At 45.8% G+C, this 72,089-nt stretch overlaps 1 protein-coding gene and 2 long non-coding RNA genes across 3 annotated transcripts in view; 2 read left to right on the top strand and 1 right to left on the bottom strand.

The window, feature by feature from the left end:
- The first annotated feature begins 14,599 nt into the window (after window positions 1–14,599).
- Window positions 14,600–36,469, top strand: LOC122445482. Its single transcript, XR_006270541.1, has 3 exons — window positions 14,600–14,729; window positions 22,978–22,980; window positions 36,455–36,469. It is a non-coding gene; the product is annotated as an uncharacterized LOC122445482 (long non-coding RNA).
- Window positions 36,470–39,322: 2,853 nt separating this feature from the next.
- The window catches only part of KCNJ6 (potassium inwardly rectifying channel subfamily J member 6), a 320,189-nt gene continuing 287,422 nt past the window's right edge, over window positions 39,323–72,089 (bottom strand). The window contains exon 4 of the mRNA XM_043474728.1: window positions 39,323–43,957. Within this exon, the coding sequence (XP_043330663.1) occupies window positions 43,632–43,957 (326 nt within the window). The 3' untranslated portion in view covers window positions 39,323–43,631. The remainder of the gene's footprint in view (window positions 43,958–72,089) is intronic.
- Window positions 70,996–72,089, top strand: part of LOC122445485 — an 11,589-nt gene continuing 10,495 nt past the window's right edge. The window contains exon 1 of the long non-coding RNA XR_006270542.1: window positions 70,996–71,132. This is a non-coding gene — a long non-coding RNA (uncharacterized LOC122445485). The remainder of the gene's footprint in view (window positions 71,133–72,089) is intronic.

The following is a 72,089-nucleotide window of genomic DNA, read 5'->3' on the forward strand; positions in this document are numbered from 1 at the left end:
CCCAGTTCTTCTCTACCCACAGCAGACTTGCTTTTCTCCCATTCTGACCCCAGTAATGGAAGAAGGGCCCATCCTTCTCTGGATTTTAGTTTATTTGGATGTCTTTGAATCTACAACTCTTCATTGGCATCAAAAAACAAACAAACAATTTCAAGCTTATCCAGTACTTTCTCATTCCTGTGCTGTGGTGGTGGTCTTCAACGATCTCTTCCATCTTAACCAGAAGTGGAACCTCTTCATTTCATTTTTGATTTGGTAAAATCTACTCTTTTATAGGGCTTCCCTTGTGGCTCAGCTGGTAAAGAATCCGCCTGCAATGTGGGAGACCTGGGTTGGATCCCTGGGCTGGGAAGATCCCCTGGAGAAGGGAAAGGCTAGCCACTCCAGTATTCTGGCCTGGAGAATTCCATGGACTGGATAGTCTGTGGGATCACAAAGAGCTCTTTTATATTTTGTTTCTTTTAAGCCATTTTTTTGTTTTGTTTATTCATCTTTATGTCTGTTCTAATTTATTTTTTTCTGAAAAAATTTCCTTGTACCTCTAATCCTGTTCTGTCACCTGTCCTTTCAAACCTTTTATTTCTCAATGTTTCTAGTTATGATTTAAGTTATACTTTTTTTTTTGGCCACATTGTGCAACTTAAGGGATCTCAGTTCCATGACCAGCGATTGAAACTGGGCCTCTGCCGAGAAAGCCTAGTCTTAACCCCTGCACTGCCGGGAAAGTTCCTAGGTTACACTATAATAGCATCTATCATTTGCTTAGTTCCTTTGGCCTCATTTAAAATATTAGGTTACATTTTATCTGCATTGTGCAACATAAGTTTCCATTTTGCTCTCGTTGTCTGTAGGGACAGTATTGTGTTCTTTCCCCTTACAGTAACTTTTATGTTAGAATTGGTCACAATCCTCTTCTATTGCGTTTTGTGTTTTGCCTTTAGGTGAAATGAGTTTTTCTGTTTCTGGGAGTGAGGGGTACTTTGAGACAGGTTTTGTAGCTTCCTGGCTCTAGCACTCCCTCTTCTGATGCTTTTGCCAAGTGACAGAAAACGTTATGTTTTCAGAGATCTGACGTTCTGGTCCCCTCCCCCACTTTCTTCCTGCACCATCTCTGTTTCAGCATCCTTCGCACCTATATCCTCTGTGTGGAGTTTGTCTTGAGAGGAAGCTTCCCTGCACTATTTCTGAGGGCTTCTAGACTGTTCTTCCTGGTCAGAACGGTGTGTCATGGTCCCTTTGTGGCCCCTGGTGAACCGGGTGCTACCATTCTCAGCCTGGACCTGTGTGCTTCCTGTGAATACAGGCGAGCACTGTTGTGGTTTTTCTGTTCTCCGTGCTGTTGGAGTCCCTTCCTTTCCTCTCACATAGGTCTACAACCACACGGGTCTTGCAGCTGTTTTGATTTACCCCACAGGCTCATTTTGCAAAATTCAGTGGGATGTGTGTGTGTGTGTGTGTGCGTGCGTGCGTGCGCGCACGTGTGTGTATGGCTTAGTCGCTCAGTCATGCATGACTCTTTGTGGCCTCCAGGACTGTAGCCCACCCAGTTCCTCTGCCCATGGAATTTTGCAGCCAGAGTATTGGAGTGGGATGCCATTTCCTACTCTAGGGGATCTTCCGGATGCAGGGATCAAGCCTGCATTTCTTGTGTCTCCTGAATTGGCAGGTAGATTCTTTACCACTAATGCCACCGTGGCTTCCCTGTGGCTCAGATGGTAAAACATCCGCCTGCAATGCAGGAGACCCGAGTTCAATCCCTGGGTTGGGAAGATCCCCTGGAGAAGGGAATGGCCACCCACTCCAGTACTCTTGCCTGGAAAATCCCATGCCAGCTTCCTCTGGTAGGTTATAGTCCATGGGGTCGCAAAGAGTCGGACAAGACTGAGTAACTTTACCAATGCCACCGTACCTTGTCAATTATTTTGTTGTTAAGGTTTAAGGTCTCTGATTTTTAAAAAAATTACTGATTTATTTTTGACTGTGTTGGATCTTTGCTGCTGCTCTGGCTTTTCTCTAGTTGTGGTGAGCGGGGGCCACTCTCTAGTTGCAGAGCACGGGCTCTAGGGCACACAAGCTTCAGTAGTTGCAGCAAGTGAGCTCAGCCACTGGGCTCTGGATCTTTGGCTCAATAAGCCTTGGCACAGGGGCTTAGTTGCTCTCAGCATGTGGGATCTTCCTGGGTCAGGGATCGACCCGTCTCTGCACTGGCAGGCGGATTCTTTACTGCTGAGCCGCCAGGAGAGCCCCAAAAGTCTCTGATTTTGATACAGTCGTTGCTTGGTCTCATTTGATGGGAGAGTTTTGAGAGATGAAAACTTTACGCCTCATAATCTCCCCAGAGTAATTGAAAGTGAAGTCGCTCAGTCGTGTTCGACACTTCGCGACCCCATGGTCTGTAGCCTACCAGGCTCCTCCATCCATGGAATTTTCCAGGCAAGAGTACTGGAGTGGGGTGGCCATGTCCTTCTCCAGGATGCCTTCCCAACCCAGGGATCGAACCTGGGTCTCCCGCATTGCAGGCAGACACTTTACCATCTGAGCCACCAGGGAAGCTCAAGTAGTCTCCCCAGAATATTGTCATAATTATTTTGAGATGATTCTAAAAGGAAAAAAAATAAGAGTCTACTGATGACTTACCTCTGATGCCAGTCGACTAGGATATTTCTAGACAGGATGCTTCTGTCCCAGTTTGATGGCTAAACAAGGCCATGTCACCGTCTGTGACTTTTCATAGAATCCCACAAACTCTGACCTGATTCCTTCATGCCTTGTCTTTTCTCTGCTATGAGCTGAACTGTGTGCCCCCTAGATTAATACCTATTGACATCCTACCCCCCATGCCTCAGAATGTGACTGCATTTGGAGACAAGGTCTTTAAAGAGGTCATTCAGATTAAATGAGGTTATATGAATGGGCCCTAATCCAACAGGACTGGTGTCCTTATTAGAAGAGGACATTCAGACACAGAGAAGTCCGGAGGGGCCATGTGAAGACGCAGGGAGAAGGTGGCCGTCTACGAGCCACGGAGAGAGGCCTTCGGAGGAGTCCAACGATACCGACACCTTGATCTCAAACTTCTGGCCTCCAGAACTGAGAATAAACCTCTGTTTTAAGCCTCTTACTTTGCTATGGCAGCCCTCCCCACCCTCCATCTCTCTCTCTCTCTCTCACACACACACAAATGCACAGACTTGTTGTAAAAATCTGACATCTGGAGTCAAAAGACCATGTGTGCGTGCTTAGTCGCTCAGTTGTGTCTGACTCTTTGTGACCGCATGGACTGCAGCCCACCAGGCTCCTCTGTCCATGGGATTCTCCAGGCAAGAATACTGGAGTGGGTGGCCATTCCCTTCTCCAGGGGATCTTCCTGACCCAGAGGTTGAATCTGGGTCTTCTGTATTGCAGGTGGATTCTTTACCATCTGAGCTACGAGGGAAGCCCCTCAAAAGACCATACCAGGGCCTTCTTTTCCCTCTAGATATATAGAAATGGCTCCCTAGACCTTTCATGCCTTTAAAAGCTCATTTTGTGGAAGGAAGAAGCTACAATATTTTTCATTTTATTTTGGGTTCTTGGTTCAGGCAGAACTTGGAGGTGACTGACTTTTTGTCTGTTATCTTATAATCTGTTCCTTTATGGCTGTGCCTACAAGTGTTTAAATTATACTCAATATGTTCTTTGCATCCTCTCTCTGTCACCTTCTCTCTCTTTCACTCCGAAGGCATCCTGAGTAGGGCGTACAACAGCAAGAGGGCAAGTTTTGTTGGAAGTGAGAGGTGGCTTCAAGTCTTCCATCTGCTGCTCACATGTAGGATGCTGGATGAGGTACCTAACATCTCAGAGTCTTTGCTTTCTCCTCTGCCAATGTGAAATGATGCTCCTCCTTCAAGGACATGCCGGAAAGGTCACAGGAGACAAAGTTGTCATTTGCTTCCTGGTATGTAATTGATACCAAAGAAATGCTACTTTCTGTTTGTTTGTTTTTATTCCTCTCCCAACCATAGTTAAACTAGAAAAAAACAATTATGGACCAAAGACAACTTCGGTGAATTGAACGTATGTTTAAATGTGTGCTAATTAGCAACATATTACTGAAGAGTGATGGCACTCTTCAATAAGTGCCATCAGCGGCAATTCAAAGGGGGTGCTGCTTCCAAACTCGGAAAGCGCCCGGCGAAACTGTTCCATGAACGGCTCTCTTACGGTGGTCCTCTCCGCAGAGACAGAGGCTTGTTTCCAGAGTGCTCTGTGCATCGTTTCTTTATTCAGCAACTGGCAAACTGGTGTCCCACCTAGTGGTCAGCGGGAGGTAGCCCGTTTTGAAAAGAGAAGATATTTCATATGATCTGCTGCTGGGCAGAAACCTGGAGAATGGTCAGTCCATCCTTTTCTCCCCATTTACAGAGGCCCCAGGCAGTGTAACCTGGAGGAGGAAATGGCAACCCACTCCAGTATTCTTGCCTGGAAAATTCCTTAGATGGAGGAGGCTGGTGGGCTACAGTCCAGGGGGTCGCAAAGAGTCGGACACGACTGAGTGACTGCGCCCACAGGCACGCTCGGGCGGTGTAAAGCCCACGATGTGAGAAGTGGCGGTGTGTGTGTGTGTGTGTGTGTGTGTGTGTGTAGGTGCTGTGGCAATAAAATAGGTATGCTAGAGAGAAAAAGAGTTATTATATTAAAAGGCATACTGCTGAATGCTTTTCTTAAAATATGGATGATGTCAAGTATTCAGAAAAGTTCATGACAAACAGCACATTTACCACCCAACTCTAGCGAGTTCCAGCATTTTTTCACAGTTGCCTCCTGTTTCTTTAAGAAGCAAAAGAACATACATGCAGACAGAGCTCCCAGTATATCCTTCCACTATCCCTTTGTTCTCCTGTCCCTCACCCAGGGGGAGCCATCATCTCCAGTTTGGTGTTTACCTAGAATGGCATTTGAAAATTCTATTAACATCCTATATGTGAATCCATATTTTTTTTTTTTGAATCCATATTTTTTGCATGTTTTCAAAATGTATTTTACTGACGTTATCCCTTGTATATTTTTTCTATGACAAACAATGCGATAAACACTTTTGTGCCATTTTCCCTCGGGCACTTCCACATGAATTTTTCTATTCTTTCCCTAGAAACACAACTGGGGGATTGAACAGGAAGTCTTTTCTTTCCAGAGTGATTATAGCAAATTACCCTTCACATACTCATGTGTAAATGATCCCATGGGTCTTTATATCTGACATCGTTAGGCTTCTGAATATTTTCCAATTTGATGGCTGTAAAATATTTCAGTGTTTTATCTTTCCCTAATTAGTATTTATATGGGCATCTTTTTAAAAGATTTTACTGACGTATAGTTGATTTACAGTGTTGTAATTTTACTTCTAATGTCAGCTTACAGTTGCACATATTTTTTCATATTCTTATCCATTACGGTTTATCACAGGATATTGAGTATAAGCCCCTGTACTATACACTAGGAGCTTGTTGTTTATCCCTCCTATATATAATAGTTTGCATCTGCTAATCATATCGAGCATCTTTTTATGTTTCTTGGTCTTGTATTTACCTCTTCAGGATGGGGGCTGGTTGCCAGAAAGACTACACCGGGATTAGAAGCCTGAAACTTTCAGCCTTGCCCCACAACCTCTGGGGAGAGAAGACGGATGGGGCAGGGGTTAAAGTCATCACCAATGACCAGTAACTGAATCATTATACTTTCATGTATTGAACTTCTATTAAAACTCCTGAGCAATGGGATTCAGGGAGCTTCCACGTGGCTGAACGCATCGAGTCGCTGGAGGGTGGCACCCTCCGAGAAGGCGTGTAGGTTCTGTGTCCCACCGCAAACCCCCAGGCTTCTCTGTCATTTGGAGGTTGCTGAGTTGTATCCTCTATAATAAACTGGTGGCTAAACAGTAAAGAATCTGCCTGCCAATGCAGGAGATGCAGGTTCAATCCCTGGGTCGAGAAGTTCCCCTGGAGAAGGAAACGGCCATCCACTCCAGCATTCTTGAACATCTGGAAGTTCATGGTTCACGTACTGCTGAAGCCTGGCTTGGAGAATTTTGAGCATTACTTTGCTAACGTGTGAGATGAGTGTAATTGTTCGGTCGCTGGAGCATTCTTTGGCATTGCCTTTCTTTGGGATTGGAATGAAAACTGACCTTTTCTAGTCCTGTGGCCACTGCTGAGTTTTCCAAATTTGCTGGCATATTGAGTGCAGCGCTTTCACAGCATCATCTTTCAGGATTTGAAATAGCTCAACTGGAATTCCATCACCTCCACTAGCTTTGTTTGTAGTAATGACTTTGCATTCCAGGATGTCTGGCTCTAGCTGAATGATCACACCATTGTGATTATCTGGGTCATGAAGATCTTTTTTGTACAGTTCTTCTGTGTATTCTTGCCACCTCTTAATATCTTCTGCTTCTGTTAGGTCCATACCATTTCTGTCCTTTATTGAGTCCATCTTTGCATGAAATGTTCTCTTGGTATCTCTAATTTTCTTGAAGAGATCTCTAGTCTTTCCCATTCTATTGTTTTCCTCTATTTCTTTGCAGTGATCACTAAGGAAGGCTTTCTTATCTCTCCTTGCTATTCTTTGGAACTCTGCATTCAAATGGGAATATCTTTCCTTTTCTCCTTTGCCTTTCTATTCTCTTCTTTTCACAGCTATTTGTAAGGCCTCCTCAGACAACCACTTTGCCTTTTTGCACTTCTTTTTCTTGGGGATGGTCTTGATCTCTGTCTCCTGTACAATGTCACGAACCTCTGTCCATAGTTCTTTAGGCACTCTGTCTATCAGATCTAATCCCTTGAATCTATTTCTCACTTCCACTGTATAATCCGGATTTCAATGTATAATTTCAATATACAGATTTCACGGTATAATCCAGATGTTCAAACTGGATTTAGAAAAGGCAGAGGGACCAGAGATCAAATTGCCAACATCCGCTGGATTATTGAAAAAGCAAGAGAGTTCCAGAAAAACATCTGCTTTGTTGACTATGCCAAAGAGTTTGACTGTGTGGATCACAACAAACTGTGGAAAATTCTTAAAGAGATGGGAATACCAGACCACCTGACCTGCCTCCTGAGAAACTTATATGCAGGTCAGGAAGCAACAGTTAGAACTGGACATGGAACAGCAGACTGGTTTCAAATAGTGAAAGGAGTACGTCAAGGCTGTATATTGTCACCCTGCTTATTTAACTTATATGCAGAGTACATTATGAGAAACGCTGGGCTGGATGAAGCACAAGCTGGAATCAAGATTGCCAGGAGAAATATCAATAACCTCAGACATGCAGATGACACCACCCTTATGGCAGAAAGTGAAGAGCTAAAGAGCCTCTTGATGAAAGTGAAAGAGAAGAGTGAAAAAGTTGGCTTAAAGCTCAACATTCAGAAAATTAAGACCATGGCATCCAGTCCCATCACTTCATGGCAAATAGATGGGGAAACAATGGAAAAAGTGACAGACTTAATTTTGCAGGGCTCCAAAATCACTGCAGATGGTGACTGCAGCCATTAAATTGAAAGAGACTTGTTCCTTGGAAGAAAAGTTATGACCAACCTAGACAGCGTATTAAAAAGCAGAGACATTACTTTGCCAACAAAGGTCCATCTAGTCAAAGCTGTGTCTTTTCCAGTAGTCATGTATGAATGTGAGAGTTGGACTATAAAGAAAGCTAAGCACCGAATAATTGATGCTTTTGAACTGTGGTGTTGGAGAAGACTCTTGAGAGTCCCTTGGACTGCAAGGAGATCCAACCAGTCCATACTAATGGAAATCAATCCTGAATATTCATTGGAAGGACTGATGTTGAAGCTGAAACTCCAATACTTTGGCCACCTGATGCGAAGAGTTGACTCATCGGAAAAGACCCTGATACTGGGAAAGATTGAAGGCAAGAGGAGAAGGGGACGACAGAGGACGAGATGGTTGGATGGCATCACCGACTCAATGGACATGAGTTTGAGTAAACTCTGGGAGTTGGTGATGGACAGGGAGGCCTGGCATGCTGCAGTCCATGGGGTCGCAAAGAGTCGGACACGACTGAGAAACTAATCTGAATCTGAATCTGAACCAGCATTCTTGCCTGGAGAATCCCATACACAGAGGAGTCTTGCTTGCAACAGTCCAGGGAGTTGCTAAGAGTCAGACACAACTTAATGATTAAATAACAAACAACAGTAGTAAGGGAAGTACCTTCCTGAAGTTCTGTGTGTTCTGCTAGAGGATTATCAAACCTGCAGAGGGGGCCTCGGACACCCCTGATTTATAGCCGTTTGTGAGAAGACTGGGTGGCCCAGGACTTGTGACTGATGTCTGAAGTGGGGACAGTCTTCAGGGACCAAATGACCCCTTTCACTGACTCTAGGTAGACAGTATCAGAATTGAATTGAATTATTGGCCACCAGCTGGTGTTGGAGAGTCGGACAAGTGGTGTGTTAGAAGACACCACGTACTTAGTGTAGGAGGAAAAAAAATTGCCCAGGATCATACCTAATGTAAGTGTGGTGCCAGTCACGGAGGGAGCAGTGAACACATTCATTCGTTAATTCCAGGTATTTATCGCATAGCTGCATCATACCAGACACTGTGGCAAGCTCTTGGGTGGTGACCAGAGTAAATACAGTGTAAAAATACAGTATAAAAAGTCCCTGCCCACGTGGGGTTGGATTCTAAGAGGGAGCAAAGAAAGAAGAAGGAAGCATGTAGCGGATCAGAAAGTGTGTTAGTTTGTTAAGGCTGCCTTCGCCAGTGCAGACTGGGCGGCGTAAACAACAGGACCGTGCCACCTCTGTGCTGGAGGCCGGAGGTCTGACATCAATGCCAACAGGGCTGGTTCTTCCTGAGGCCATGAAGGGGAATCTCCTCCAGGCCTCCTTCCTGGACTTGTGGATGTTCTCTTCTTTCACTGCCTTCACATCCCCTTTCCTTTGTATGTGTCTTTCCTTTTCACAAGGACACAGTCATACGGGGTCATTTCATTAGTGGCTCAGTCGTGTCCCACTCTTTGGGACCCCATGGACTGTAGCCCACCAGGCTCCTCTGTCCCTGGGATTCTCCAGGTGAGGATACTGGAGTGGGTCACCATTCCTTTCTCCAGGGGGTCTTCCTGACCCAGGGGTTGAATCCAGGTCTCCTGCACTGTGGGTGGATTCTTTACTGTCTGGGCCAGCAGGGAAGCCCCCGTATGGTGTTTGGACGCCTCCCCGTGGTCTTGTTTTAACTTGCTTCCTTCTGTGAAGTCTCTATTCACCAAATAAGGTTCTGAGCAAATAGGGGTTAGGATTCAGCATATTTTGGGGGTAGGAGATAGTTCAGTCTGTAACAGGCAGGCCCTGTAGCATGCAGAGGGCAGGAGTGGGTGGTTTGTATATAGAGAGCAGTCAAGAGGGCTTCCCGTAGAAGGTGAGGTCTAAGCAGACCTGAAAGACATGAGGGAAGAAGTCCTGCAGGTGTCGGATGTTGGGGAAGAGCTGCCCAGACTTGTGGTGGTCTCTGGGACCTTAGGGAGGAGCAGCAAGCCAGCACCTGGGGCCAGTGTGGAGCCTGGGGGCAGGGCGGCGTCTGCTCCTGTGTGAAGGACTCTTGGTTTCCTGAGGGTGCTGTAACAAAAAATCACAAGCTGGGTGGTCTAAGCATCAGCAATGTGTTTGCTCACCGTTTTGGAGACCAGAAGTCTGAAATCACGGTCTTAACAGGGCCACGCTTGCTCCCTTCTGGTTGCCAGCCATCCTTGGCATTTCTTGTCTTCCAGCAGCATCATTCTAATCTCCGCCCTCTGCCACCCGTCCACACCCCCGTCATCTCACAACCATCATCCCTCTGTGTGGTTGTCACGTGGTGTCCTGCTGGTGCATTCCCATGGGCCCATGTCTCTGTGTCTCTTTTCTTCTTATAAAGACTCCAGTCATATTAGACCAAGAGCCTAGCCTACTCCAGTAGGACTTTAAAGTTTATCTTCAAAAAACCCTGTTTACAAATAAGGTCACATTCACACGTGCCCATAGGCTAAGACCTCAACATACCTTTCAGGGAACACAGTGGTACCCACACAGGGACCTTGATCTTACTGTATGTGAGCTGGGGTCGCTAGGCATTGGGCTTCCTGTGTGTCTGATTCCTTGCTCCGAGCTCTTGGACACACAGAGGCAGCTGCATGGGGTAGAGCATGCTTGCCCACTTTCAGAAAAGCTTGGATAAGCTTCTACAGGTAAATGCACAGGGTAGCAGAACAGTTACAAAAGAAAAGGAAAATTTCTGATGAAAAGACTGAGAAATAACTCTGTCCTGGCCCCAGGGATGCATTGAAGACTGAGTCTGCTGGCAGCAAATGTAGAAGGGAGAAATTGGTTTAGCAGCATAAATGACTTGTTTTCAAAACAAAACAGAAAAGCCGGAGGTTAGTATGATGACATGGAGAAGGAAATGGCAACCCACTCCAGTGTTCTTGCCTGGAGAATCCCAGGGATGGGGGAGCCTGGTGGGCTGCTGTCTGTGGGGTCGCACAGTCGGACACGACTGAAGCGACTTAGCAGCAGTAGCAGCATGATGACAAAGGTCTGCAGCTACCGTCTGGCAAAGTCAGAGGAACCTCCCCAGCGTGTTTCCTGACCTGCTGTCAGCCTTGCCCGGAAGCCAGCATCCTGGGGACCAGCCGAGGATGCAGGGTCCATTCAGCATCGTGTTATCTCTGAATCCAAGGATGCTTTTCTCTGCGGAGGGTTGAAACCCTATGCTTCCTAGTGCTTCAGTTGAATGCAGCGTTTGCATTTAGAGGTCTGAGAGGGAGGGATGGCTAATGGAATCAAGACTGTGCTGAACTGACCTTAAATCGCCCTCAGACGGGCCATACTAGTCACGTGATCTCTGCGTTCTGTGTCGCCCCAGCTCCTGCCTCTTCTTCCCCTCCTGGGTCCTGGCGAGTCCTCGCTCAGTGCCTCCCGTGTCCATCATTTTTTTATCCTCCCTCCAGCCGCGATCCAGTGGCCCTTTTCTGGGTGATCAGCCTCGCCCAGCCTCCCGGACTCCTCGGCTCTTAGAGGAATCTTCTCAAAACGCAGCACCAGCAGGTCAGCCCTTTGTTAGGCGCTGTCAGTGGTCTGAGCCCCACAGCCCGAGTTTGGAGAGCAATGGAGGGTGGAGTCCCGAAGCCCTGCACCCCCATCCTGCCCCGTACTGATGCTCTGATCCTCAGGGTAAATTAGCCGAGTTGGCTTACTTAGGGTGTCGCCAGGGCAGGGATCCTGCTGACTCAACCCGATAACATCGGGTGAAGGTGTCAGGGTGCCTTTGGGGGCTCTGCTGGCTCCCCCGTTTTCATGCTGACACCACAGTTCAAAGCTCCGGGGTGCAGTCTTACATCTTCTGCATTTAGTTTCTTAGGGAGTGCACCACCAGGCCCCAGTCACAGTGTGGTATGTTGCCAGGATTTGCGGTGTTGGGTAAGATGGTAAAGAATCTGCCTGCAATGCGGGAGACCCAGGTTCAGTCCTTGGGTTGGGAAGATCCCTTGGAGAAGGAAATGGCAACCCACTCTAGTACTCTTTCCCGGAGAATTCCATGGATGGAGGAGCTTGGTAGGCTGTGGTCCATGGGGTTGCAGAGTCGGACACGACTGAGAGACTTCACTTTCACTTTCAATCTGGATCAAACTCAGTGATGAAACAGTGAGCCCTCCAGTTCTCAGCTGCATGGGGTCTCGAGCTCCATCCTTGCAGAGCTAGGGGCCCCCCTCCCTGAAATGAGAACTCTTCTAGAAAGCAGAAGTTGCTTCTCTCTCTCTTTTTTTCTTCTATAAGATTTCCCATGTTTTCACCTAATATGCATAATCTTCTTATTTTAGGTGCTGAATTAGCTCACATGAGAGCAACTTTACAGAAGACATGACAGCATTTAATTATGCCCCAAATATTTGTCTCGGGGTGGTGAGATGCTCAATGGGGTTGCTAATGAAATAATTAGAAGTGGCTGCTTCAGTTTCCTCCGTCTTAATAATGGGTACATTCCTAATTAGGGGTGACAGATGAGGCGGCCAGCCATTCTGATGGCCCTCCCCACCGGAAACAAGCATTTAATGGACAGATTATTGCCATTCACGCCTTCAGAGCTTCTAGAAATTTCTGTTAGCTCTTGGACTGTGGGTGTCTGGACATCGAGGGATGTGAACACACGTGGGGAGGACTCCCTGGGTGCTCTGTGTGAGCGCTGGCTCTGAGGGTAGACTAGCATCTTGGCTCTCCCTCTTGCTGTTAATACCCATGAAGCCAGGGAAGGTTCCTGATACTTTCTGAGCCTCAGCTGCCTCATCTCTAAAATGGGGATAATTAAACCTTGCTCATCAGGGGTTGTAGGGAATCTCATGAGTTAATGCGTGTTAAGCACTTAGCCTTTGGAGGACAAGAAGGTAAGATTCTTACTCTGGGATCACGTGCTCACAAGCAGGACTTCCTGTGTCGACCACGGTCATGTGGGCAGCCTGCTTTGCTTCATCCCAATTCTTTTTTTGAAGGATGGATGCACGAAGGGCTTAATACTCTAGACTTAGAGGAAGTTGCTCGTGCTGAGCAATTCCTCCAGGAGACTGGTACTACAGTCTGGAAAGTCAAGATGGTCGGGTGGGGGTGGGTTGGCTTTCCCCTTAACCACATTCCGGGAGGGACTGTTTCGGCTCTGGGGAGGTGTTCCCAAACTTTTCAGGGTCAGGAAAAAGGCAAAGTTGTATTTGGGGAGTCTTCCCTTTCCATGCTGTGCAGCGCCAAGATTGCCCTGATTGCTGGGGTGGCACCGGGGAGAACTAGGGAGACAGCACAAAGCGTGGTTTGACCCGGTCTCAGAAGGGCGATGAGGGTGGAAGGATGGGCCGTGGAATAACCATGAGTTACTCTTCTGTCCCTTCTCTGGGATTCTCTGCTCAGGTTCTCTTGAGTGGACATTCCAGTAGGGAACTTGGATTTTTCCAGCGCAGCAACTTAAAAGGGAACTGATGATTTACTTCCTGACTGTACTTGTTGAATCCTGGTGTGGTCCAGGCACTTAGCTAAGCTTTCTCTCACAGAGGCTCATCCATCCTGGCGAGACCACTCAAGACAGGTCCTGCTGAGGGTGCCGAGGCTCAGAGAGGTTGAGTGACTTGCCCTGAGATGCACAGAGTGTGGCAGACTTGCACCTGCCTCCCCCGGAGCCCAGAGCAGCTCCATGGAACCTCCGAGCTGCTGTGCCCTCCAGGGCTTAACACAGAATAGCACCATCCTGGGTGTGAGTCGTGCATGGAAGTGGCATTAGTGAAAGTGAAAGTCGCTCAGTCGTGTCCGACTCTTTGTGACCCCAGGGACTGTACAGTCCATGGAATTCTCCAGGCCAGAATACAGGAGTGTGTAGCCTTACCCTTCTCCAGCAGATCTTCCCATCCCAGGGATCAAGGCCAGGTCTCCCTCGTTGCAGGCGGATTCTTTACCAGCTGAGCCACCAGGGGCTGGTGAACCTATGGCAAGAGGTCTGGGTCCTGCTTCTGACTGCCGCTACTGGAAAGGGAACATTCAACCATCCGCACTTCCTTCTGGCCTGAGGGATGGGACTCTGTCCTTCTGATACAAGTCCTTACAATGCTGGGTCTCTGTGTGCGAGAGGATTTCAGGGAAAAGGAAGCCATGTATGGCTAGATGGAGTCAGGGATGCATCAGTGCCCTCTGACAAGCAGCAGGTCACACGGTGTGTTTCCAGACCCATCTGGGCTTTGTACTTCACCCAGGTGAGTCCTGATCCAGCCCCCAGGTGAGTCCTGATCCCGCCCCCAGATGAGCCCTGGTGCTTACCTGGTGGAGCCCTGGTCCTGCCCCTTGAACAGCCATGGAAGTGTGAGCAAACCTACATGTCCCCGAGCCACTGAAGCAGATGGCGTGGCCCAGCAGTCCTGCACAACCTGCCCTGGCTCTGGGGTCCAGGGTCACCAGGTCTGGACGCCTTTGCCTTCCTCGTAGCGAAGCTGCGTCCCTCTCCCTCCTTCCTTCTGGGCGTGAAGACCTCCAGAAGGACCCTAGACCCCTTTCTCCCTTGTGGGGTCCCAGGACCACTGTGGATGAGAAGAGGCGATTGCTTTCTACAGAGACCCCTCCTAAGCCTGTGCTCTGGCTTCTTGCAGACAGACCGTGAGCCCTGGAGGACGGATTGCACCCAGAAGGGAAGGCAAAACAAACCTCACCACTGTGTTGCTGTTCAGTCGCTCAGTCGTGTCTGACTCTTTGTGACCCCATGGACTGCAGCATGCCAGGCTTCCCTGTCCTTCACTATCTCCCAGAGTTGGCTCCATCTCAAGTCCACTGAGTCAGTGATGCCATCCAACCATCTCATCCTCTGTCGCCCCCTTCTCTTGTCTTCAATCTTTTGCAGCACCAGATTGTTTTCCAATGAGTCAGCTCTTCACATCAGGTGGCCAAAGTATTGGATCTTCAGCATCAGTCCTTCCAATGAATATTCAGAATTGATTTCCTTTAGGATGGACTGGTTGAATCTCTCTGAAGTCCAAGGGACTCTCCAGAGTCTCTTCCAGCACTACAGTTTGAAAGCATCAACTCTTCAGCACTCAGCCTTCGTTATGATCCAACTCTCACATCTGCACATGACGACTGGAAAAACCATAGTTTGACTATACAGACCTTTGTTGGCAGAGTGATGTCTCTGCTTTATAATACGCTGTCTGGGTTTGACATAGGTTTGTCAACACTGTGTATTTTCTGTTTTTTAAAAATGCGCCAGAAAAGCATAACTAAACACAGATCCAGGCAGGAAGAGCCAATACCCCCTTTCTGGCTCACTTCCATTGTTCTGCTTTGGGCTGTGGTTGACCTTTCCAATCATCTCATTATCTCCTTGAAGGATGACAGCCTGCAAGGTTTAGCACCATTTATCTGCTGAACGGTGGAGGCTGCCGAGGACTCTACAAGTGGTGTATGTTTTGACCGTGTTCCAAGTTATGCAAGTCATCCCCTCTGGTGGATAACGGCAGGTCCCCGAATCCTTTGTCCCCGGTCCCTTCTACCTCCCTGCTGCCCTCTCCTGTTCACGGGGAGACTCTACCTGGAATGTCCTTTTTCCCCGGTGGCCACTGGTAATTCCCATCTGGGTTTCAGCCCCTGCTTTCTTCTCAATGCCCTCTGCTTTGGGGACAGTAGCCTGGATAGTAAGAGAAGAGCCTTTCCCCCTAGAGTCCGACAGTTTGGGTTTGACCCTGGCACAGCCTCCAAAGAACCTCTAAGGGGCAGGTTGGAGGGCAACCTCTAACCTTGGTGCTCCCATCTCCTTGCTCTTCCATGGGGTACCAGTAGCTACCACCCACCTGGTTGTTGTGGGCGGAAGAGAGGTCATGTGCTCTTTGGTTCTTTCTCTATGAAACTTGCAAATGGTGCCCGTTGTATGGAAAACTACCAAGGGGAATCATCTTTGTCCTGATGCCTTTGGGGCTCTCTCTTCTTGGTGGAGCCCAGACATGGATCAAATCACTCCTGTTCAGACTGGAGAATCATGACCCTGGGGGTCTCCTGAGAGCAGGGAAAATGCAAACGGTTCTGGACCTGACGGTGTGGCTGCCTTTCTGTGTGTGCTTCTGTTTCTGGATTTCCCTTCCTTTGCTGACTGGACACACGGGGGTTTGGGCTTTGTATTCAGTTCCCAGGGGTGGCTGGAACAAGTCGCCATGGATGGGGTGGCTTAAAACACAGATCTGTAATTTTTTCTTTCCCCCACATTGCACAGCATGCAGGATCTTAGTCCCCTGATCAGGGATTGAACCTATGCCCCTGCTGTGGAAGTGCAGAGTTTTAATGACTGGACCACCTGGGAAGTTCTAACAGGCCTGTACTATCTCACTGTTCCAAGCCAGAAGTCCAACATCAGAGTCTTGACGATCCTGGGCGCCCCCCGGAGGCTCTGGGGGAGGAGGCTTCCTTGGCTTGTGGCGGCATCCCTCCAACCTGCTTCTGTCTTCCCTCAGCCTTGGCCTCCGAGTCCGTCTTTTCCTCTTCATAGAAGGACACTAGCCATTGGTTGAGGGCCTACCCTGTGATCTTGTTTTTGAAAATAAGGATATTTTATTTATTTGTGGCTGCACTGGGTCTTCGTTGCTTTGTGAGGGCTTTCTCCAGTTGCTGTGTCCGGGCTTCTCTTTGTGGTGGCTTCTCTTGTTGCAGAGCATGGGCTCTAGATTGCAGGCTCAGTAGTTGTTGCTCGCAAGCTTGAGAGCCTGTGCTCAATAGTTGTGGAGCACAGATTTAGTTGTTCCTCGGCATCTGGGATCTTCCTGGACCAGGGATTGAACTGGTATCCTCTGCATTGGCAGGCAGATTCTTAATCACTGGACCACCAGGGAAGTCCCCTATGATCTCATCTCGCATGCATAAGTCGCTTCAGTCGTGTCCGACTCTGTGACCCCATGGACTGTAGCTCTCCAGGCTCCTCTGTCCATAGGGATTCTCCAGGCAAGAATACTGGAGTGGGTTGCCATTTCCTTCTCCAGGAGATCTTCCCAACCCAGGGATTGAACCCATGTCTCTTATAACCCCTGCAGTGGCAGGCTGTTTTTTTTTTTTTTTTCACCACTGGTGCCACCTGGGAAGAATGATCTTATCTTAACTTTAATTATGTCTGCAAAGACTTTATTTCCAAACAAGGTCACATTCTGAGTTTCCAGGTGGACATGACTTTCTGGAAAGCATGATCCAACCTACTACAGGTGTTAACTGCGGGGTCAGCAAGGAATAAGCACACACTCGTGCCTGGGTGGCCTGGAAGCTCTTTCATCCAGGTCCCCAAACAGACTGACGAGACTGGGGAACTTTCCTCTGCTTTCTTCCCCCAGGGTCCACGGCAGCTCAGAAAGTCCCTGTCCTCCGCTGGCCTTTCCCTGACTCTTCTTGCAGACTCATCTTTCGACATCTTCCTTTTTTTGTCCTGTCATCCCAAGTACCCTACGATGAAACCAAAGCCATGTCTGAGAGCTGTGGCTCCCGAGAGGGTAAACAGTTGTTTTTTTTTTTAAAATGCTTTAGAATGTTTAAAAGCAAAACATTTTGAATTTGAAAACAGCATAGAGATAACCGCAACCTATAAATCAAGGAATTGGTGGGGCTCCAAAAATGCTCAAACCGAAGTCTTTCTGTTCTGCCCCCTTTCAGCTCTGTTGTCTGTTTACATGCCCTCGTGGGCTTTGTGGGGGGTTTCATTCTGCTGGTTTTGTGTACACAGAACAGACCTCCAGGTCTTGGCAGCCCTTAGGGAGCAGGACCTGGCAAGCGATTGTGGCCAAGAATCCCTTCCTTTCAGGAACTCGTGGTGTTTTGTTGACGTGCCGTGGGGGCTTATGCAGCACTGCGGTGCTTAAAGGCTCATCTCTCCGTGCACAGAGATGGGAGCTGCAGGTGAGTGAGTGTCCCATTTGGCTCAGGGTGGGTGCCTCAGGCACAGCCCAAGTTTGGTTCTCCTCCGGCTGCTGGCGACACTGTTGTGGGGCAGAGAAGGGGTGGTGGTCCCCGCTAATTTGTGTCTCTTGCATCTTTGGCGCCGGCGGTCTGCCTCTGGTGTTTCCAGGAGTGGAAAAGACCCCCCAGATTGTTTGGGATCCTGTTTGACATCAATTACTTGGTCAAGCTGTGTCCTAGGGCCCCCTGGGCTGCTGTCTGCCTGGATTTCTCATCTTGGGCTTCTCCCGTCTAGGGCTTGTTTGTTAGGGCCCGTTATCCGGTCATGCATCTCACAGAAGTAAAGATCTTTCTTTGTGTGTGTGATCCAGCTTAACTTATTTAAGAAATTGTTAACTGAAACATGTGCTCTGCGTGCTAAGTCGCTCGGTCGTGTCTGACTCTCTGCGACCCCATGGACTGTAGCTCTCCAGGCTCCTCTGTCCATGGGATTCTCCAGGCAAGAACACTGGAGTGGGTTGCTATTCCCTTCTCCAGGGGATCTTCCTGACCCAGGGATCAAAGCCAAATCTCTTATGTTTCATGCATTGGCAGGCAAGTTCTTTACCACTAGCGCCACCTGGGAAGCTGGTAGTTGAAATATAATAGGTGTACAATATAGTACAATATTACATAAGTTACGGGTGTACAATAGAGTGATTTACATTTTTAAAGGTTATATTTTATAGTTATTATAAATATGGCCTGTATTCCTCATGTTGTACAATATACTTTTGTAGCTTTTTAAAAAATATATTTATTTATTTGGCTGCTCCAGGTCTCAGTTTCGGCATGCAGGATGTAGTTCTCTGACCAGGGACCGAACCCAGGCCCCTGGGTCTCATTCAGGGGACCACCAGGGAAGTCCCACTGTAGCTTATTCTATACAGAACAGCTTGTACCTCCTCCTCCCCTTGGCCTACTCTGCTCCTCACCTGCTTCCCACTCCCCGGCTGGAGCCACTGGTCTGTTCTCAGTGTCTTGACTTCTTTTTCGTTACAGGGATCGTTTTATAGGGCAGCTCTTTGCAGTTTCAGCACAGGTGAAAAACTCAGAAACGACATGAACAGAGGTCTTGCCTGTTGCATTGTCACGAGGGAGCCACTCTAATGCTCTAACTGGAACGTGATTAATATGACGAGGTTCTATTTTTCTCGTTGTTTTTTTTTTTGGTGAGAGAAGGAGTGTGTGAATATGGAGAAAGTCAAGCAGGGGCCTCAGTGCATGTTGCTGGGACATAGAAGGGGGCGGTGGCATCGTGTAACCTGGGCTGAAGGGTTAAACTTTTCACGGGGTCCTTCCAGATGGAGCTTCAGGTGGATTGGAAGGAAACCACAGTGCATCGCAATGCAGGCAGGTAGGGTTTTTCTAATTGGGTGGCGGTGGGTAGTGAACCTGCCCGCCCCTCCACCTCCCCATGACAGAGCAGAGTCTCCGGCACCTTGGCTCTGGGGTTGGGGTGGGTACTGTGACTGTTTGGGTCAACAGAATGTGGTGACAAGTGGTTCAGTTCCTGGTGAGATAGGCTGGGACCCGGGGCTCTTTACTGGAGTGCTTGCACCTGGACAAACGTCTCCTCCAGGAACAGATGCAAAGAAACTATAATGGACTGAAGATAGCTGTATGCAGGCACAGCTGGGGCTAAGTACGAACAATAAGATACAAAAAAGGCCACGGATCGATTGCCATTTCTGCGGTGCTGGGAGCCAAAGCAGGGCACTGCGCTGTGACCCCTGCACACAGCACCAGCCAGGGGGTGGGCAGCGCCCTCAGCCACCTCTCTGGGCCCGACCCCTCCATCTGCTCCTCCCCCCACCCCATTTAAGGAGCCAGCTCACCTCCCTCGGGGAGTGAGCGAGGGAGCCTGTTACTTGTTCTCCATCCCTCTTGCTGGAGCACGAGTCCCAGTTCAGTTCAGCTCAGTCGCTCATTCGTGTCTGACTCTCTGTGACCCCATGGACCGCAGCACGCCAGGCCTCCCTGTCCATCACCAACTCCCAGAGTTTACCCAAACCCATTCCATTGAGTCAGTGATGCCATCCAACCATCTCATCCTCTGTTGTCCCCTTCTCCAGCCTTCAATCTTTCCCAGCATCAGGGTCTTTTCAAATGTCCCAGAGTCGCAGTAAAGCCTTATCCAAATTCCCAGTCTGGTCTGCTGAGCTTGTGCTCAGCCCAATCACTTTTCCACTTCTGTAGACTCAGAGTGAACAGTTGATTCCCTCTCTTTTTGGACTCTGATTATACGATGGCACAGCCACAGCAGAAACCGTTTCTCTGTAGCACATTTACACACAGGTGTGAGGAATTCCGTATCTGTTATCTCACTTAATCCTCGCTCAGTCACCCAGCTGTGTCCGACTCTTCGCGACCCCATGGACTGTAGCCCGCCACGCTCCTCTGGCCGTGGGATTTCCCTGGGCAAGAATACTGGAGTGGGTTGCCATTTCCTCCTCCAGGGGATCTTCTGGACCCAGGGCTTCTTAAGAATTTCTACTAAGTCAAGAATCCGAGAACCCTGCTGGCTAACATAGGCGCTGCCCTCCCCTGAATGGTGGGGGTGTCCTGCCTCTTGGAAGCACCATCCTGTAAGGAGTGGGACACTTGGAGACGCCCATGGAGGATCAAAGCCTGTGTCCGGTGACCATGAACGTCCTTGGGCGCCCAGCGGACAGCTCACCGGATCTGAGACACACCATCCCTGCTCACCCTCCCCGACTCCTGACCTTCAATGTCCTGAGCCAAACCAACAGCTGCGTGAAGCCTTTAAGTCTGGGGTGGCTTCATGTGGAGCGGCGCTTACCTGGGGCGTTTTTGTCAAGATTAAAGTGGTCACCCGGCTGGGCAGGGGAGGAAGCTGGGTGACAGCGGCTCCAGTAAGGAGTGAAAGTGAAAGTTGCTCAGTTGTGTCCGTCTCTTTGTGACCCCATGGACTATATAGTCCACGGAATTTTCCAGGCCAGAATACTGGAGTGGGAAGCCTTTCCCTTCTCCAGGGGATCTTCCCAACCCAGGAATTGAACCAGGGTCTCCGGCATTGCAGGCGGATTCTTTACCAACTGAGCTACGAGGGAAGGAAGTGGTGGATAAAGATTTCAGCTGCTCTCCCAGGTGAAGGTGAAGAGGGGCGTCTGGTGGGGACCAGTGCAGGTACAGATGCCTGCAGGAGGCCCCATCCCCCTGCCTCTGGGTGGCAGCCGGGCAGCTGGAACAGTAAACATAGGGGATCCCCGAGTTCTATCACTTCTCAGATGCCAGCTGAGCTCACATGTGCTCAGCACGTGAGATAGGAGGCTGTGACAGACACCACCCTGGTTCCAAGAAATCCCTGCCTATCCCAGGGGAGAAGGAGCTCCCGCGGGATGAAGATGAGTCCAGACTGGAGGGTCGTGGTGGACGGGGAGTGGGCCCCTCGGGGGTTTGGGCCCCTTGATTAGGCAACTGACCAGTGTCCCCGGACCTGTCACGTCCTGGCCAGCCTGCCTGTCTCCGCCTGCTGCGGGGCTGCTGGATGCCCTGCTTGATGGCCAGTCTGGGGAGAGGCTCAGCCAGACCTGGAGTTAGCGGCGGGACCCCACCGACCCACATCAGCTGCTTTCCTTCATCGTCCGCTGCTGTTGAGCCCCTGCTGGTCTCGGCTCCTTGGCTAAGCTTCTGCTGCCCCCTCCCGGCTGGAGCCTAGTGACCCCATCAACGCATGGGTAGTGATGGGTGGTTGTGTTCCTCTCAACATGAATTTGCTGGATCGTCTCCGAGAGTTTAACATGAAACTGGCAGTATAGCTTTCAGTTCAATATTATCATTGTATTAATAGCTTGCCATGTCATTTAGGACTAAGTGTTATAATCTTTGAGCCTCTGTTTTCTCAGCTAGAAAATGGGACTAATACCACTGATTTCGCAGGGCTATAAGGATTAAGGGCTTCCCAGGTGGCACTGTGGTAAAGAATCCACCTGCCAATGCAGAAGACGAGGGTTTGATCCCTGGGTCAGGAATATCCCCTGGAGGAGGAAATGGCAACCCACTCCAGTATTCTTGCCTGGGAAGTCCCATGGACAGAGGAGTCTGGTGGGCTACAGTCCATGGTGTTGCAAAAGAGTCAGACACGACTTGATGACTAAATGACAACAAAAACAAAAGTGACCTTCAGGAAAGCATTAGCAGTGGGAGATGATGGGTGCCCTGAGTCCCACTGGATCCAACGTTCATTTCTCTTGGTGGTCTGCCAAGTGATGAGTGGGAAAGCACTTGCCTTTCTGTAGGCTATCTATTGACCTTAGATGACTGGATTATAGCCTACTGGTTGTAAACCTCCAGGTCACAGTGATGAACAATGATCAGATAAGTGGACCTCTTTTAAAAATGCAAACTAATGAATTTCACAGAAATCACTCATTAGGGTGTGCTAGGATGTGAGCAGTGCAGTATGCCTTGTCAAAATGTTGGATGAGGTAATTTAGTAGAATGAACCATTCTACCTTAGATGGAGTCACCAGATCGTTCTCTGTTGGGCAAGAGAGAGAGATTTTCAAAATGTAACATAGCTGTGAAAGCAGTAATAGGGGTTTCTATGGCTGCTATTGTCACTTGGATTGCAAACCATGAAGGTACTACTCTTTCTCCTCCATCCATCCAACCACCCATTCCCCAACCCACCCATCTACCTATTCATCCATCCATGCACTCATTCATCCATCCATTCCTCCACCCATCCGTCCATTCATCCACCCATCCTTCCACTTGTCCATTCATCCAAACATCCATCCATCCATCTAACCATCCGTCCACATACTCGTCCATCCATCTACCCATTTATCCACCCATCCATCCACTCATCCATCCATCCAAACATCCATTTGTCCATCCAAACATCCATCCACCCACTCATCCATCCATTCATCCACCCACCCATCCATTCATCTATCCATCCAAACATCCATCCACCCACTCATCCATCCATTCATCCACCCACCCATCCATTCATCTATCCATCCAAACATCTGTCCACCCACTCATTCATCCATCCACTCATCCATCCATCCATTCTTCAACCCACTCATCCATTCATCTGTCCATCCAAACATCTGTCCACCCACTCATTCATCCATCCACCCATCCATCCACTCATTCATCCATCCACCCATCCATCCACTCATCCATCCATCCACCCATCCATCCACTCATCCATCCATCCATTCATCCACCCACTCATCCATTCATCTGTCCATCCAAACATCTGTCCACCCACTCATCCATACTTGTCCATCTATCCAAACATCCATCCATCCACCCACCCACTCATCCATCCATCCTTCCATCCCTGCATCCATTCATCCACCCATCCAAACATCCACCCATCCACTCATCCATCCATCCATTCATCCACCCATCCATCTATTCACCCATTGCCCACTCATCCATCCAACAAAAAAGCATTGAGCACCAACTAAGTGCCAAGTATTATGGAAGGTGCTGGGGACAGATGGGTGAGACAATCCTTGGCTATAAGGAGTTTGTTGTCTGCTGGGGACAACAGACAAGAAGGGTTAATGTGCAGTGCAGTGCTAGTTTACGAGCTTTCAAGATAGAGATTTGGAAGCCTGCTAGGGTCAGGGGAGTCAGGGAAGGATGTCTGAGCTTCCCAGATGGCTCCGGATTCACATGCCAGGAGGAAAAAGCAATGTTTTCAAGGTCTAGGTGGCCTGGGAGGATGTGCTCTGTTGGTGAATGTAGACATTGGATAAAGGGGGCTTGTGGGGTGGAATACTGGCCCATCCTTATGCGCCCAGCAATGAATGTGAATGTGATGCTGCACAACGGTGATTATTGACCTGGGCCCTGAGGACAGGGGCTCATAACCTCTCCTTCTGCTACAACAAGGCAACTCCACGTCTATCTGATTTCAATAGTGAGCTCCTGCTTGAGAGTTCCATCAGAGAAAAGTTTCTGCAGCTTAGTTTGGAAACCACCAGAGTAGATGAGGATGCTCCAGTTATGGGTTTGGCTGGGGAATTGTTCTGGACAATCCCTCTGGGGTAATGTGGAGGGTGGTTCCAGGGGAGTCAGCAGGGGTGGGGGCTCTTCTCTTGGGCAGCTGAAGGGGTGGGAGCATTCCCATGGGTTTCTTTGGGCCTGGGGAGCACTAAGTGGGACGGATGGACAAGGGGCTGGGGGATGCAGATGACACGTCAGTAACACTGCTGGGCGCAGCAGCAAGACTGGGTGGGGGTCAGACTAAGAAAGGTGGGATGAGATAGCATCGGTGTCCTGAGAGCCTTATCTTATGTCCCGCAACCTCTGGGAAAAGACATAACCCAAGTATGTGTGCTTGTGTGTGTATATATGTATATAGGGTTTCTGCAGTGGCTCAGTGGTAAAGAATTGACCTGCAGCGCAGGAGACACAGGAAATGTAGGTTTGATCCCTGGGTCAGGAAGATCCCCTGGAGGAGGGAATGACAACTTACTCCAGTATTCTTGCCTGGAGAATCCCCATGGATAGAGGAGCTTGGTAGGCTACAGTCCATAGCATCACAAAGAGTCGGACACAACTGAGCGACTGAACACACACACATACACACACACACACACACACACACACACACACATATTTACCAATTACCCAAGACATTTGTTAAAATTGTCATGAACATATTTGCAGAGTAAAACTGTTTTAAAAAACAGAGTGGGAGAGAGTGGGAGGGTATGAGAGAGAATGAGAGAAGCCAGTGCTTTGCTATCACACCCAGAAACACAGGAAGATGCTCTCTTATGAATGAGCTATATTAACTCCATTCCTAAAATAGTTTGAGTGCCCTGCATTTTTAGAAAAAGGGAAATAGCCCAGGTCCAAAGGAAAGGTTCCTGCAACACCGTCAGCCGTTCATGGGGTTGTCCTCGTGTGACCACCCATCTGAGACCCCGATATTGAGGACAGCGAGGCCCCCGTGCTATGGGTGACGGCCGCCCGGCTGCCATCACTGGTGACCCACCCCAGGTGTATTTTCACACGCCATCTCTCATGCATGTTGTGGTGTGAGGCGCCTGGGCTGGACTCAGGGCCTTGCTCTGCGCCTCCCTGGAGAGGGTGGGTGGCCAAGCCCTCTGGAGTCAGAGCTTAGATGCTGGATTTGGCCAGAGCCAGCCCCTTGCAAAGTGGAAAACTGAGACCATGGAAAACTCTCTCTTAAGGATGATTCTTGAGCTCAACATTGGACCTTGTCAGATATTGTTGAAGTCCTCTAGTGAAGATACTTAAGGGAATTCCCTGGTGGTCCAGTGGGTAGGACTCTGTGCTTCTGCTGCGGGGAGGGGAGGGGTCATCCCTGGTCAGGGAGCTAAGATCTTGCATGCTATAGGGCCAAAAAAAAAAAAAAACAAACAAACAAACCCAAAAGACAGAGCTGTGGCAAGCAGTTGTGAACTGCTGTGAGTCCCGAGGTGCCTTTCATCTTTTTGTTGCTGTTGTTATGATTTTTTAAAAAAATTTCCATGGGAGGATAATTACCTAACAGTATTGTGATGGTTTTTGTCATACAGCAGCATGAATTGGCCATAGGCATACGTGTGTTCCCTCCCTTCCGAACCAACTCCCCCTCCCCTGTCCATTCCTCCAGGTCATCACAGAACCTGGAATTTGGGTGCCCTGCATCATACATCAAACTCCCACCGATGATCTGTTTTACATATGGTAATATTTCATGGGCTCCAAAATCACTGCAGATGGTGACTGCAGCCATGAAATAAAAAGACACTTATTCCTTGGAAGAAAAGCTATGACCAACCTAGACAGCATATTGAAAAGCAGAGACATTACTTTGCCAACAAAGGTCTGTTTAGTCAAATCTATGGTTTTTCCAGTAGTCAGGTATGGATGTGAGAGTTAGACTATAAAGAAAGCTGAGCACCGAAGAATTGATGTTTTTGAACTGTGGTGTGAGAAGATTCTTGAGAGTCCCTTGGACTGCAAGGAGATCCAACCAGTCCATCCTAAAGGACATCAGTCCTGAATATTCATTGGAAGGACTGATGTTGTAGCTGAAACTCCAATACTTTGGCCACCTGATGCAAACAGCTGACTCATTTGAAAAGACTCTGATGCTAGGAATGATTGAGGGCAGGAGGAGAAGGGGACGACAGAGGATGAGATGGTTGGATGACATCATTGACTCAATGGACATGAGTTTGAGTAAACCCTGGGAGCTGGTGATGAACAGGGAGGCCTGGCGTGCTGCAGTCTGTGGGGTCACAAAGAGTTGGACACGACTGAGTGACTAAACTGAACTGAGCTGAATATTTCATGAGGTGCAGACATCTAGCAGGTATTGGATGGGTCCCACCTGGTTGGGCAGGTGTGGGAAGGAGCAGGGCTGACCTGTTGCTGGGATCTGACTATGGGCAGAGGAAGGGGAGAGGTGGGTGGGAGATAGGAGGGAGAACAGAGGGCGAGACACACACAGAAAGAGAAAGAGAGAGGGCGAGTTAATCTGAAGCCATGATACATTTCTTGAATTATATGGGCAGGAGGTCTGACTTCCTGGGTGATCCTGTGACAGGTTATGGGGCTTCAAAAACGATTCATGATTTTTTGGACACACATATACATAAAGAAGAAACCAAGACCATATCAAATTTTGTTTTTATTGTTCCAGTCAAAAAAAAGGAGGAACACCTCAATATGTAAACAGTTACCCTAACACAGCGAGTTCTTAAAGATATATTTTTTTAACTCTAAAAAAATTTGGCATTGTAGTGATTCCTTAATACATAACTTGTGCTTCCGCGCGTCGCATGCTTTCGCCTTGGTGTCCGTGCGCAGACGTACTTGGAGTTGAGTTACAAAAGGACTGAAAGGTGGTCAGGAGCCAGACCAGTGCTTGCGCCCTACCTGGCTTTTCTTTCCAAAAACTGGTGGAAAGGTTGGCGATATTGATTTCAGAAGCTGATCTAGTTAGCTATCAGGAGGAAAAGTCAGAAGACTTGTAGGATTTTGGAAAAATCCATTTTCTTTCTTTTTTTTTTTTTTTCTGGTTTATCACTAAAGGATCATTGGTTTTGCTCAAGGAAAACTTCATTTTTTGCATTGTATTGTTTAATATCTATAAATCTCTCTTGTAATTACCTCTGTTTCATGATTTTGCTGGACATGTAGATTACTACTAAATGCTATTGGAATTCTACCAATGATTTATTGTTTTCCACAGATTCACTGAATCATTTCAACTTGCTTGACAGTGTGGTCAAGGACATTTTGCTTTTTTTTTTTCCCCAGTAAAAGTCATTCTTTAAAAAAAAAATTCAATCCTAAAGCCTTGAGAGCTTTTTATGCACGATGGTGGGTTTCCTAATAAATGCTACTGTGCAATTCTTTCTGTGGTCTCTGTTCCTTAACCTGGAATCCTAAGTCTTCTACAATTTAGCACCAGTTTTCAAAATGCATATTTAATCAAATCTTATCAAATCTTACAATAAGCTATCTCTCCACATCTGGGCTGACCTGGCTACCATCTCCCAATCTTGCTTTTTGTGTTTGCCTAGCTTTGGACCCTCTCTCATGCTGTCTCCTCAAACTGAAAGGAAAGCCCTCTCTCTTGGATCTCTATATTCCAAATCCCATTTCAGTCTCGAGGAATGTCAGGACGAATTTCCCTTCCTTTCCCAGGAAACCATTCCTGAGGGCTTATATATGGAAGCCAACCTGCTTTCTTTAAATTTCAGAACAGCTGGTATACCCTCTATATTAGGTTGTCTTATTCTGAAAACTAGAGTATGTTAATTTCCCTCTATGCCTCAATATTTTCATTTGTAAAGTGGGAGTCCATACTGCTCACTGGGCTCCTATGTGGCTTATGCACTCAGCACGTGTTGACACATGTTGAGAGCTGGTAGCCGTGAGGTTGGTTGTAGGCTTACTGAAGGCAGAGGAAGTCACCATTTCTTAGAATCTTCAGGGTAACTTGCCTAGGATATCACCCACTGCACTGCAACCATTCATGGCCAATACTCAGTCCAGCACATGTAGATGTAGGACTATTAAGTACGGGGCATCCGCTTCCAGAATATTTTGAGTGGAGATTTTTCTTTATCTAGTCAGTGACTTACATCCCTGAGAATGGAAATACAAGTGTATGCCTGCTCCCAGCATTGGTGAACTTCATGCACCTTGAAAACGAAACATTTTATTTCTCTGTAGGTGAGATTTATAAAAAACTCAAGTTTTAAAGACTTTCTGGGAACAGCATTGAATCTCTTCTTAGAAAACAGCATTTTCTAGGAATAGAAATAGACATGCTGTGCCTGGAACACCAGCGTGCACCCCGGTGACACCCTAGCTTGATGACTTGGTCTCAGGAGTGCCTGGGCTTTGTTTTATGTAAGTAGTTCCTGACAGTTCTGCGTGGTGGTAGAAATGAGAACTTCTGGGTCCATAAAAACATGGATGTCTACAAACACGCAACGCTCAAACCAGATTAAGACTTCTCAATTTCACAGATTCAGATTAAAAAAACTATTAAAGTTTAGGCACTGCTGAGGACTTTTGATCTGTTGAACTTTGCAGAATAATTTTCTGTCTTATGAAATGGCTCACAGAACCACCTCACATTTTACAGGGCTATAGTAATGTTTTTGGCCTTATTATTGTGCTATTTTATCAGAAAAGGCAAATGTCATGAATTATCTTTCAAATAAGAGAGGAAGAGGGTGATATGGTTGAGATAAAGCAGTTGAATGAAAACGTTATTATGGTTTAAGCTTTTTGCCTCCTTACTTATGTTTTGTGTTGTTTAGTATCAATTATTATTACTATTTTTTTTTTTTTTTGGCTAGCCTGGGGTCCTGGATGCATGCTTCAGGGAAGGTAGAGCTGTATTCAGATTAAAAGTAAGTTGTCAATAACCTGCTGAGGCTGATCAAACTGTTCATGGATGAACCTACAAGGTGTAGGCATGCACTTATTTTATATTAAAGACACTATATTTCCTTGGGGCATTTTTTTTTTAAACTGTAGAGGAGAGTATAGTGCTTATTTAGTAATACCTCATTTGTCTAGAAGGCACCCAACTCACACTTACAGCTTGTCTATTTGCTACAGGTAGTAAAAGAGAGAAGAATGTAGTTGGTGAGGGTGTGCTGGTGACAAGCCCATGGATGGTAATGAAATTTCACTGCTGCCTGCAAAGGAATCAGTGAAACTCTTAAAAGCATCTAAGACTTAAATCTAAATCATCTTGGGCTTAGTTAGTGTAAGGATGGAGTACACCAGATCTGATGGTGATGTAGACCAGAACTGAGTCACAGAAGCGAAAGTGTGGGATTCAAAGGCTTGCTGAAAAAGATGAAAGTAAGAGCAGACACATTTTCTCCTCAATCTTAACTGAAACACTCACCAAGATAAACCACATTCTGGGCCATTACACACACTTTAACAAACTTAACAAAGAGTAGAAATCATGTAATGTCTGTTTTAGACCACAATAAAATTAAACTAGAAATCAATAACAGGAAGATAGGTGGAAAATCTCAACGTACTTGGAAATGCAAAAACATAATCTAAATAACTTATGGGTTAAATAGAAATCTAAAAAGAGTTAAAACATATTTTGGACTAAATGAAAATGGAATTACAACTTATCAAAATTTGTGTGATGCCTTGAAAGAAGAGCTTAGAGTGATTGAGAAGGAAGAAATAAATTTCTCTTTTCAGAAGACATAGTTTTCTATGTAGAAAATCTGAAATAATCAACCAAAAAATTTTTTTGCAACTAATACGCCATTATAGCAAGGTTGCAGGATATAGGGTTAATATACAAAACCTATATGCCAGCAATGAACAAGTGGAATTTGAAATAAAAAGCACACCATCGTTTACACGAACACTCTCCCAAATAAAACACTTAGGTTTAAATCTAAAAAAATACACATGAGGAAAACTACAAAACTCTGATGAAAGATATAAAAATGAACTAAATAAATGGAGAGATAGTGCATGTCCATGAATAGGAAGAGTCAATATTGTCAAGATGTCAGTTCTCCCTTAAGTGAACGACAGATTCAATGCAATTCCAGTCAAAATCCCAGCAAGTTGTTTTGTGGAAATTGACAGACGGATTCTAGGGTTTGTACAGAGAAACAAAAGATCCAGAGTAGCCAAACTAATATTAAAGGAGAAAACCACAGTTGGAGGACTGACACTACCCCGTCTCAAGGCTTATTATAAAGCTACAGTAACTAAGACAGTGTGGTACTGGTGAAAGAACAGACAAATAAATCAGTGGAACAGACTAGAGAGCCCAGAAATAGACCCACATAAACACAGTCAACTCATCTTTGACAAAGGAGTGAAGGCAATACAGTGACACGGAGACATTATTTCAATAAATGGTGCTGGAATAAAACTGTACATTCATGTTTCAAAAAAAAATGCGTCCAAACACAGGCCTTACATGTTTCACAAAATTAACTCAAAATAGATCATAGATTTAGGTATAAAATGCAAAACTATATAACTTCTACAAGAGAACATATGAGAAAACTTAGATGACCTCGGGTATGGCAATGACTTTTAAAATAAAACACCAGAGGCAAAAAAAAAAAAACAAAAAAAAAAACACCAGAGGCATATTTCATGAAGGAAAAATTGATAAGCTGGTCTTCATTAAAATTAAAAATTTCTGCTCTGCAAAAACACTGTCAACAGAATAAGAAGACAAATCACAGACTGGGAGAAAATATTTGCAAAAGACTCATTTGATAAAGCACTATTATCCAAAATATACGAAGAGCTCTTAAAACTCAACAATAAGAAAGTAATCTGATTAAAAAATGGGCAAAGAGATAAAACACACACATTTATGGTCTACTAATCTATGACAAAGAGGCAAGAATATACAAGGGCAAAAAGAGTTTCTTCAATAAGAGGTGCTGGGAAAACTGGACACCTACATGTAAAAGAATAAAATTAGAACACTCTCTAACACCATACACAAAAATAAACTCAAAATGGATTAAAAACCAAAACGTGAGTCTGGATACTTTAAAACTCTTAGAGGAAAACATAGGCAGAATACTCTTTGAGATAAACTGAAGCAAGATCTTTTGATCCACCTCCTAGAGCAATAGAAATAAAAACAAAAATAAACAAATGGGACCTAATTAAACTGAAAAGCTTTTGCATACCAAAGGAAACCATAAGCAAAGTGAAAAGACAACCCACAGAATGGGAGAAAATATTTGCAAATGAAGCGATTGACAAGGGATTAATCTCCAAAATATACAAATGGCTCATCTGGCTCAATAACAAAAAATCAAACAACTCGATAAAAATAAGCAGAAAACCTAAATAGACATTTCCCCAAAGAAGGCATGCATGTGGTCAAAAAGCACATGTAAAAATGCTCAACGTCGCTAATTGTCAGAGACATGCAAATCAACACAATACTGGTCAGAATGGCCATCATCAAAAAATCTACAAACAGTAAATGCTGGAGATGATGTGGAGAAAAGGGACCCCTTTCGCACTCTTGGTAGAAATGTAAATTGATATCACCCCTATGGAGAACAGTATGGAGGTTCCTTAAAAAACTAAAAATAGAGTTGCCGTATGATCCAGTGATCCTACTCTTGGGCATACAACCAGAGAAAACTGTAATTTGAAAAGATACACTCACCTCAGTGTTCATTAGAACACTATTTACAACAGCCAAGACATGGAAGCTGCTTAAATGTCCACTGACAGAGGAATGGATAAAGAAGATGTGGTCCATATATACAATGGAAAATATCTCAGCCTTGAAAAGAATGAAATAATGCCATTTTCAGCAACATGGATGAGCCTAGAGACTGGTACCCTGATGAAGTAAGTCAGAGAAAAACAAATATCATATAATAATGCTTGTATATGTGGAATCTAAAAGAATGGTACAGATGAACTTACTTACAAAACAGAAATAGAGCAAAAAAACAACCTTATGGTTACCAAGGGAGGGGGGAGAAATGGATAAATTGGGAGATTGAAATGGGCATATACACATTACTGTGTTCAAAACAGTGGCTCAGTCAGCAACGTCAGTTCTCCTCACTCAGGCAGTCATGAGACTGCTTGCAATACAGGAGACCTGGGTTCGATTCCTGGGTCAGGAAGATCCCCTGGAGAAGGAAGTGGCAACTCACTCTAGTATTCTTGCCTAGGAAATTCCATGGACGGAGGAGCCTGGCAGACCATAGTGCTTGGGGTTGCAGAGAGTCAAATATGACTGAGCGACTAAACCACCATCAGCATGTACAAAATAGATTACTGAGGACCTACCGGATAGCACGGAGAACTGTGCTCGGTGCTCTGTAATGAGCTACACGGGGAAGGATCTGAAACAGAGTGGTATATGTACATGCATGATTGATTCACTTTGCCATACGACAGAACCTAACACAACATTGTAAGTCAACCGTATTCCAATAAAAATGTTTAAAAAGCGGGCAATTACCTGAACAGACACCTCATCAAAGAAGAAATACAGTGGCAAATAAGCATACAAAAAGATGCTCCGTATCATATATCATCAGGGAAACGCAAATGAAAACAGTGAGACATCAGTGCATCCCTATTAAAATGGCCAACATCCAAAAACACTGAAAACTCCAAATGTTGGCAAGAATGTGGAACAAGAGGATTTATCGTTCGTGGTTGGTGGGAATGCAAAGTGGTCCAGCTACTTTCGAAGACAGCTTGGCAGTTTCTTCCAAAACTAAACATAGCTTTATCTTATGATCCAGCATTCATGTTCCTTGGTATTTAACCAAATGTGGGGAAAAAAACCCCCGATGTCTACATAAAAAACCTGCACACAGATATTTATAGCAGCTTTATTCATCATTGTCAAAACTTGGAAGCCACGAAGACGTCCTTCGGGATGTAAATAGGTAAATAAACTGTAATATATCAGGACAATGTAGGACTATTCAGCCCTAAAAAGAAATGAGCTACCAAGCCATGAAAAGATGTGGAGGAACTTAAAATGTGTATTGCTAAATGAAAGAAGCTAATCTGTAAAGGCTATGTACTGTATGATTCCAACTCTATGTTGTTGTGGAAAAGGCAAAATTGAGGAGACAATAAAAAGACTAGTGGTTACCAAGGTTTAGAAGGAAGGAGAGATTAAAAGGCAGAACACAGAAGGTTTTTAGGGCAGTGGAACTATTCTGTATGATGCTACCATGGTGGATACAGTTCATTATATGCTACACATTTCTGAAAACTCAAGAGTGTTCAACACCAAGAGTGTACAATGCCAAGAGTGAACCTTAATGTAAACTACTGGACTTTTGTCATGATGATAAATCAGTATAGGCTCATCAATTGTAACAAATGTAACCACTCTGCTGGGAGATGTTGATAATGGGGGAGGTTGTACACTGTGGGGACGGGGATATATGGGAAGTCTCTATTTTTTCGCTTAGTTTTGCTGTGGACCTAAAGCTACTCTAAGTAAGACAATAAAGTTTATTGATTTGAAAAAAAATGAGAAAACAGTTTCAGAGCAGTTCATTGATTTAGTCAAGACCATCTGGCCTTTCTAGGGATGGAACCAGGGCCAGAATCCTACTCTTCCTCGGACTGAATCCAGGTTTCCTATGTACTAGTGAAATAAAAGGCTGCTTCCTGACCCACTGCCTGTGAGTTCAGGGCAATGTATGGTATATTTAAGAAAGAATACCACAGTGGTGGTGAGAGGGGCAGGGGAGAAGTGGTTGTTATTCTGATGGCTTTGCATTTCTGGAAATTCACTTATGTGGACCAGCTCATAACTGATTGGGAAGGATGTGTGTGTGTGTGCGTGTGTGTGTGTGTTTAAATGCATGCATATTTGTGCAAATGTATGTATGTATGCAGGGAAGGGGTTGTTGCATTTGTCAACTGATGTGTTAGTTATGAAAGACTGAAAACTCCCACCGCATTGTGTAATGTTTAGCACAGTCTTTTTTTCTTCTAGAAAAGGAAAAAAAAAAAAAATCACATGAAGATACAGACAGAGAGGAACCACAGGAGAAGAGGCCGCACATCTTGCTGGTGCCTGTTGTAATCGTGTTAGAAAGTAAGATGGAAGTCAAACTGCTCAGGTTGTGATAAATTCTCTTTTCTCCTAGCACCCCATTTGAACGTGGCCAGATGACCAAGTGAAGTACAGACTCTGGGATCTGGTCTGTCTGACTTGCAGAGGGTGGGCATGACTTAGAGATTTGAACATTAAGACCCTCCCTCTGAAAGCATATCCTCATCTTGAGCATCACTGCCTCCAGAGTTTCCCTGAGGTCGGTGTCCAGTGAGATTGCTACAGAGATGTTTCTGGTTAGCATAGTTTACTCCAGTCGGATTCACCGAGCCTGACTGAACTGAACTCTGAAATCTTCAGAGCTAAATTCCACTTCACCTTTCATGCCAACATAGAGGAGTTCTGGAGAAGATTCTTGAGAGTCCTTTGGACTGCAAGGAGATCCAACCAGTACATCCTAAAGGAGAACAGTCCTGAATATTCATTGGAAGGGCTGATGCTGAGGCTGAAACTCCAACACTTTGGCCACCTGATACAAAGAGCTGACTCATTGGAAAAAACCCTGATGCTGGGAAAGATTGAAGGCGGGAGGAGAAGCGGACAGCAGAGGATAAGATGGTTTGATGGCATCACCAACTCAATGGACTTGAGTTTGGGTAGACTACAGGAGCTCGTGATGGACAGGGAGGCCTGGCATGCTGTGGTCCATGGGGTCCTAAAGAGTCAGGCACAACTGAGCAACTGAACTGAACTGAAAGGAGTTTTTCTCAGGTTTAAAGCCACATGGAAAATGGCAAGTTCAAGGAGAAACTATGTTGAGAAAACTTTGCATCCTGGGGGCAAAAACAAACACTTCCAATTGGAAATTAGGTTTTCTAAAAAAAATTATAAGTAAAATTTAAAAATCCCATTTGTTTGTCCTTGAGTTTATCATTGAAGCACTATTTGACTATTTGTTTTGGACCAAACTTTATCTTTTATGTAGAGATTAATAAGATGGTGGCTCTTTGGACATATATCAGAAAATGTGAATTTAGTTTTGGTTTTGGAATCTTTTTAAAGGCAAATGTGATTTGAATGTGAGAGTGTGTGCATGGGGATGATGGCTTGAAGAATAGGTTTTTAAGGAGCTGTTTGGCCTCCTAAGTGTGTGCCATCCTAGGAATGTGAGATAGGAATACCTCACACGTGGCATGCTGAATAAATACCCATTTGCCTGGGCACTGCCTCTTGTATCCTCGGTTTCCCCAAGGCTATCTACAGGTGGAACACTCCTGGGGAGCCTCAGCTCTCTGGGGCCTCTGCCCCAGGCACCACATAGGGGCTAGGTTTTTCCCCAGGGCACAGTCTGTGCAGATTGTGGTAGAGGAAAGACCACTTTTCACAGGCAGGTATCCGAGTCACCATTTCAGAAACCTGCATGTGTGTGAGAGTTCACTGTTGTCCCTGCGTGGCTCTCATTTTAGATGAAGAATCATCGGGCTGAATAAAGATATTTGTAACGATATTTGGCAAGCTGGCTAGCCTAGTCACAAGGACAAGAAAATTGCCTTGGAAAAGTGCAGCTTTCTCTTTTTCACTGATGTTCCATTCAGTTATGGGCTGATGTCAAAATGCCCAACCATCACACATGGGCCCTCAATGTCTCACATCTATGGGGTAGGAGCAAAATATTCTACGTTTTGGTCTCAGGTAATCCGACCATGAATATATTACATGTTCAATTAAAACTGGTGGTAGACAATGAAGTAAGAGATAGGATTAACCCCAGTAATAGGCTCCCCACGTGACACTAGTGGTAAAGAACTCCTGCCAAAGCAGGAGATGTAAGTAAGGGACGTGGGTTCAATCCCTGGCTCAGGAAGATCCCCTGGAGGAGGGCATGACAACCCACTCCAGTATTCTTGCCTGGAGAACCCCAGGGACAGTGGAGCCTGGTGGGCTACAGTCTATGGGGTCACAAAGAGTCGGACACGACTGGAGAGACTTAGCACGCACACAATAGGTTCTCAGTTGCTGCTCAAGAATGGAATGAACACTCAGAGGAAGGTGCCAGGAAAGTTGGCTTTTGGAAGTTGCTGAGGAAGGAAATTCAGAAAAAGGAGCTGGGGAGAGTGCTTGGATGACCATTTGCAGTGATGTGAAAGCTCTGTGGGCGCCTGGGGACAGCTTAAGTTGGGTCTCCAAGTGTGGCAATCCAGAGGTGTTCCTTGCAAATAAAAAGAAGATCCTCGACTTTGCTGTCACATTTGGTGGCTCTTCCAGAGGAAGAGAATGAGATACAAAACTTTTTGACCTGGCTGGCATTTTTTTTTTTTTTTTTGGTTGTGGGGTGGATTTGAACACATCAAGACTCCTCACTTAAAAAGAGGGGACAAGGTCAAGATCATCTTGGGAGATGGCTGAAACTGCTGGATGAGCCAATCAAGTATGTACTCAGGGCACTGGGATACCAAAACGTGACAATTTCTAGAGGCTGAACAATTAGGTAAAAAGGAAAATAAAGCAGTGAGGTAATCACCACGGGAAATGAGAACTCTCTGGGACTTTACACTTTCTTTTTTTTTTTTTTTTTTTAGTGGAGTGCAGTTTATTACACCGGCGGGCCCAAGGCAGAGTCTCCTCTTAGCCAAGGACCTACACTTTCTTATTTATGTGTTAGTACTGCTTAATTTTGAGTTACATATGTTAGGGGCTTCCCGTGCACGGGGGACTCAAAAGGTCTTATTTCAGTTCTTCTAGGGAGGGTTATCATCTCTGAGCCACGTGGGTGCTCTGTGGGGTCAAGAGTGCTGGCCAAGTCAAGCTCAAAAGATGCAGTGTTCCCAGCGGACGCTTCTGGGGGAGTTGTCATCAGTTAGATGGGGAGAAACCAGGGTTGGAGGGGAGGACTCACCCAGAGGTGGTGGATATGACCAAGGCTTCTGCACCACCCAAGGCTGAGCCAAGGGGCAAGGGAAGGTGTGGCTCATGTGCGTTCCCCCAACTCAGCCACGCTGAGAGATGATGTCGGAAGGGTACTTGCTATGAGGGAATCTGTGAACAGTATTCCTTCTCCTTCTCTAAGCAGGCTGGTTAAAGACCCAGAGGTTCCAATCTCACAGCTCTTGTGAACCCAGCTCTCTGCACTCCAGCTGATTCGGTTCTGCTAGCTGTGTTTAGCCGAGATAGACCCAGCATTGAAATACCTCATAAGGCATTCAGTTTGGACTGGGGAAATGGCAACCCACTCCAGTATTCTTGCCTGGAGAATCCCATGGATGGAGGAGCCTGGTAGGCTACAGTCCATGGGGTCACAAAGAGTCGGACATGACTGAGCGACTTCACTTCACTTTAGTAACGCAAGGTTCCATCTTAGGCTCCTGGGATGTCTTGTTCCTTTGGATGGATATTTTATGATTTCAATTAGAACTTTAGATATGATGATGCATTAGGTGCTTATTTTACTAGGGCCTGTTGGTAGCAGGTATTTACACTGCCTGAGAGAAATAGCCCTTCATATTCTTATAAAGATTGGCTGGTTGATATCACAGCATTCATGATCGGTGTTAATACAGGGGGTGCGTAACCTTAATCTTGAAATGGTCAATTACACTTTGTGAGCAGAAACATTTAGTTCTCTGAAATCAAGCTTTGTTGCCTATGTGGTCACAATTCTCTAACTGACCACAGAGCACGTTAAAATGGACGTCCAGGGGTGTGGTGTCTAAGAATAACTTTTAAATACCATTTTCATTGGTGATAAATCTCAGTTACTTAGTCGTGTTGCTATTTCAATGAGTTATTCTTGTGAGTGTTAAAGTATTTTGTCACCCTTTCCTCACCGCTCTTCTGTTTGAATTAGGTGGTTGCCTGAAGCTTTCTTTCACCAAGGTAATGGGGCCAAGTAAAAGTTTGACTCCTTTTAACACTTACTTAAGTTTTATGGTGCTGAACTTTGAGATATTTTCCCTCCCCCTTAGTTATTATGCCATTCCATGCAGCTGCAAGATTGCAAGCTTCTTGTATGATTGCAGATACCATCAGCTAGTTTCAAACACAGGACCAAATCCATCTCAGTTTCCATCATTTATCTGTCAGCAATACAATATCACAATAATTTATTACAAAAATTTTTCTTTCCCACCTAACTTCCAGGAAAGCACTTGTAAGAGAACTCGATGTATTTTTCAGTAGAACTAAATGGGTGAAAAACCTGGCTGACCTACGTCTGGCTTTGGAAATGCTTCCTTAGAAAACAAGTGAGTTTAGTCTGGTGATACTAAAGAGTGTCATTTAATATTGATTTATCTCAAAACCCCAATGTCTGAATTTCTTCGATCCAATATTTCTGTAGTTACCAATCTTCATCTTGTACTTCAGATTCAGAAAGCAGCAAACAACGCACCAATTCTTTTACTACGCCTCTGTTTCTTCCTGAGCATTTTTTCAAAGGACCTGTTTGTCTTTATTTGCATGTTAACCTTTTAGCTGAGTAGCCAGAGGGAGCCAGAACATGTACAACTAAACAGGAGTGGTGGCTTAGGCTTCTTATCATTGATCAACTGTGGGCTAGAAGAGCCTGGCAAGGAAAGATGGAGAGACAGCTCAATAGTCTCGTTAGCTCTGTTCCAAGAAGGCATGAGAGGGAAGGCAGGTAGGAGGGGAATTTGTTTGGACATGTGGCAACCACTGCAAGTCCAGGCCATCCCACGCCACAGAGACTTGGGACCCAACCGACTCCATATTTAAATTCCTGTGCATGTCAGCGAAGCAATAGCTCAGTGAAGGAATAGCTGGGAATTCCAATTAAGAAAAAAATCATTCATCATTTTTAATTTTTAATATAGTAGTTTTACCATATCACTTTCTGAAGTTGCTATTAAATCTTGCCTCACTATTTATTCTACTTACCACCCTTGGGGAAATGGTTATAATAAGAAAACAGTTTTTCTTTGAGATTCAGCTCAAAGAAACATACAACTGTGAAGCAGTTGTCTCTCTTACTAAAAAATAAGTTATTTTTCCTCAAATAAACCTATGCACAATACTGGAAATAGATTTATACTGTAAAAGATCATCATTATTCTAAGTTGCCCAGGAATCTTTTAATAGTACAGTACAATATGCAGTAGTATTTAATGGTACTAATAGTATTTAATAGTACAGTGCTGGGGTTGGCAAACTTCTCCTGTAAAGGGTCAGATAGTAGATGCTTTAGTCTTCTGGCTATGGGACCTCTAGCTAATTAACTTAAGTCTGCTGTGTATTGTGAAAGTGTTCATAGCAACACATAAGCAAATGGGTGTGCATGTGTTCCTATAAAACTTTATTTATGGACACAGGAATATGAATTGGATGTCATTTTTACATGTCACTAAATAACCTTCTCTCTCTTTTATTTTGCACATGGATTTGAGACCAGGATCTGTAATTAACTGGACTTGTGGCCTTGAGGATGCTACTCAGCTTGTCCAAACCCTAGTTTTCCATCTGTAAAGTGTAAATTATAATATTCAAGCTCTCCGGTAGATTAGAATTAAATGAGATAATTCATGAAAGTGCTCTGAATGCTCCAAAACACCACACAATGTAGGGTGTGCTACTGTTTTGCTGTTATTGTTCATACTGTGTTTTGCCAAAATGAAACAGTAGCCTGACCAAGTTCTGACTTCCAGATGACGCCACATCCAGAAGCTCTCTATGACGTTAAGGGCAGAAATACTTGGGGGAGGTGCGTTTACTCAATTTTGAATTAAAGGATGACATTTGCATAAATACAGGTTGGCCATAAAATCTAGAAACAAGATATTATTAGTTTACTCTATTGTAATGCAATATCAATGAAACTTTTATTAGGTATCTGTCACCTATATATTTTTTTACTTTATAGCCATCCACTGAAAAGAAATGATAGAAGACAAAGTTCACCATCTGTGTAAGACATTTAACTTTCAACTACCCTTAGGACTCGTTTGAATCACATAGAGTATCACCCAAGTCACGGCAAGACTGAAAACTAGTCAGACTAGTTTGGCAAGCTCTTTTGGAAATGACTATATTTTATTTATTTATTTTTTATCTTGAATCACTTAGCTAATCAAAATCAAATAATTTCACATTCTTTCGGTGAGTTCAAATAGTTTCCTAATGGAGCTTTTGTCCACTAGCACCCACCTTCATAAACACTTTCTGAATATCCCAAAGATACTGATTTCAACCTAAATACAAAAGCAAAGAGGTGGAAAAGTAAGAAAACGTAGGGAGAGAAAAACAGGAATGTTCCTTGGAAACTTAAAAACTTAGGCTTTTAAGTAAAGTCACAAATAATTTAAAAATTATAGAGTATCATGAAAAATAGACATTTCAGAGCCTTTGCTTGGTTAAACTGGCAAGAGAAAATTGTGCTTTAGAAACAGGCTGAACTTTTTAGAAACAGTGGCTAGAATTAATCATATTCAGGAACATAAGATACTAAACCAAATCGATGGAACTAGAACTGGAGAAAGAGGGAAACAGCAAAAGAGAGGGTCGGATGGAAGAAGGGATGGGGAAAGAGAGATTTCCTTCCCACGGACCTAGAGTGTCTATGTATTGGACCAAACCAGGCCAGAAAGCCATGTTTTGAAGAAATTGAAAAGCAATGACCTGACCTTACAGGGATCACAAGGGTGTTAATCCAAAAGAGTATAGTTTGCCCATGGGACATCGAAACATAAACTATTTTATTAGTTACATAAAGCTGACATGAACAGGTGATCTTCGAGTCAGAAAGCATGTTGGGGTGGGGGGCAACAAGAATCTGAGGGTCCCAGCAGCCCTTGGGGAGGTCATGCTTCCAGCTGAGTCTGTCTTTTCTCCAAACTGGGGTCAGCTGTAGCAAGTTGTAACCCTTTAGCCTAAAGTTCTCATCTGGCTAATGATACGGTCATGCTTTTATGGGAAAAGGACTCAAATATGCCACTGGACAGATCAAAATATCAAGTTGAGAGTGATCCTCACTCATTATGAATTTTGAAGGATTAAAATATGCTTATTTATTTCAATAATGCTGGATTTTCTGTGGAAATAAACAAGGGACTGAGTGATCGGAGACTGGATATGGTGGAAGAGAATGGGTAGAAACTGTAGAGTCATCTTTGCTGAACTGTCAATGAAAAACACCTTTCAATACTTGCTACTTAGAAAATTCAGTCTTAATGAGCTTCTTTCAGTTCCAAATTTTAACAGTTGACACAAAATACACTGTTAAACTGTGTTAGCAATAATTGTAGAAAAATAGACATGTTTGATAAGGACATTCTAATAAAAGGTTCTTCTGGAGCATCATCATTTAAAGATTCAGAGGCTCACATTACAAAAACGAGATTTGGTTCGTGTTCTGTCTCCAACCACACTGACACCAAAGACAGTGAGAAAAGGGGAAAGACCTCACACTCGGGTGTCCTGTCACAGATACAGAACTGACACTCGTGTCTGCCCAAAGAGTTGCTAGGGCTGTTTGTTCAGTTGTGCTCAAGGGGCCCCACCTGCTCTTCCAACCAGACAACAGTCTGTGTTTTGTCCTTCAAGCCTTAGTAAAGCATTTGCAAAGGCCCATTGAGACTCCAGGAGCTACATTAGCAGATTTTTGCAGCCCCAGCTGATCTTGCTTTGTGCTACCATACCTTTCCCTGCAACTCTGGTGATGCTGCAGGGTTAGCGTCCCCACGCAAGAGCGCCCTTTCCAAGGTTACAGGGAGGTAAGGCCACAGTGCCTCCCTACAGCCTGGCAAGAAACACACGGGGCTCCCTCCTCCTCAACTACAACCTCCTTTTTGGAGTGTGTGGAATGAAAAAACAACTCAACACACATTCAATGCAAAAAGTGAAATGTTGGCAAAGAGGCGAGAGCTACGGCCAACAGTTTTGTTTTCCACATGATCAGTGCCAAGACGCAACTGTCTTAATACAAGGTGTCAGAAGTGGGAGAAGAGAGACACCCCCCTCCCCCGCCATGTCAAATTTAGGAGTTGCTTTATCTCTGGAACATGCTTTTTAGTACACGAGGTCCCCAAACTACAGTGAAGGCCTGTGATATCTGGTCAGGGAAGGCAAGGGCAACAGGGAGGGGCAGCTAGTTTGAGCTCTGCGACCTCCATGGTGCAAAGCTTCAAACTGAGCACAACTGTAGGAGCTGAAAATGAACTTGGATCCAGTCAATGAATATCTATGATGGATGGTTGTGTTAGGGAACACACAGTTTATAAATGCAAAATTAAGGTGAAAGATCTGTTTCAGTGCAAAATCTCCACCTGCCCTTGAGGTTTTGTCTAAGATTCTCTTCTTCCTCTTATTTTTTCACTTGAAAATTTTTTTCATTTTTGAAAATTAGATTTTCAGCACAAAATATTGTTCCTTCCTTCCCTCCTTCTCTCCTCTCTTCTTTCTTTCTTTTTTCATTTACCTTTGCAGATTAAAATGAATTAAGATTGTCATTTTTTTTGTCATTTTCTTTCACTGGGAGACATTTTGAATTTATAGTTTCTAACCTGTGGCATACTCTAGAGTAGGTCTTTATTAGACAATCACCAAGATTGTTGATCTAATCATTGAATATTGAGCTCTGGTAATTTCATAGTAATAATAATAATAAATACCAATGGAAGGAATTCTGACGGCTAAGCCCCTAGATACAGGAAAAGTGTCAGATGGAGTCAAGGTGTGTGAGAGCAGTGATTACAGTATACTTTGCCCACTACACGCCATCGTGAATTTCATGACTTTAAACCCAAACCGTCTTTTATGAACTTACCATGTCTCATCTTTAAACTGTGATTGTAGAGTGGAAACAGTTGGAGAAATGGTTTTGTAGAAGAAAAGTTTCTCAAACTGTGGTTCTACAAAGGGTGAAACTCACTGGAAAAGCATCAACACATCATTGATGGGAATTCCCTGGTGGTCCCATGGTTAGGACTTGGCACTCCTTCCCCTGCCAGAGCCCCAGGTACAATCCCTGGTCAGGGAACTAAGATCTCATAAGCTTCACAGAGTAGTCACCCCTACCCCTCCACCCCACCCCCCCTAAAAAAAAGAAGGAAAAAAAAACACATACACATACAAGAAACAAAAAAAAATGCACATCATTGGTGGCATGCCAGAGCATGTTCTCTTCCTGAAATTCTGCCCCAAGCTAGTCAGTGAGGTCCTCGTAGTCTTAAAAAAGAGACCTCAGTTTTGTAAACATTTCACAGTATATCAGCATATTGGTGGTGGGTTTTGCCATCTACTGGACCTCCAAACTTCCCCCAGACCTATGGCTTATTAGAGTCAACGAAAGGGAACAGTGAGGTACCCAAACGGATGCCAGTCTGGGACACAGAACAAAGGCCATGCACTGAAGGGCCAGCGGTCAGTGGGATCAAAGAAATCCAGAAAACAGAGACATCAGAACAGAAATGCCTACTGTACTTTGGGGATCTTTTTTTTTTTTTTAATCTTATTTCTAAAGTTATATATCTAAACCTACATTGATTTTACATCTATGTACAGTATTTAGAAGTTGTGTTCTACAGTACTTTTGTACATGCTGGGTTTTATTACTAACTGCAAAAGAAAATAATTACATAAGGCATATATATGTACAGTGTTTTGTCTTCACCTCACCTGGGTCCTATAACCGCGACGCCCACAGAGGGCAAGCACCTCGCCCTGTGGATGAAATTTATTGAGATGTGTAAAACGGAGGGCTCGACTCCATGTCTCACTGCATGAATGAATAGGCACCAGAGACCTTCCTCGTCATATCCCAGGGAAACTCTTCGATGCACTCTTTTGAGTGATCTGCTATTTTACAACACATGCAGGGGAGTAGCGTAAATCTCTAATCAGATGTGCCCTATCCTGGGAGGAGACCAGGCTGGGACCACAAATGAGGGCATATGACACCTTAACCCAATCTGCAAGCTACCTTGTCAATCTGAATTAACTGAGAGGGCAGGTAGATATTTTACACCTTGAAGATTTGTTTCCTGGTAATGCCAAACTTAAATATAAGGAAAGAACAGAGGAAGAGACAGAAAAAGCGAATGAGAGACAAGAGAAGGTTGCGGGGGGTGGGGGAGGGGGTTGGAGGGGAGAAGGGGTGGCCCCGGGCCTGGGGACTAAACTTTGGATTCATTCTCTAGGTTTGCCACGTCACCATTCCTCTCTGTCTGCTCCTCAGGGCTCTTGTCCTCCTCCTCAGTCTCCAGTTCTGCGTGTTGGTTGAGTTTGCTGGAGACAGACCAGCTCAGGGGCAGCTCGGCCCTGCTGGCCAGCTCGGCCAGCTCTTTGGCACTGAGAGATGGGGTGCTGGTCTCGTAGGTCTCGTGGAAGCTATTGTAGTCGACTTCGTAGAACCCGTCCTCCAGCGTCAGGACGGGTGTGAATCGGTACCCCCAGAGTATCTCACTGGTGATGTAGGAGCTGCGAGCCTGGCATGTCATCCCTGCAGAGAGGAGAGCAGAAGCATTAGTGTGTGTGTGCACACACGTGCGCGTGCGTGTGCGGGCTTCCCACTGACCAGGGGACTCAGGGAGCTGGGCAGTACTGCTGCGTGTAGCGTTGAGACTGCGACCTGCATAGGCTGTTGTAACAGGGAGGAACAGATGTGACTCCATATTTTATCTGCTTCCTTTAACCTTTGCACTCTGTCGCTTTTGCTGCAACTTACGAATGTTGCCTATAGCCTGAAATATACAGGAGAGCCCATTTTCAAAGTTCTGACCTTTGAAGGTACAACACTGTCCTATTGGTACAGAGATAAAAAGTTGCAGAACAGAGAATAACATTTGTCTGGCTGGAGTTTACAGGAAGGTCATGACCTGAACTATGTGGACAGCTGCAAGAAGAAAGGATTCCCCCTCTGAGAAGTTTGATGCTTTTGAACTGTGGTGCTGGAGAAGACTCTTGAGAGTCCCTTGGACTGCAAAGAGATCCAATCAGTCCATCCTAAAGGAAATCAGTCCTGAATATTCATTGGAAGCACAGATGCTGAAGCTGAAGCCCCAATACTTTGGTCACCTGATTCAAAGAGCCAATTCATTGGAAAAGACCCTATTTCTGGGAAGGATTGAAGGTAGGAGGAGAAAGGGGTGACAGAGGATGAGATGGTTGGATGGCATCACTGACTCAATGGATGTGAGTCTGAGCAAACTGCAGGAGATAGTGTAAGACAGGGAAGCCTGGCGTGCTGCAATCCATGGGGTCCCAAGGAGTCAGACATGACTGAGCAACCGAGCAATGACAACCATACACCCTCCCCTTTTAATAAAAAAGGAGCCTGAAGTCTAACTCAGGTAAGATGGTTCTTTGGGACACTAGTCCACCATCTTCTTGGTTTGCTGGCTTTCCAAATAAAGACAACTCATCTCTCGATTTACTGGCCTGTTGAGCAGTTCAAGCTTGGACTCAGTAATAGCACCACAACTAAGGAGGTGTGTTTCTCGTCACAGACGTCTAGGATGCTACTATATGCATGTGCTCTCCTGCAGGGTCCCAGGGAGCAAGGTGAGCGTTCTGGCCCACAGCAGGCAGTGCTTACCTGTGAGGTCACAGGAAGTCATGTGTGCACACGCACGCAGGTACACACTCATATGGTCATGCCTTGTCCATGTTTTGCTCCAGATTCACCTGAGGTCATGACAGGGATCTGACATTGCTTTCAGAGGCTTTGCCTGAGTCCTACTGGGATTTGAGTGCTCTAGCCACAGACTTAGAATGAAAGTTGACTTATGAACTACACTTATATGCCCTTAAGCTGGAGGCCGTGGATTAGTATTGCTCTCCCAAGTCCTTGACACATAGGCCATGACAGTGGTTCCCCAAATAAGGCTGGAAGGGAAACCCATCCGTGTTTGGACTTTCCCTGGGACTAGTGGAGATGCCTTTCGGCTCATGCAATAATATAACAAAGTCGCTCCCACCTCATCCACCCTTCCTGCTTACAGACGAGAAAATTTTTCTAATTTGCACAAAAATGCCATTTGAGATACTGGCAGCCAGGAGTCAGGAGTGGCTTTCTTTTACATGTGAAAAGGCAGAACAAAGGAAATCCCACCTGTTATCTTAGGAAAGAAAACAAGGCAACAGGCTTGGGGTGAAATAGGGGAATGTCATTGGTGCATTGTTCCACCCCCACGAGGTCAAAGAATTCTCTTATGAAACTTCTTAGGAACGGGAAGCCTTCATTGAGCCATCCCTTCAGGATTGATTTTCCCTTTAGCTCAGTAAGCTCAGTGCTAAAAGCCCATCCTGTTTTTAGGGGCCCATGAAAACTTTTATTTTGCTTTAAAGTCAGAAGGAAAAAAAAAGAGATTTCAGGTAGAAGAAAATATTAATATATTCATCTTTAAATAAAGTATAGTACATATTTAATGGACATGAGTTTGAGCAAACTCCAGGAGATAGTGAAGGACAGGGAAGCCTGGCGTGCTGCAGTTTATGGGTCGCAAAGAGTCAGACACGACTGAGGGACTGAGCAACAAACAACAGCAACAACATATTACATATTATCTGTGCATGCATGCTCAGTCGCTCAGTCATGTCTGACTCTTTGCAAGCCCATGGACGGTAGCCCACCAGGCTCCTCTGTCCATGGGAGTCTCCAGGCAAGAATACTGGAGTGGGTTGCCATGCCCTCCTCCAGGGGGTCTTCCCAACCAAGGGATCGAACCCAAGTCTCTTGAATTAGAAGCGGATTCTTGACCACTGAGCCACCAGGGAAGCCCTCATTATATATCATATGGAGTAGGTTATATACTTTGTACATATTATATCATGTAATTCTATAAAAAATAATCAAACACTTAAAAAATGGAATACAGAGACCACAAAGGTGAAGCTCCGTAGGACTCATGATATTCCTACTGCCTCCTTATGTTCATTCATCCAGGGGAGCAACCAGTCACTCATATATTGTCCATCAGGACAGTTAATAACATGCATTAAGCAATTGCTTTATGCTGAATGCAGTTGGGGTAAGGAGAATAGGACACAAGTATGTTTTACCCAAAAGGGTTTAGATCTACAAAATATTCCCACAGCAGGGCACTGGCTCCTCATGGCTAGAAGAAGAAAATTGTCCTAAGGATCGGGACTTAAGGAGGCAGGCACTAAAGGACCGACCCGCTGCAGCTGGCAGAGTCTGAGCCCACACAGTCCTCATTTAGCCCTTTGCTCGTCCTCCAAACTGAATGCCACTCTTCTTCAATGTTTTCCTGACTCGCCAATGACTCGCCCCTCACCCCCATACCTCTAAAACAAGTTTACAAGGCTACTAGGACTTGCAAAGCAAAAAACAACAGCATCTTGTTTTGATTTTTCAAAGAACGTTTCTATTTGGAGTTACTGACTCCTTAGCTGTGTTTGGGAGTCATGGGGGAAGGCAGGTGATGGCAGGGTTATATGGGCTCAAAGTGAGACACAGACAGGAAGTCAAAAGGAAAGATGATAAAACAACTGTAACTTTTCTTCCCCTAAAGGAAGCATATGTTTATTTTAACATGACTAGAAAACAGAGACAGGCACATAAAATAATATCCACCCAGATTTTCATTTCTGGTTATGTAAATAGCCAAATGGAACTAGAAATTAAAAATACAATGATTAAAGTTAAACTCTATATGTTAAATTTATGTTAAACTCAATCGGCTTCACATCTGATTGGAACTGGCTGAAGAGAGAATTAGAAACTTGAGATACAGGTATGAAGAAACAATGCAGGAAGCAGCCAAGAGGATGTCCTTGGGAGTGATGGGGAAAGGACCTCTGAAAACCCTCTCCTCCATGAAGGCAATGAGGACATTGGCAGAAATTGACAAGACAAGCTCTTCAAAACTCTGTAAATGAACTTCAGGAGTGTTTGTTCAAGAAAAATGGCGGAACTCAGTAAGAACCCTGAGTCTTGCAAAGTTTCAATGTCTCCCTGCTCAGCTTATGTTATCCTTAAAACCAATAGCCTGAGCTTCCCTTGGGGGCTCAGTGGTAAAGAATTCGCTTGCCAATGCAGGAGACATGGGTTTGACCCTTGGTTCAGGAGGACCCCATTTCTGAGGGGCAACTAAGCGTGTGAGCCACAGCTTCTGAAGTCTGTGCATTACAGAGCCCATGGTCTGCAACCAGAGAGGCCACCACAATGAGAAGTCTATGCACTGCACCCAGAGAGTGGCACCTGCCTGCTCCAACTAGAGAAAAAGCCTGGGCAGCAGTGAAGACCCTGCATGGACAACAATTAAAAAAAACAAAACCAACAAACCCAGCAGCCGGCAATTGTGGTGCCAAAGAGCAGCTAGCAACTCCTGGAGGAGGGGAGCAGAATTGGAGCTCTTTCAAAGTCTTTTGTTCAGAACTGTCATTATTTGAAGTTTCTAGCAGTTCCCTAGAAAGCCCCATTCACAAAGCATGTCTCTATTTTGACCAGGCACAGATCTTGCCCAATGAAAATAGTCTTTTTCCTTGGGTCATTTGTCAAAAGCAACCAATGGCTAAATTTTGTACTCACCTTCCCCCAAATACATATGTTGTTCCAACCCCCAGAACCTCAGATTGTGACTGTATTTGAAGAGAGGATCTTTAAAGAGGTAATTAAATTAAAATGAAGTCATGTGGGGGTGTCCTAATGCACTGTGACTGGTGTCATTACAAGAAGAGGAGATTAGTTATACTGACAAGGACAGAGGAAAGACTATTTGGGACACAGGGAGAAGATGGCCACCTTTATCCACAGACTGAGCAGAGAGCAACCAACCTTGCCAGCACCTTCCTCTTGAATGACAAGCCTCCAGAATTATGAGACAATGATTTTCTGCTGTTTAAGCCTCTGTCTGTGGTGTGTTGTGTTGTCAGCCCTAGCAAATGGATGTGCTTATTGAATTTCAGTGGGATAGTCAAATACATTTTCATAGCACCACTTTAATAAGATTTTGTTGTTGTTCAGTCATTCAGTCATGTCCGACTTCTTGCAACCCCATGGACTGCAGCACGCAAAGACCTCCCTGTCCTTCACTATCTCCCAGAATTTGCTCAAACTCATGTCTATTGAGTTGGTGATGCCATCCAACCATCTCATCCTCTGTCATCCCCTTCTCTTCCTGCCTTCAATCTTTCCCAGCATCAGAGTTTTTTCTAATGAGTTGGTTTTTTGAATCAGGTGGCCAAAGTATTGGAGCTCCAGCATCAGTCCTTCCAATGAATATTCAGGCTTGATTTCCTTTAGGATCGACTGGCTTGATCTCCTTGCAGTCCAAGGGACTCTGAAGAGTCTTCTCCAGCACCACAGCTCAAAAACATCAATTCTTCGGCGTTCAGCCTTCTTTATGGTCCAACTCTCACGTCTGTACATGACTATTGGAAAAACCATAGTTTTGACTATATGGACCTTTGCCTTGTTTTCAAAGTGATGTCTGTGCTTTTTAATAGGCTATTATAGCTTTTCTTCCAAGGAGCAAACCTCTTTTAATTTCATGGATGCAGTCCCCATTTGCAATAATTTTGGAGCCCAAGAAAATAAAGTCTGTCACTGTTTCCATTTTTTCCCCATCTATTTGCCATGAAGTGATGGGATCAGATGCCATGACCTTAGTTTTCTGAATGTTGAGTTCTAAGCCAGCTTTCTCAGTCTCCTCACTACTGAGTATAAGCTAGATAACTAGGGGGAAGCTGCTGTCTATAGCACAGGGAGCTCAGATCTGTGCTCTGTGATGACCTAGAGGGGTGGGGTGGGGGTCGGAGGGAGGGAGGATCAGAAGGGAGGGGAGATATGTAAGCATAGAGCTGATTCATGTTGTACAGCAGAAACAAAACAGTGTAAAGCAACTCTCCTCCAATTTAAAACAATGACTAAGTGAGATTTAAACAAATGCTCATGGATGCTTTCCCAAGTTTTATTCACCTTTTGGTGTCCTAATTCACTGTAGAAGAGATTAAAAAAATATATTAATGTATTTGTCTAACAGTATTAAAAAGTATTTCCAGTGTAAGCCGTGAAATTTCATTTCCTTCAGAAAGATCCCTGTCTTACATATTGACGTTTGTCCCAGTCCATTCTTAGAAAAAATGTAATTTTTACTTATGTTGAAAAAATAATCAAATAAAACCAACTAAATGGAGCTGCCAAAATTACATCAGTGTGTGACGATGGAGCCCTTGTGATTTTCAGTGTCACTGAACTCAGTGAAGTGTGACTGACTCTGAGAACAATTTTTCATGGATTTTGTCTTAGGCTTTGGAATGAGTGTGAGCAGAGGATGCAGAATTTTATTTGTTTAATAAAGAGGATGAAACATGAAAAACATACAAATATTGTCAACACTGATACAGGAAAACGGGAATGATAAGTGTATATGTACAAAGCAGGTAAATGTTTAGATACTACGTATCTATGTTCGTGGGCTTCCCAGATTGCTCAGTGGTGAAGGATCCACCTGCCAAGCAAGAAACCCCAAGTGGGTTTGATCCCTGGGTTGGGAAGATCTCCTGGAGGAGGGCATGACTATCTACTTCAGTATTCTTGCCTGGGAAAAGCCATGGACAGATGAGCCTGGTGGGTACAGTCCATGGGGTCACAAAGAGTCAGACACGACTAACAACAACAACAAATCTATGCACACACAGAGACAATAAAATAAGAGGAGCCTTTCTTGAATCCAGAAAAAAAGAAGATTCAATCAGTGTATGCAGTTGTGTTTGTTTTTCGTATAAGAAAGATCACTACATTGTCCTGAGGTAGGTTTCTTAAGCGAGTGAAGTAATCTGTGGAAAACGAGATGCTTCTTTTGTCAAAATGAACAAAACCTGAAAAATCTGATCTCCAAGTTGGGGGTCACAGCCTTTACTCTGGGCTGTCTTGCTGTTTGCATTTCTAATTCTTTTTTCTTTTTGCATTTCTAATTCTTATGCCTGTATTTGTGCTGTTTGCTTTATCTTGAATGCCTTGTCTTTAGCGGCATCCTGCTCGTCTTATCAGAGCCAATTTATTGTCTCCTTTTCTATCTCCTCAGGGACTGACGGGCTTCCCAGGTGGCTCAGCTGGTAAAGAATCCACCTGCAACGCTGGAGACCCCAATGCAATTCCTGCGTTGAGAAGATTGGCTGCAGAAGGGATAGACTACCCATTCCAGTATTTTGGGGATTCCTGGTGGCTCAGCTGGTAAAGAATCCACCTGCAATACGGAGACCTGGGTTTGATTCCTAGGTTGGGAAGATCCCCTGGAGAAGGGAAAGGCTACCCACTCCAGTATTCCTGGAGTATTCCATGGACTGTATAGTCCTTGGGATCACAAAAAGTAGGAAACAACTGCGCAACTTTCACTTTCACTGGGACTGACTCCTCTTGAATTAGAACTAGGAACCCAGGGCTAGCGGGACAGACAGTACGGAGACATCCCCTCCCAGCCTTCTCACAGCTTCTGCAGCTCAGGCTAAGCTTCTGGGTTCCTTGTCGTCTGGTGTCCTTGTCGGATGGTGAATGCCTCGGGGTTTCACCATCTTTTTTATTTGCATACCATTTAGCAAGTTCTTTAATGTAGGAGGTTCCTCCCAAATACCTGTTGTTAAGTGAGGAGGATGGACCTAAGGAACGCTAGAGAAGTGTTGATTAGAAATGTCTGACATGTATCATTAAATTAAAAGATGGCTCGTGGTCCTTAGAAAAGAAAGTGGGAGATTTCTGCTTCCTGCCTTGTGTCAGATTACCTGCGAAGGACTCTCAGTTACAATGTGAACTAGATACCAGAAAATTACAAACACTTTAATTTTATCCAAAATAAGTTCAATAAAAAGTAAGGGATGGGATTTCTGGGCTTGGTGAAGATGGAGTCAGTTCTGCCTTTCTTTCCCATTGCTTACACCCAAGACTTCTGGACAAAATACAAAATGCAGCCACCTGCAGACTCTGGAATGTTACCACTAGGGGGACGATAAGGGTTTAAAACTCAACATTCAAAAAACTAACATCATGGCATCCAGTCCCATCACTTCATGGCAAATAGCTGGGGAAACAATGGAAACAGTGACAGATTTTATTTTCCTGGGCTCCAAAATCACAGCACATGGTGACTGCAGTCATGAAATTAAAAGACGTTTGCTTTTTGGAAGAAAAACTATGACAAACTTAGACAGCATATTAAAAAGCAGAGACATTACTTTGCCAACAGAGGTCCGTATACTCAGCTGTGTTTTTTTCCAGCGGTCGTGTATGGATGTGAGAGTTGGGCTATAAAGAAAGCTGAGCACTGAAGAGTTGATGCTTTTGAACTGTGGTGTTGGAGAAGACTCTTGAGAGTCCCTTGGACTGCAAAACCAGTCCATCCTAAAGGAAATCAGTCCTGAGTGTTCATTGGAAGGACTGATGCTGAAGCTGAAGCTCCAATACTTTGGTCACCTGATGCGAAGAACTGAATCATTGGAAAATACCCTGATGCTGGAAAGATTGAAGGCAGGAGGAGAAGGGGGCGAGAGAGGATGAGATGGTTGGATGGCATCACCGACTCAATAGACACGAGTTTGAGCAAGCTCCGGGAGATGGTGAAGGACAGGGAGGCCTGGCGTGCTGTAGTCCATGGGGTCGCAAAGAGTTGGACACGACTGAGTGACTGAACCAGCAATACTGTGTAACATAATATGTGACATACATTATTTTGTACTTATCAAGTACTATATTTTAAAAAGGGCTTCCCTGGTGGCACAGATGGTAAAGCATCTGCCTGCAATGCAGGAGACCTGGGTTTGATGAGCAATCCCATTTTTTGTTGTAGTATTAGCCTGCTTATCTTTTGTGCAAGGGCCCTTCTTGTTCTGTGTTTTCAAAACTGTTTTTTTTTTTCCCTTGAAGAATAGTTGATTTACAATGTGTTAGTTTCAGGTGTACCACAGAGTGATTAAGTTATATGTGTATGTATTCTTTTCGAAGTACTCTCCAACGTGGTTTATTACAAGATACTGAATAGATCCCTGTGCTATAGAGTAGGTCCCTGTTGTTTGTATGAACTTATTCTTTTTATTTAAATAATTGGAAACAGTAAAAAAGAATTGTGACATAATCTAATCTATATAATTCTACTTTGTACTATCATTTCTGGGCTTCCCTGTAGCTCAGCTGGTGAAGAATATGCCTGCAATGCAAGAGACCCTGGTTCAATTCCTGGGTCAGGAAGATCTGCTGGAGAAGGGATAGGCTACCCACTCCAGTATTCTTGGGCTCCGCTGGTGGCTCAGATTGTAAAGAATCTGCCTGCAATGCAGGAGAGTTGGGTTCGATCCCTGGGTTGGAAAGATCCCTTGGAGAAGGAAATGGCTACCCACTCCAGGATTCTGGCCTGGAGAATCCCATGCAGTGTACAGTCCATGGAGTCCCAAAGAGTTGGACTGTCATTTAAATGTTTCCAAACATCTGTTGGCTCAAAATGGCTATAATGATTTTCTTGAAGCTATCCTGTTCTCAGAACTGTTAACCACTATTTTTTCGGGTCATATTTATTAAATGCAATCTATGTGTTAAGTCCTAGCCTCAAGGGACTGACAGTCCATCTTTTTATTCCTATAGCAGTTCAGCCTCAGATATTCTGACTGGGACTTTTGGAAGTGAGGACCCTGGCCTGAAGACCAAGGGCTCATGAAGACCGACAACCGACTGGGTGCCTGGGGCTTTGGGAATGTGTGGTGGGGATGGGGAGGGAGGTTTGGTACCACTGGGGCCTAACCTCCATTCCTGTCTCCTCGGCTCCATGTTCTTGCTGGTGGAGTTAAACGGAAGTGCGTGATTGTGTTTGCCACCTTTCAACTAACTTGTCATGCATTTTTGTTTCCTTGACAGTGAGTCAGAAATTAGGTCTCTGTAGAGTAGAATGCCGCCTACTCAGCCTCCTTGACTGCTTTCTGTGGAAATAAGCCTGGGAGATGCCACCACTGAGAGTCAGCTTAGAGGAGGGTGAGATGAAGTCAGAGACGGGGATGTGACTGTAAGACTTGTGCTCTGAATGGCAGTCTCCATTTCTCTTATTCTGCACTATCATGTCACTGTTATCCTCATGGAACACCCCTAAGTGGTTGCTCTGAGCTGGGGCTTTCTCAAGGCCTTTACCTTGTCTATTTCATTTAATCCTCATACCAACGCCATGAGCAGGTGCTGTTACACTATTCTTGTTCTACAGATGAGGAAACTCAGGAGTGGAGCCCACTCATGTCCCATCCCTGGGGAATCTGGCCTCACCATCTCAAGAAAAACAGCTGGACATTGACAGTACAAGACAGCATGGAGGCCAGCGGGGTCAGAGGAGGAAGGGTCTCTTGGTGTGTTCTTAGGTCAGGCAAGCCTTTGACTGTGCTTGAGAAGGCTGCTGGATTTCTGCCAAATCTTGTCACGTCTAAGTTATTTCCCCAAAGCCCAAAGGGGTAGGTGTGTGTGTGTATGTGTGTGTATGTGTTTGTGACTTAAAAAAATTATTGCACTTAATTTTTCTACTGAGAAATTCTCTGGTGTTTGTTAGTCGCTCAGTCATGTCTGACTCTTTGTAACCCCACGGACTGTAGCCCTCCAGGCTCCTCTGTCCATGGGATTCTCCAGGCAAGAATACTGGAGTGGGTTGCCATTTCCTTCTCCAGGGGATCTTTCTGACCCAGGGATTGAACCTGGGTCTCCTGCATTGTAGGCAGATGCTTTACCGTCTGAGCCAATCTCTGGTTAATCTTCTAAAAGTTGAACTCACTTGGAAGTGAAGAGAAATGGCCCATCTTTTTGGCGATGTTTCCTTCCTTGAGTAAGGCGGTGTTAGGGTGAGGAGTGGAGAAGGAAGCAATGCTTGGTGGTGGTGTTGAAGCAAGCCCGAAAGCCAGGAAACCAAGCTGAGGCCCAGATGAGGGATCTAAAAGCCCTGAGCAACCATGGGTCTGGCTCTGCAAGATGGAGATTTAGGAGGCAAAGCCCTATTTTTAGATTCACGGTGACAAATAATGACAAGAGACATTTCGTGTAGAATAGCAATACGATGAAAGCCATCCTCAAGAGAGATCCCTGAAAAAAGCCAGAGGGACTCACTCAGTAGATAGAAAATACATCACAAAGGCCCAGAGAATGTGATTCCAATGAAATAAGATGGATATGAACCACCCTCGCCACTTTGGAATTCTGTAAAGTAAATCTAAATTGCCAGTGCTCAGAAACAGAGAATTAACTGCTGACATTTTGCCTTTTTATTTCAAATACCAGGCTGTATGATGCAATGTTTTCCTTGACTCTTGTTTCTCATTCTAATAAACCTGCACTGAACTAGTGTGGTAATAAAGTGCTCGGCACTAATGTTTACAGGTCTTCGTGTGGAGAATGATGTTGGTGATTTACCAAGGCCAGTGTCAAAAAGGAGCAGAATAGTCTTGCTGTAATAGTGGTTTTACTTCAGGAGGCTCAGCCAATTGCTGATCACTTAAATAACAAGTCCTGCCTCATGTTCAGGTTAAAAATACCTTCAGTAAACAGTTGTGCTTTTTCTGTTAGTGAAATATTAGATGGCCAGTGAAGTTCATCTCTAGCTGCACAAAAAAATATTGAAGTGTGCATTTAAAAAAATTTCTTAAAAAAAGACATTCTACATGTGTACACTGAATTCTGCTTTCACCAAAGTAGCTGATAAATTCATAAATCAAGTATTGAATTAAGTAATATACGTTATTTACTTAGAGTGCTTGTGTGTAGTCACTTAGTAATGTGTGACTCTTTGCCACCGAGTGGACTGTAGCCCGCCAGGACCCTCTGTCCGCAGGATTCTCAGGCAAGAATACTGGAGAGGGTCTCCATGCTCCACTCCAGGGGATCTTCCTGAAGCAAGAACTGAACCCATGTTTTATGTGTCTCTTGCATTGCAGGCAGGTTCTTTACCCACTGAGCCATTGGGGAAGCCTGTTTATTGTATGCCAGGCATCAAATGCTTTGCATTCGTCAATCAACAACGTCTTACAACAACCCTCTTAGGTGGGGGTGATGCTACAATATCTATTTTACATAGAAGTGAACTAAGACAAAGAGAGGTTAAATAACTTTCCTGGGCCACAGTTTTATGGACTGAACTGTATGCCTCTGAAACGCCTCTACTGAAGCCCGCACCCTCTTACGTGACTGTGTTTGGAAATAGGAACTTTAGAGAGGCAATTAAAGTTAAACGAAGCCATCTAATCCAAAAGAAATGGTGTCCTTTTGGAGGAAGAGACTCCAGAGAACTTTAGTCTCTTTCCACCTGTGCTCAGAGAGGAGGCCACGTGAGGACACAGCCAGAAGGCGGCTGTCCCCAAGCTGAGAAAGAGGCCCCACCAGAAACTAACCCTCTTGGCTCCTCGCTTTAAAACTTCCAGATTCCAGAATGGTGAGAAAATAAAATTTCTGTTGGTTAAGCCATTCAATCTGCAGTATTTTGTTATGGCAGCCCTAACAGACTAATACCAGTGGGTCATTAGTGGAACCAGAGTTCTAATTTAAGGAGTCAGTCTCTAGAGCCTATATAGTCAACCGCCACACTGTTATATCTGTTTATTAAAAGAGGGATTATGTGTTCATTGTGATGTTTATAACTCCTCATGCATGCGAGCATGCTCAGTGGTGTCCGATTCTTTGCCACCTCATGGACTGTAGCCCGCCAGGCTCCTCGGTCTGTGGGAGCCTCCAGGCAAGAATACTGGAGTGAGTTGCCATTTCCTCCTCCAGGGGATCTTCCCGACCCAGCAATCGAACATGCCTCTCTTGTGTCTCCTGAATTGGCAGATGGGTTCTTTACCACTAGCACCAACTGGGAAGTCCTGTAACTCCTATACGTGCCTTATACTTAAATTTACAAAATAAAATGGAGTGTGGCTGAATCATCATGGCCAGAGGATGCTGCCATTGGGTGTTGTAACTTAGTTGCCAACAAATACCTACTTGCCATTTATCTTTCCCACTATATCTTCCATTTTTTTTCCCCCACCAGCTCTCCTAAGCCTGTCCATCTGGAGCACTGGCTACCAGTTCCAGAACGTTGCTTGGAGACATTAAGCAACTGTGATTCTTTTTGAAAGAAATCATAAGGTAGCCTCAAATCAAATCACAAACTGTAGAATTCTTCTTCAACCTCTCCCACTCTGTATGTGTGTCTCTCTTCTCCAGCAGTTCTGGGCTCCCAACAATCTATGCATTTATCACTGGCTCTTTCCTATAAGCACACAAAGCAGTTTGGGAATGATGACACCCATAAGGGGGCTTCCCAGGGGGCGCAGTGGTAAAGAATCCGCCTGCCCATGAAGGAGCCATAGGAGATGCGGGTTTGAGCCCTTGATCAGATAGATCCCCTGGAGGAGGAAACGGTATCCACTCCAGTATTCTTGCCTGGAAAACCCCATGGACAGAGAAGCCCGACGGTATTGCAAAGAGTTGAACATGGCTAAGCGACTGAGCACACACACTCAAGTCTGCTGAGCATTTGTTTGTACAAGACTCAGCCCTCAAAGCAGAGGACCAGACACCTTTCCAGTTGAAACAGAAAAAGCCCTGTGACTTGGCGGGAAAGCCCCAGCATGTACCAGTAAAGAGTGAGCCAATCAAAGACTGCCAAATGCACTTGAAGGCCAATCAGAATGCTTCCCCACTTCCAAAAATTCTCCAATAGAACACTCGCCAATCAAAGACAGTCTTGACATTTCTACCTTTTACTCTGTAAAACCCATGAATTTCTTTGGGAAGGAAACAGATGGTAGCAAACTATTAATATCCCCTATTATCTGAAGAAACTACTTTTTGTTAATAGTACAGGTGTTCTTTGTACTGTTGAAACCTATGAGGTGAGATTAAAAATCATAATTCTTTTAAATCTTAAGCTATTCCCACTAGTAAAATCCAAGTACAGAGTTCCAATTTATTGAATTCATCCTTTTTTCTATGCAGCCATGTTATCTGTTAAAATTTTTTCCCCCCTACATTCTTTTTTTAAATTGAAGTATAGTTGCTTTATAGAGAAAGCTGAGGGCTGAATGCTTTTGAAATATGGTGTTGGAGAAGATTCTTGAGAGTCCCTTCGACTCCAAGGAGATCCAACCAGTCCATCCTAAAGGAGATCAGTCCTGGGTGTTCATTGGAAGGACTGATGCTGAAGCTGAAACTCCAATACTTTGGCCACCTCATGCGAAGAGTTGACTCATTGGAAAAGACCCTGATGCTGGGAAAGATTGAAGGTGGGAGGAGAAGGGGACGATAGAGGATAAGATGGTTGGAAGGCATCACCGACTGAATGGACATGAGTTTGGGTAAACTTTGGAAGTTGGTGATGGACAGGGAGGCCTGGCATGCTGCAGTCTATGGGGTCGCTAAGAGTCGAACACGACTGAGTGACTGAACTGAACTGATAGCTGCTTTACGATGTTGTGTTAGTGAAAGTCATTCAGTGGTATCAGAATTTGCGACCCCATGGACTGTAGACCACGAGGCTTCTCTGTCCATGCAAGAGTACTGGAGTGGGTTGCCATTTTCTTCTTCAGGGGATCTTCCCGAGGCAGGGATCGAACTTGGATCTCCTGCATTGCAGGGGGATTCTTTACTGTCTGAGCCAACTCTCTGCTGTACAATGAGGTGAATCAGCTGTAAGGATACAAATGTCCCCTCCCTCTTGTATCTCTCTCCCCCTTTCATCGCCCCCCCCCAATCCCTCCCATCCTACTCCCACTTCATCTTATATACCACAGTGCTCAGCTCCCTGTGTTATATAGCGGCTTCCCATTAGCTATTTTACTCATATCTGTGCATTGCATGTTCAGTTGCTCAGTCACGTCCGGCTCTCTGCGACCCCATGGACCGTAGTTCACCAGGCTCCTCTGTCCTTGGAATTTTCCATGCAAGAATATAAGAGTGGATTGCCATTTCCTCCTCCAGGGGATCTTTTCAACTTAGGGACTGAACCCACGTCTCTTAGGTCTCCTGCATTGGCAGATGGATTCTTTACCACTGAGCCACGCGTAGTTATGTATACACGTCCATCCTAATCTCTCAGTTCACCCCACCCTCCCCTTCTTCCATGTGCCCACATGCATATTCTGTATGTGTCTCTATTCCTGCCCTGCAAATAGGTCTATCAGTATCATTTTTCCAGATCCCACATATATGTGTAAATATGACAGCTGCTTTTCTCTTTCTGACTTACTTCACTCTGGGTCCATCCACATCTCTATTTGTTTCTAATTGTATTTCCTTTTAGGATTTGAATGATTTAAGAGGTTTAAAATTTCTTTTGAGAAATGGATGACAAAAACAAATCTTAAATCATTCAAAAATAAGGTCAGTATAAAAAGGTATATTCAGAAAGGTCTCATTCCTACCTCTTCTTTTATCCCATTTCCACCTACTTCCTATGTGTAGCCATGTTCATTAGTTTCTGCTTTACCTCCTGTTTTCTTTTGTAAAATAAGCCAACATAGACATACAGACACTCTTATTTCTCATTTTGACCCTATGGAGGGCATGTATTTCAGAACAGGAAGCTGTATGATGATTTCCTCCTGCTAGAGTAATTTGGAATCTCTGGATGTGCTCATTTCTTATTATCACAGAATCCATAGGATCCTTAGTGGTACAGTGAAGCTGAACAATAGGGGCTGGAGGTAGACAGGCCCAGTTTGGCATCTGAGTTGCCCAGAGTCTCCTTGTGGCCTGGATAGCATCTTACTTAGCATCTCTTACTCCTCATCTGTCATAGCTGAGCCAACGATGACCAGAGTAGAGATATGAAGGCATCTATAAGAAATCTCAACATGGGGACTTTCCTGGTGGTCCAGTGGCTAAGACATCCCACTCTGCATGCAGGGGGCCCGGGTTCCATCCTTGGTCAAGGAACTAGATCCCCCATGCTGCAACCAAGAGTTCACATAGAGCAACAAAAGATTCTGCACGGTGAAATAAAGACCCTGTGTGCTGCAGCTAAGACCCAGTGCAGCCAAATAAATAAAATAAAACAATAAAAAAGAAATTTCAACACGAAAGCCTTAACACAGAGTTCCGCCAAGGACAGCACTGGCAATCCTCTTAAGTCCCTTCCTCCCTCTGGTCAAGTATAAAAGCTGATCTTTCTTGTAGAGTTAGCAGCGTTGATCAACGGCATTTGTCCCTTACGTCAGGTGTTTTGTGGCTTGTTGATTTTTTATAAAAAGAATAAAAATCTTATAGAGAAAGATCTGGAAACATCATGCTTCATTTTCCTATGGGTTTACTTGATGCCTTATTATTCTCTGAACATTTCCAAATACCCTTTGATGCCTAATATTTGAAGAGTCACTCTTCTCTTCAAAGTGAAAAGTGTTAATGGCTCAGTCATGTTTGAGTCTTTGCGACCTCATGGACTATAGCCCACCAGGCTCCTCTATCCATGGGATTTTCCAGGCAAGAATACTGGAGTGGGTTGCCATTTCCTCCTCCAGGGGATCTTCCTGACCATGTCCCCCATTATTTTGCATTTTCCAGGCAATGTCCTTAACTTTTAAGGTCAAGAACCCTTTTGGGAATCTTAGGAAATCCATGGATCCTTTCTTAGAAGTTTGCACATGATCAAGCACTCTGGAACTGAAGCTGGTGGGATCCCAAGTTCTGACAAAACAAGGGGAAGTGAACAAAAACAAAACAAGGAAACCATTCTGGCTTTAGGGGAAGGTGTGTGCCTGCTGGTGAAGAGGAAGCGGTTTAAGGGAAAACAGAGAAGGGAGGGCTTAGTCAAACTGCACCTGGGTTGTAGGCAGCCTGTGTGCTTTCGCAGTAGCCAGGGCTCACCCCTCATGCGTGGGTGCTGAGTCATTTCAGTCGTGTCCGACTCTTTGTGACCCCGTGGACTGTAGCCCACCAGGCTCCTCTGTCCACGGGATTCTCCAGGCAAGAATACTGGAGTGGGTTGCCATGCCCTTCTCCAGGGCATCTTCCTGACCCACGGATCGAACCTGGGTCTCCTGCATTGCAGGCAGATTCTTTACTGTTTGAGCTACTGGGGAAGTATATGAGATGAGAAAAACTGAGGATGAGACTAAGTCTTATGACAATGTAACATCTGAAGGTGGAGAAGGATGAGCTTGCCCAGGATGTTAGGAGAGAGAGGGTGGTTAGAGAGAGAGAAAGGCAGGAGAGTGGAGGGCGGAGAAGCCAAGGAGAGAAATGTTTCGGGAAGGGCAGGTGGTGAACAGTGCGAAAAAAAACAGATGAGAAAAACTGCCCCAAACTGAAAACTATATGTTGGATTTCAGACATGCTGGTCACTGTCAACTCAGTGACAGCTGATGGGTAAAGGAGTTAGTGAAGTGGGTTGGGAAGTGGCCTTGAAGTGAGGAGGTGGGGTGGGTGAGTGAGTCTAGGAAAGTTTGTCAAGAATTCGACCCCAGAGATGAGGAGGGAAGGCAGTTGTTGGCCAGGGACATGGAACTGAGTAATTTCTTGAAGACGTGGGACACCTGACCGCATTCAAATACTGATGGGAAAGGTTTTGAGAGGGCAGGGCTTGGTTTAAGTTGGAAGAAGAGGTAATCAGTGAACTTAACGATTCTGAGAGACAGATAAAGCTGGGATCTGAAGGTGAAGGGGCCCCTCTGTCCTCACTGTCCTCATCAGGGTCCTGATGAATTTGTGATATGGGGATTTCTGTCTTGAAGTTCCTATTCTCTTTGTGAAGTAAGATGTGGGTGGGGGAAGATTTGAAATTTTCTGTGGAGAGCGGGAGAGTGGGTTAATCAGAGAAACAAAGACGGAATGAGACAGGAAGGTAATCATGAATTTATTGAGGTTATTTGTTGCTAATATTCCCCCTTCCTAAAAGGGCTCAGAGTTTTATTAGGTGCACCCCACCATGACAGCCCATGAACTTTGGGGTCCCCCTTGGCTTAAGCTTGTTACTACAATCCATTTTCTTAGCCACAGTCATTGATTCCAGGAGGCACAGGTGGTTCATTTAGTGGTTCCTGCAGGATGAATTTAAAGACCATTGTATCAAGTAATGGACAGAGGAGAGTCCCCGTTCACGAACCGCTGCACAGATAGCCCTGCTAGAGTGGAGGAGGGGGGCATCTCGAGGGACAGCTTAGATGCAAATTATCCACGTTTAAAGTGGGAAGTGATTGTTACCTTTTAACTGGCAAATTTAAGGTTTCTTTCTTCCTCCAAGGAAACAAAAACGCAGCTTAAGAGTTACTTTCAGTTCAGTTCAATCGCTCAGTCCTGTCCGACTCTTTGCGACCCCATGAATCACAGCACGCCAGGCCTCCCTGTCCATCACCAACTCCCGGAGTCTACTCAAACTCATGTCCATCGAGTTGGTGATGCCATCCAGCCGTCTCATCCTCTGTCATCCCCTTCTCCTCCTGCCTCCAATCCCTCCCAGCATCAGGGTCTTTTCCAGTGAGTCAACTCTTCGCATGAGGTGGCCAAAATATTGGAGTTTCAGCTTCAACATCAGTCCCTCCAATGAACACCCAGGACTGATCTCCTTTAGGATGGACTGGTTGGATCTCCTTGCAGTCCAAGGGGCTCTCAAGAGTCTTCTCTTTTGAATTGTGGTGTTGGAGTTAATTTCAGTTGCAAAGAAAAGTCAGTTCTCTCTCTGCTTCCTGAGTGTTGCCTCTATAAAATTATAAACTTTCCTTGAACATGGTTTTAAAAGTTGGCTTAAAATTCTTAGAACACCTCCTTCTCAAATAAAACAAAAACTGACATTTATAACTTAAGTGCCTTCATCTTGGAGGGGAGAAAGCAGAGTCTGTGAGCCCGAGGATGCATTTTGGTGAGTTTACAAAGCATAGGAAAGCTTGGGTGATTCTAGGACTCTGCACAGTTCAATGTAAATATCCTATTTCAACTGACTTGAAGATTCTAGTAAAACCAGACTTCCAAGTTTTGAGTTTGATAATTGGAACAATATAGACACATGGGGGTAGGGTTCAGATAAATGAAGGATCTTTTTGGTAAAGGATGGATGCTTGTGTGAATGCCCAATCACTTTAGCCATGTCTGACTCTTTGCCACCCTGTGGACTGTGGCCCACCAGGCTCCTCTGTCTGTGGGGTTCTCTAGGCAAGAAGACTGGAGTGGGTTGCCCTTTCCTCCTCCAGGGGAACTTCTTGACCCAGGGATTGAACCCAAGTGACCTGCATTGCAGGCAGATTCTTTACCCTCTGAGCCACCTGGGAAGCTCAAAAGGATGTACATATAGGCCATTGCTATGGGTCTGTTGGCTCTTGTCCAGTTCGTTGATTCTTTAGTGTTGAAAGCAGGCACTTCGGTTTTGAGAAGACCAAAACTTTCATGAACCACTGCCCATAGTGTTTTGTTGTGACAATCAACAGTTAAAAACGTGGAGGCAAGGGGCTTCCCTGACGGGCGCGTGGTTAAGAATCCAGCTTGCAATGCAGAGGACATGAGCTGGATTCCTGGTTGGGGAACCAAGATCCCACGTGTCACAGTGGAGTGACGAAGCCTGTGCACTGCAGCTAGAGAGTCCAGAGCAGCGAGGAAGATCCTGCATGCTGCTACTAAGACCCGACGCAGCCAAATAAATAAATAAAACACTGTGGCAACTCTGGATGATGACCTCACCCCCCATTTGGTTTCTGTAAAGCCCCAAACTCAGGCTGAACCACTGCTGCGGGCAGGCAACAGGTGGACAGGTGATCTTGTCCTGTGAAAATCAATGCAGGGGTCCTAGAGCTCCTATGTGTGGCCCATTGGAGGGGCTCTGCAGCAGCTCCTGCCAGCCAGCTCCTAGGTCCTCATGGCCATGAGGAGGATGGCCTGGGCCTTCGACGTCCTCTCGTCTACACTCTCTCCTGGATGGTCTCACTCACTCATGTAATTTCACGTGGTGCTGGCCTTCAAACCTCCAGCTGGACCTCCAGCTGATCTCCAGACCCAGGCATTCACCTGCCCACTGGGCATCTTCCTGGTGGTGTCTCTGATGGAACGCCTGCAAGAAGGATCACTTTTCCTCTAAGCCTGCTCCTCGCCCCAGCTTTCTGATTCCAGGCACCGGGACCATCACCCGGACAGAATTGTCTCCTCCCCTCCCCCCAGCGTCCACTCCCTGAACACCTCTGGTTGACGCTGTGATTAGCCCCTCACTTGTATCCTACTCTTTGCGACCCCACGGACTGCAACCCACCAGGCTTCTCTGTCCACGGGGATCCTCCAGGCAAGGATATTGGAGTGGGTTGCCACACCCTCCTCCAGGGGATCTTCCTGACCCAGGGATCGAACCCAGGTGTCCCGCATTGCAGGCGGATTCTTTGCCAGCTGAGCCACCAGGGAATTGCTGGGATTCCCCGATGCTCCATCCCCTCCTGGCCACCATCCTGACCCAGGTCGTCTCCGGCAGCAACTCTCACCTTCAGCCTCTGTCTCCTTCTGTCAACAGAGTGACCTTGGAACAAAGCAGATCTGATAATGTCTGTGTCCCACGTGTGCGTACCTGTGTCCTCACACACTTCAGCCATGTCCGACTCTTTGTTGACCCTATGGACTGTTGTCTGCTAGCCTCCTCTGTCCATGGGATTCTCCAGGCAAGAATACTGCTTAGAGGCTGTCAATGACTTCCCATCACTCCTGGAATATAATCGCTTCCCTGATCCTTCCAGCAGTCTCTCCAGGTCTTTGCTCCCCTTCCCTGACCCCCATCCTCCTCTCATGTGGCTGACTTGAGACTGATCTCGGGGGTCAGGGGGCCTTTCTGGACCCCTGCCTTGAGTTAGGTCTTCCTGTCACTCTTGCCTATCACACCCACGCTTTGAGACGCTCACTGCAATTCTTGCTAAAATGGCCCATATTCCTGATAGGACACAAACGCGGGGACAGCAGGGACCATTCCCGTTTTATGTTTCTGGAACCGCGCCCGGAGTGGGACATGCTGAGTGCCCCGTAAAGATCTGGGGAACTGAAGAAGAAAATGACAGCGCATACCCCGCTTTTCTCTCACTGAGAACCCTTCCAGTGTGCTAATTTCAGCTGCAAAGGGAATGCTCTCACCTGGGGAAAACACAGTCTAGTGGGAGGTGCATATACTCGGAGCTAAAATGAGCAGCCCAGGGAGTGTGCCCAAGGGAAACAGCCAAGGGGCTCTCTCGGGGAAGCCTCTGGACTGGGCTGCCTAGAGCTGGGCCCTGATGACCAGGCAAGAGGGCTTCCAGGGCAGCAGAACCAATGTGCCTTGACATTTCCATCTGTCACTTGCAAACCAGCTCTGGGCTAAGGTGCCGCTGCTGCTGCTGCTAAGTCACTTCAGTCGTGTCTAACTCTGTGCGACCCCATAGATGGCAGTCCACCAGGCTCCTCCGTCCCTGGGATTCTCCAGGCAAGAACACTGGAGCGGTTTGCCATTGCCTTTTCCAATGCGTGCATGCATGCTAAGTAGCTTCAGTTGTGTCCGACTCTGTGTGACCCTATGGACAGCAGCCCACCAGGCTCCTCCATCCATAGGATTCTCGAGGCAAGAATACTGGAGTGGGTTGCCATTTCCTTCTCTGGGTTAAGATGCTACCATTGAGAACTAGACATGTCAACAAAGGCTTGATCTGGCACCTTGTGGATATCATTGGAGTCCCAGTGGGTGGTGACCTAGGTCTCTAGAACGGCCCTTGCCACAGATTTGCACCTAAATAGTTGTTTAGAAAGCTGAAAGTAAAGAGAAGGTGACACAGTTACTAGAGAGAGAGAATACCAACTCATTTGCACTTGATTTGGCCAAGAGTACAAAGCCAGCGGGCTTCCCAGGTGGCGCTAGTGGTGATGAACCTGCCAATGTAGGAGACGCGGGAGACGGGGGTTCAATCCCTGGGTCATGAAGATCCCCTGGAGGAGGGCATGGCAACCCAGTCCAGTATTCTTGCCGGAGAATCAATCCCATGGACAGAGGAGCCTGGAGGGCTGCAGTCTGTAGGGTCGCAGAAAAGCTGGATATGACTGAAGTGACTTAGCATGCATGCACAAAGCCAGTGACACCTATCTAAACAATTTTCAGTCGCCCAATCTGAGGTTCGTCCCTGCCTGTGAGAGGCATGTGTACAACCCTTGATCAGTTTTGTAATGGGGTGATTCATGCGCAGGAAAGGAGCAGAACGTGGTGACCTCCTGATTCCCCTTTAGCTCTGTGAATCTGTCTGATGTTTCAGGAGTGCACAGAAATTGGAGCTCCTTCCCTGAAAAATTATGTGTAGCTTGGGCCTGGTCTGACTATAGTTCGCTTTTATTGCCTTTTCCTAATTGTTTATGTTTTTCATTAATTTTACACCTCAAGAGTGACATTTCATCAATTTGCAGAGATGCACCTTCCATGTTCTCAGAGGACTCGTCTGTCCTCTGCCTTGTTAATAACCTGTCAAAAGGAAATGCCTGGAGACAGAAAAATACGGCATGATCTCACTTATGTGTGGAGTTAAAGAAAAACAAGAGCCACCAAACTCATAGGAAAAAGAGATCAGATTTGTGGTTTTCAGAGGTGGGGGAGTGGGGAGTGGGTGGAAGATGGTTCTAAGTTACAACCTTCCAGTTATAAGAGAAACAAGTCCTAGGGTTGTAAGGTAGGATACGATGAGGATAGTTAATGTCAGCATAGGGTAGAATTTTCAAATTGTTAAGAGAATAGTTCCTAAGAGCTCGTTACGAAGAAAAAAGTTATCTTTCTTTTTTTGGTATCTGTAAGAGATCATGTGTTAACAAAACCAATTGTGGTAATATTGTTTCACAAGACATGTAAGTCAGGTCATGTGCCTTAAACTTCCACCTTAAACTTCCACAGTGCTGCATGTCAATCATAACTCAATAAAATGGAAGGAAAGAAAGGAAATGCTTTGAGCGTGTTTGAAATTCTTCTTAAGGTTAAGGGCATACCTGCAAAACAATAGCCACACTTCCTGCCCTCCCTCCTTCCCTCAAAGTCAGTTTTCTGAAAGACTCAAAGGTGACTGTCCTCCTGGGGGAAGGCAAGGGCTGGACAACAGAAGTGGCAATTGTGAGGTGTGAGACATGTCAAGAAAGCAGGTGTTTTTCTTTAAAAATAACAGAACAGATCCTAAAGGACTTTTTTTTAAAAACCATAAGCAATAGATTTTTAAAAACGAACAAAACCCCCCCTTTACAGCCTGACTTAGAAATCTAGAGCTGTTCTTGTGATCTGTTGGAATTTCCTCTTTCTTCGACTGACAGTGAACCGTGAACGAACTTAGATCACTTCTGCTTACACCATTCCATCCTGCATCCTTTCTTCAAATTTGGATTCTTTCCCGACACGTGGAAAGTTTGGTTTGGTGTGTGGCACGTGAGGCAAATCTTCTAAATGAATACATCCCCATAAACATGTGTCAGCTCGTTAGAAAGGAGAGGCTGCTGAGGCTAAATTCATGTTCAAGTCTTGATTCCAAGTACATAGGTCAACTGATCTCTACATTGCTCATTCCAAACCATTTATGGTGAGCAACGTAACCCAGGAGGGTCTGATGTTGCAAATACAGGGTTTTGATGTTAAGGGAGAATCAAATATTTCTAAGGAGGGAATGGGAACAGCAACTTGGTGTGGCCAGGTAAACCCTCCCCACGCTCCATCCTTTGTCCCCGAATCCCCACCCAGGATCCAGATTCTAGCCTGCCTGAGCTCCAGGCAGTGACAGAACCGTCCCATCAGTTTCTACCCACCTCTTCTGGCTAATATTATCCTGGCGTGATCCTGTGTTCTGGGAGCCTCATCATTTACTTGACTCTGCCTTTTAAGGCAAGAAGGACCCAAACAACGACACTGTGTTCCTCCTCGGGCTAATCTCTGCCATCTCATCTCACCGAGGCCGGGATGTTCTGGCCGGTGTCCCTGGAGTTGCTGAGCAGAGTTCCTGGGAGTCGGGAACAGGAGGTGCCGAGATGCTGGGTCATGGTGTGTCTGCAGTCAGCGCCGACTCCCGGTGACAGTGGCCCTTACCCAGCGTGGCGGAGACTGTGCGCCTGGGTCAGGATTGAAGGGAAGGGGTTCCCCTCCTCTGTCCCAGTGGGAGGAAGACAAGTCTTCCATCAGATGGAATAAGACTCGGGTCTCTAGCCCAGCGCTGAGCTCTTAACTTGTTCCCAGCTAAGGGCACCACCTGTTAAGCCCAGGCTGTTATGTGATGCTTGTAGTATCCTTGACGTACCAGTGATTCTTTTCAGCTCATTTCCTTGGATCCTTTGATTTTCTTTTTTTTTTTTGGGGGGGGGGGGGGGGAGCGTCTTCTTAAGAGTCTTCTGTTGAGTTTAAAGACCTGGCCGAGGGATGTGCATGCTTTCAGGATCAGGGCTGGCTGGAGGGGCAGAACACTGGCTGCTTCGTGGCTGGGTTCTGAGTTAATGTATGAACCGTGTCTTTTCTCTTCTATGTCCTGATTCTTCGACATTTGGGGTCTTGGTGATTCTGGAGGGACTGCCCCTCCTAGGTTTTGCAAAGCCTTGTCCATCGATAATGAACAGCTTGCCTGAGAGAGATTTTAAAACGCAAACTGACCAGTTCAGAGCCCCTACCCCTGACCGCCTCCTCTCTGAGACTTTCACGCTCTCAGGGCCTTGTTCACCGGCCCTCATTCCTCCCGAGGGCCCCGTACCAATCAGGGATGGCTTCTGGGCCCAGAGTCCACTGAAATCATCCAGACTGGCCCATCTGGGGCCTGCCTCGCCCCTCCTTCTATAAACAGGGATAAAGGAAACCTCCTTCAGAATGGAGTCAGGAAGCCCTGAAACTTACAGACTCTGCAGGAAGCAAGGTTTCCCTTTGACCCCGCGACACGAGCCGCCCACTGCCCATAGCCAGCGACCGACCCCGCGCCTCCCCAGTCTCCTCCTTTCAACCCCCCTCCTCTGTTCTCTGGACTTGCGTGTGCTTCAGCACAGTTTGCTCTCCCCAATCGCAATTTTCTGCTCTTCTCAAATAAAATCATTTTGCCGATAAAACACGTGATTCTTTCTTTCTTTTTTTTTTCTTTATTAAGGTGCACTCTCCCATGGAAAGCACAGTAAAAGCTTTTGCTACAGTTTCCCTCTCCCTGGTCACTGCTAGTGGTACCCATACCCACCCCCTCCTGACGTGGCATGCCCCCTCCTCCTGGGATCTGCTGTGAGTCATCTTTGCAATCATCACTTGGTCTATTGGGCCCCCCTGGTGGCTCAGAGGTAAAGAACCCCCACAGGTGCTCTTGAGACGGTCCTCGGGGGGATCTTGGGACAGTCCTGGGGGGATCTTGAGACAGTCATGGGGGGATCTTGAGACAGTCATGGGGGAGATCTTGAGACAGTCATGGGGGGTATCTTGAGACAGTCATGGGGGGGATCTTGAGACAGTCCTGGGGGGATCTTGAGACAGTCATGGGGGGATCTTGAGACAGTCCTGCGGGGGATCTTGAGACGGTCCTGGAGGGGGATCTTGAGATGGTCCTGGGGGGATCTTGAGACACTCCTGGGGGGATATGTCAGGAGCTTGCAGGGGAGGCAGCTTTGAGTGTGACCTCTGCCATTCTCTTTCAAGAATTAAAATGCTCCCCAGAGGAGCTAGGACTCGGGGAACAAGGGCTGGAAGGGCTCACAGGGGAAGAGCTTGCTGAGAAGCTGGAGGCTGGCACGGCCGAGGCCAGGCTGCTCTGTGTGGAGTTTGGGGCTGCTGTCTGGCAAGTAGCGGGTTCCCTGTTCAGACCTCTGTCAGCTGCTTGAGGAGCTCTTAGGGAGGTCCTCAGGGGAGCTGGAGGGTGGGGGCAAGCCGGCCAGCCTTTCCTCTAGGAAGTGTTCATGCACTCACATGGTGGGCATCCACCTGCAGAACCGGTCCATGGCCTCAAAGGGATGAATGTCATCTGGCCAATCTTTAAATTAGGAGGCGAAAACCAGAAGAGGTTTATTTTCCTTTCTGGATCCCCTAACTTCACTCCTGTAGCATTTTCTCCTAACCAGATCATCAGTCGGCGCGCATTTACCACGACTGCTCTTAGAATGTGTGTGTGCGCTCAGGCACTTCAGTCGTGTCTGACTCTCTGTGACCCCATGGACGGTAGCCCTCCAGGCTCCTCTGTCTAGGGATTCTCCAGGCAAGAATACTGGACTGGGTTGCCGTGTCCTCCTCCAGGGGATCTTCCTGACCCAGGGATTCAACCCGGGTCTTCTGAATCTCCTGCTTTACAGGCAGATTCTTTACCTCTGAGCCCAGGAAGCCCAATTTTAGACTAGAGAGTCTCAATTTCACTGTGCTGAGTCCTGGACTGTAGATGTCAGGGACCTTTCTCAGCCTGACAAGATGATGAAAGTCAACTACCTTCCCTGTTTCTTGTAATTTCTCAGCCACATTCTATTAGATTTATTACACTGGGGTTGAAAATTTTTTTTTAAAAAAAGAACTGGGAATATTAAAACAACTGTGTCTCTTTTCCCTTTCCTTGACTTCTATTTAATTTTTGCAATTAAAATGTCCATGACTGTGGTGGAAGAGACCTGAGAAGTGTTGAGCCAAGGCGTCCTAGCACTTAGATTTCCAGGAGGAAGATGGGATGGCTCTTACCCTCCGGCAAACACCTGCCCCCTCAGTTTCCACTAATTGTTCAATATTGTTCCACAGAATTCACCACCACTATACAACTCCATAGAAGTTGTTAAGGAATATAGGAGGAGAAATTGAAGGAGACCTAGAGAGGAATTCTTTTGTAGGTTGCAAAAGCCCTCTGTGACGCTTGCATGATGAGAACAATGGGAATCGAGGGTTTCCAAGGTGGGAGGCTGTGGGATGACTGCAGCCCTTTGCTAGGGGCTGTCTGTCTGGACCACCCAGAGAGGCAGTCCTGAGTCAGAGGTCACCGTTGGTGGGGTTGCCCCATGCTGCTGTTTTGGAAGGGACTGTTTCTAGATGAAGCCGCCTGGATTCTGAGTTAGCCACATTTGTATCCCCTGTGTTTATTCTACGTCACTGAATAGAAGGCAGCCACGTGGCATCAATGAGACGCGGTGAGCGTCCTCTACACGCCCCTGCCAAGACCTTCGTGGGTGACACAGCCCTGCTCCGCTCACGCAGCCTTGGTGGCCGTGGGTTTTGGGAATATCTCTTGGTTCATAGAGGCCCCGTATCTCACTTTACAACTCACTGCACTTCCTAACGACTCCTTCGCTGTGAAAACACTGATTACAGGAGTATATAACAATGCACGTGAACACAGTAACTCACGATGTGATCTGAGTTAATCAGAAAATGTATAGTGTGGTGTGACCCAGGGTCTAAAGAGCTGATAAAACTAAGGAGGGTCTTGGAATGCACAGGAAAACGAGACCCTGATCGTCCTTCCCTCCCCTACGCTGTAACTGTTCAAGGATTTCAGGTCCTCCTGAGCAGTGTAACCCATCTCCCCTCCAACCCCACAGGGAGAAGGTATTTGCTCTATTCTTCCCACACCCAATGTACGTGCCTCGTCCAATCAGCAAATGACCTGCAAGACCCCATCCCACTGCCTCCTTGTATCCTGGGTATAAAAGTGGACTAAGAACCCGTGTTCAGCATCGGTTCTCCCTTGAGCTGGCCTGCTGTTCTGACAGCATCTCCCATTCTAGTAAACTTTATTTCCCTCCCGTTCTGTCTCATGTCTGGAAATTCTTTTCCAACCCGCTCACGGACCACGACGTATAGTGGAAGACCAACTTTAAAAAGCAAAGTGCTGGGCTTGCCTGGGAGCTCAGGTGCAAAGAATCTGCCTGCTAGTGCAGGAGACACAGGCTCGATCCCTGATCTGGGAAGATTAGCACGTACTGCTGAGCAATAAGCCCGGGAGCTACGGCTATTGAGACGACGTGATGCCACTGCTGAAGGCCTGTGCCCTAGAACCCGGGTTCCTCAACGGGAGAAGCCGCTGCCTTGAGAAGCCTGCTCACTGCAGGTAGAGAGTAGCCCCCACTTCCTGCAACTAGAGAAAAGCCCGCGCACAGCAACAAAGAGCCAAAAATAATAAATAAATAAAATTATGAAACAAAAACAACAACCCCGTCAGCTGGAACTTTTCAGAACTAAGAAGGGAGTGGAGACAAAGCCAAGAGGAAGAGCGTCCCTAGTGATTCACACCAGTCAGGGCCCAGAATGCAGAAGACTGAGCTGGGGTCCCAAGCTTCCCAGCTCTTTTCCTGTTTTGAACCATATCTATTTGCATGTCAGTCTCAATGTTCCCCTGCCCGATTCACCAGTAAGCTTTCTGTCTCACACAGTATTGACCCCGTGCCTTGCAAAGAGCGGGTGCTCAATACATCAATGGATGGATAGAAGAGGAAAGAACGCGGTGAGACAGACAATCCAGAATGGACCCCATGGGTCTGGAGTGGAGGTGAGTCTGTGCTGATCTGCCCGCGGGCTCAAATGATTCAGGCAGGGAGTGGGGGAGAGGGCTCAGGACATGCACTGGGGGTCCTTCTACCCCAGCCTGGGGCCCAGCTGCGATGCACAGATGGGCTCCATCCTTTCCAGACTCCGGGTAACCCACCTGCCTGCTTCTCATTAGCCATATTTGCTTTCTCAACTCTTTGCTGGATGGCTTTAGTCCATGGAGATTCTACGTGGTTTGACAGGTGTGCATTGGACACAGTACCCGCT

Source organism: Cervus canadensis, chromosome 7, assembly GCF_019320065.1.
Source record: "Cervus canadensis isolate Bull #8, Minnesota chromosome 7, ASM1932006v1, whole genome shotgun sequence".
In the NCBI taxonomy this organism is placed as follows: domain Eukaryota; kingdom Metazoa; phylum Chordata; class Mammalia; order Artiodactyla; family Cervidae; genus Cervus; species Cervus canadensis.